Consider the following 72,089-nt stretch of genomic DNA (forward strand, 5'->3'; position numbering starts at 1 on the left):
CCTGGCTTATTTCACTCAGCATTATGTCTTCAAGGTTCATCCATGTTGTCATATGTTTCACGAGATCTTTCCTTCTTACTGCCGTGTAGTATTCCATTGTGTGTATATACCACATTTTATTTATCCACTCATCTATTGAAGGACATTTGGGCTGTCTCCATCTCTTGGCAATTGTGAATAATGCTGCTATGAACATTGGCGTGCAGATATCTGTTCATGTCACTGCTTTCCGATCTTCCGGGTATATACCGAGAAGTGCAATCGCTGGATCGAACGGTAACTCTATATCTAGTTTTCTAAGGAACTGCCAGACTGACTTCCAGAGTGGCTGAAACATTATACAGTCCCACCAACAATGAATAAGAGTTCCAGTTTCTCCACATCCCCTCCAGCATTTGTAGTTTCCTGTTTGTTTAATGGCAGCCATTCTAATTGGTGTGAGATGGTATCTCATTGTGGTCTTAATTTGCATCTCTCTAATAGCTAGTGAAGCTGAACATTTTTTCATGTGTTTCTTGGCCATTTGTATTTCCTCTTCAGAGAACTGTCTTTTCATATCTTTTGCCCATTTTATAATTGGGCTGTCTGTACTATTTTCATTGAGTTGTAGGATTTCTTTATATATGCAAGATATCAGTCTTTTGTCAGATACGTAGTTTCCAAAAATTTTTCCCATTGATTTGGCTGCCTCTTTACCTTTTTGACAAATTCCTTTGAGGTACAGAAACTTCTAAGCTTGAGGAGTTCCCATTTACCTATTTTTTCTTTTGTTGCTTGTGCTTTGGGTGTAAAGTCTAGGAAGTGTCCGCCTAATACAAGGTCTTGAAGATGTTTTCTGTAGAACTCCTTTTAGCATGTTGTGTAGAGCAGATCCAGTGGTGATGAGCTCCCTCAGATTTTGTTTGTCTGGGAATATCTAGTCTCTTTCTTATTTTTGAAAGAAAGTTTTACTAGATATAAAATTCTTGGTTGGCAATTTTTTTCTTTAAACATCGGAAGTAATTAGTCTTACTGCCTTCTTGCCTCCATGATCTGATGAGAAATCAGGACTTAATTTTATTGGGATTCCCTTGTGTATAACTTGTTGGTTTTAACTTGCAGCTTTTAGAATGCTCTTGTCTTGGCTTTGGAAAGTTTGACTTGCATGTTTCTCTTTTTGGTTTTCTTTGAATTTATTCTGTTTGAGGGTTCAAAAATTCTGTTGTGGGGCAACACCTTGGGGTAAATTATGCTGCCATCTTGGTTGAGTACTATGGCCAAATTATTATTATTTTTCTTTTTGAAAAATTCTTGGTCCTCTTCCTAGCCTCTGTATCCAAGGAATACTCAAATCCTATTGACTGACTCTGAATACCTCTCATATCTCCCACTTTTCCCATCTCTAACACTCACCCAGACATGCAATAGTATCAAAATCTTCCATCTGGTCTGCATACATGTATACTTTTTAAAAAATGCTTACATTTTTATTGAAATATAGTCATACACCATACAATCATCCAAAGTGTAAAACAATTATTCACAGTATCATCATATAGTTTTGCATTCATCACCACAATCAATTTTTGAACATTTTCATTACTCCAGAAAATAAAAATAAGAATAAAAATAAAAGTAAAAAGGACACCCAAAGCATCCCATATCCCTTCTCCACCCTATTACTCATTTACTTTTTGTCCCCATTTTTCTACTCATTTGTCCATACACTGTGTAAAGGGAGGGTGAGCCATAGATTTTCATAGTCACATGGTCACACCATATAAGCTATGTAGTTATATGATCATCTTTAAGAATCAAGGATACTGGATTTCAGTTCAATAGTTTCAGATATTTCCTTCTAACTATTCTATTAAACTAAAAATTAAAAAGGAATATCTATATAATGCACAAGAGTTACCTCCAGAATGACCTCTTGACTTCATTTGAAATCTCTCAGTTCCTGAAACTTTATTTTGTTTCATTTCTTTTCCCCCTTTTGGTCCAGAAGGTTTTGTCAATCACAAAACACAGGATCCAGGCTTATCCTTGGGAGTCATTTCTCTCATTGCCAGGGAGATTCTTATCCTTGGAAGTTATGTCCCACATGGAGGGGGAGCAGTGAGTTTACCTTCTGAGTTGGCTTAGAGAGAGAGGCCACATCTGAGTAACAAAAGAGGTTCTCTGGAGGTGACTCTTAGGCAACCTTATAAGTAGGCTTAGCCTCTCCTTTGCAGTAATAAGCTTCATAAGGGCAAGCCCTAAGATCGAGGTCCTGGCCTACTAAGCTGGTAGTCCCCAATGCTTGTGAGAATATCAGGAATTCCCCTGCTGGGGAAGTATATTTCCACATTTTTCCCTTGTCCCTCAAGGGGGCTTTGAAAATACTTTTTATTCTCTGCTCAAATTACCCTGGGTTGTAATAAGGCTTCATGCTAACCTGTACAAACCAACAAGATCTCACTCCTAGTCAAGGTTCCATGTAATTATATTATTTGAGTAAACTGACCATACAAGTTAAATTATATACTGTGCTACAGAAAATATAGATTTTGCACTAAATAGACATCTCTTCCTTTGGGCCCACACAGAGCCAAAGTCTTAAAACACAGTTAATATCATCCTCTACCCTTTAGTCTGATCTACTCCAAGCTTAACCAAGTCTATTTTGTTCGTATCTCCAATCAAAGTCTAATCTCCTTTTCAACTTCTTTAATAGTTTATTCATGGGGCAATGCCAACACTCACAGCAGTGGAACTTTGGCTCCAAGTCCCAGGTGCCACACAGAAACCCAAAGCTCCAGGGACTGACCATGTCACACACCAACAGCTCATCAACAATGTTGAGAAATAACTCTCTAGGCTACAGCTCCTCTTCAAAATGTCACTCTTGGTTGCTCTTGGGTGTTTGTCCTCTCTTAGCTTCTCTGAAGCAAAAGTCTGCTTTCAACAGCCATCTTCAAACTGTCTCTCATCTGCAGCTACTCTCTGCTTCTATGCATTCTTCAGTGTCCCTCTTGGCTATGGCAAGCTTGCTCCTTCTGTCTGAGCTTATATAGTGCTCCAGTGAACCAATCACACTGAATGGGTGGGGCCATATATCCATGGAAATTACCCAATCAGAGTTAACACCTACAGTTGAATGGGTCACATCTCCATGGAAACAATCAATCAATGAATTACAATCTAATCAACACTAATAAAGTCTGCCCACACAAGGTTGCATCAGAGATGTTGGCATTTTGGGGTACATAATACATTCAAGCCAGCACAGTGGTAATACAAATTTACTGGCTTCCTGTGGTGCTCTATTTTTCACTGGCTAGCAAAAGCTGCGTTTGTTTTGGAGCCCTGCTTAACAGTTGGGTCTTCCCTATTTCTCACCCCAAACAAGGCTAGGTTTCTGTACAGGGCAAGTAGACTACCTCCTGTGCCCCTAAGAAAGGGTCTAAAGCATCTTTTAAAAAGTATTTTCTTCCCTTGCACTTTCTGGACTGTCCAGCAGATGGTGGTCTTCAGTAACTTAATTGGTGTCAGAGGCTGCTTTGCCTCCAAGCACAAGCTGTGTCTGATCTGGCAGGGCTGAATCTGCAGGATTCCATTGCCCTCAGTTTGCCAGCCAAAATCTTGCTCAATGTGGGGTGCCACCTGTGGCAAAGTACTCCCTCAGCTGACCCAGTACTCCATCCATCCCCAAAGGCATGGAAATGGCCACTAGCTGCTGTTTCCCTCAAGGATAGGGAAAGGGCTTTTAGAACCAGGGCTAGAAATAGTCTCTGTCCATGTTTCCTCAGTCTCTTTTTCTCTCACTGATCTGAGCCTTGAAATGTCTTGTGTACTGGGTCTTCAAACAGTGAGGATATTTTTCAATGCTGTGAGACATTTTAAATCTGCGTTCCTGGTGGGAAGAGACCAAGTGAGGGGGAGGGGAGAAGACTGGCTGGTCTGGGATGGAAGATTCCTACCTGGTATTTCTTCTCTTTCTTCAATTCAGCATTTGCAGGGTCTTTCTCCAGTCTGTATCCTCCTCCAGAGTTTCAAACAATTCAGAATTGTCCATTTTTTATTCATTGAATCTCTGGAGAGAAGTTTTCAGTATCTGTTTAAGTCACCATGTTGATGACATCACTTGTAAATTATTTTTTACAAAAAATTTTTATTAGAAAAGTTGTGAGTTTACAGACCAATCATCCATAAAATACAGGATTCCCATGTATCAACCTATCACCAACACACTGCATTGGTGTTGCACATTTGTTAAAATTGATGATAGCACTTTTTTGTAATTGCACTTTTTTTTTAACATTGGTTACCTTTGTTAAAATTGATGAAAAACATTAATATAGAACTATTAACTATTGTTCATGGTTCACATTAGATTTATTTTTCCATATATCACCCTGTTATTAACTCCTTGTATTAGTACCATACATTTGTTATAATTCATGAAAGAACATTCTTATACTTGTACTATTAACTATAGTCCATCACTTACAATAGGGTTCATTGTGTTATACAATACTATGCTTTATCTTTGAATTTTTATTCTAGTTACATATACATACCAAGATTTCCCTTTTTACTAAATTCACGTATATAATTCAATGCTATTACACCCACCGGCACCACTGTCCACTTTCAAATCTTTAAAATCAACCTAAATAGAAATTCTGTGCAAGTGAAGAATCAACTCCCCATTCTCTAACCCCAATCTTTCCCTGTTAGCCTGTGCTCTAGATAAAACTCTATGGGTTTGCTTACTATAATTAGTTCATATCAGTGAAATACAATAATTGTCCTTTTATGTCTGGCTTATTTCACTCAGCATAGTGTCCTCAAGGCTTATCCATGTTGAATGCATCAGGAATTCACTCCTTCTTACAGCTTAATAATATTCCATTTTAAATATGTTAATAATGCCACTACAAACATTGATGTGCAAATATCTGTTGAGTCCCTGCTTTCAATTCTTCTGGGCATACACCTAGTAGCAGGATTGCAAGGTCTTATGGTAATTCTTTACTTACCTTCCTGAGGAACCACCAAACTGTCTTTCACAGTGGCTGTACCATTTTGCATTTCCACCAGCAGTGAATAAGTGTTCTACTTTCTCCACATCCTCTCCAATATTTATGTATGAGATGATGTCTCATTGTGGTTTTGAATTGTATTTCTCTAATAGCTAAAGAAGAAATAGTCTCTTTAACAAATAGTTCTGGTAAAACTGAATATACACATGCAAGAAAGAAAGCAGACCCCAAACTCATACAATATAAAAAAATTAACTCAAAATGGACCAAGAAACAAAATGTAAGAGGTGAAACTATAGAACTCTTAGAAGAACACAGGGAATTATCTTCAGAAATTTGTATTAAGCAGTGGATTCTTACACTTTACACATAAAGCATGAGCAATGAAAGAAAAAAATACATAAAACAAGCTTCATCAAAATGATCTTTTTGCATCAAAGATTCAAAAAATCTTAGTATTTTCAAGAAATTGAAAAGACAACCTAGAAAATGGGAGAAAATAGTTGGTTGTTATATATATGATAAAGGTTTAATATCAAGAATATATAAAGGTTCTTACAACTCAACAGCAAAAACATCAAAATCCCAATTAAAAAATGGCCAAAGTACTTGAATAGACATTTCTTTAAAGAAGATATGCAAAAGGAAAATAAGCACATGAAGAGATTCTCAACTTCAGTAGTCATTAGGGAAATGCAAATTAAAACCTCAGTGAAATACCATAAGAATGGCTATTATTAAAATAGGAAAATAATAAGTGTTAGAGAAGATGTGGTGAAATAGGACCACCTGTACCTTGTTGTTGGGAGTGTTAAATGGTGACCCACTGTGGAAAACAGTTTGGTGATTTGTATTTGTTAGGGTTCTCTGGAGAAACAGAGCTAACAAGGAGTATCTGTAAATATAAGATTTTCTAAAAGCTCTCATCCAACTATGGGGATGCACAAGTCCAAATTCTATAGGGCAGGCAGCAAATTGGCAACTCCAATGGAGGTATTCACTGAACTCACCAGGAGATGCTACCTAGCCAAAAAGGAAGTGAAGTTCTCTCTCTTCTCCCTTAAAAGTCCCCAACTGATTGGATTAAATCCAGCTGATTTGGTTATCTCATTGTGGTAGACACACCCTTCTTTGATGTAATCAGATACAGATGCAGTCAATTGCCTGATTATTTAATAAACCAGCCTTCTGGTTTATTTACCATCCACAAATGTCCTTGCAATAATGGTTAGGCCAGTGCTTGCTTGACCAGACACCTGGCTACCATTACCTGGCCAAGTTGACACATGAATGGAAACATCACAGTTCACCCCTTGTCAACTTGGCAGCTATACACATCACCTGAAACCATACTTAGTCTCTAAATAGAACACAATAATGGATATGCATTTCACCTAACAATACTCAGGTGTCCTACGTACAACTGGAAATGCACTAAATCTCTCCAGAATAGGATGCAAGTCCTTGGGTAACATTGACTCTTAAACTTGATCTCCTATAACTTAAATACTATAAAATGAACAATACAGTTTACGTCATATGATAAAGGGATAAGATAGAGAACAAAACAAAGATATTTGCATTATGGACAAATACAAATGTATTCATAACAAAACAAGGAGGAAATATTCATGCCATCTGTTGTGTGAGGTGAATCGTGGGAGAAGGGAAGAGACACAAACTGATATAGTATAACTTTACAGAAGAGAATTTATTGAATTACAAGACTACAAACATTTATTATTAATGATATGATAGTTGCAAGTAAAGTGGTCTGTCCAGCAGTCAAAGGAAAGGAAAAGAAAAAAACTCATCAAAGCAGGGTTACAAACATTTATCATTAATGACACAATAGTTGAAAGTAAAGTGGTCTGCCCAGCAGATGAAGGAAAGAAAAAGAAAAACTTACCAAGCTTGGGAAATCTCTCACATATGATACTACTGACTGGGGAAGTCCTGGTTCTTCAGCTGACCAGTGTCCTGGTTTGCACATGGTCCCAGGCTGAGCATCCCTTCCTGGGTGAGACCTCCAAATTTTCCTGGGACTCAGGCCAGTATTTATGGCAATTTGTCCAGGAGTAGAAGTGCTTTGCTGCACATCTCAAGGAAGGGCTAATTCCTTGAGATGATCACAGACTTCCTTATCTTAGTTTCACCATGGGGGTGGGGGGAGCCTACCCCTCAGTGGAGACACAGGTGATCTATTAACAATTATTGAAACTCCTGGGTAAACTCTGCTAGGCTTCAGTGACTTCCTTTGTTAAAAGTATTTTTGGTCCTTATTCCCTTGTAGACAGGCCGGCACCTGCTGTCATGCAGGGCAGCTATTTGCTTATGGTTCATGTTGGTTTTATCCATACATTACACCATCCTACAATTTCTAACACACCATCATAGTCCTTGTTTCTGTAACTGGTCACATGGTCATAGTTCATATTTATAACTACCTTCTTCCACTACCCATTCTGTGTTCCCTTTTCCCTCAGCAAGCACTTCAGCTAGCCATGGTTCTTTGACTGGTGGGGTGACCCAAACCTTCATTCCTGAAGTTTCTGGGCCATTTGTATTCCTGCCTATATTGGGTTGTTGCAGATTTCCATTGACTTTAATCACAGGGCATGGAAGTAGTAAGCGATGCCATAGGGGATCTTCTGTATTCCAGGAAAACTCTTCTTTACCTCCATTGTGTAGTTGCAGTCTTAGTTCCCATTGATAGGATCAATCAACCCAGCCAGTACAGTAATCTTTTTTGTCCATTGATTCAGAGGCATGAGAAGCCCAAAGTGGCCAGGTGGCAGTCTTAACTTCAAGTTCAATGGGATTATTGTTGTGTTTCCTGGTGGGAGCACTCCTCCTTTTGGAACTAAGACTTGTAGGGCAGCAGAGCTTAAGTTTGCTGGGACAGGAGGCAAAAATTTTCCTGGTGGATCACTAGGAGTGATAATGAGTGGTGCCACTCCCATTTCCACCCCTTGATTCCTGGACACATGAATCCTGGCTATGGGAGAAAGAGCACCATAGAGTGGATGCTGATTCAGAGCAAACAGCCTCCTGGAGAATACTGCTCCAGCCCTGCAAGGTATTGCCACCTCCTGGTGCCATAATTGACTCTTCAAAAGGCCATTCCACCATTCTGTCAACCCAGATGCCTCTGGATGGTGGGGAACATGGTAAGACCAGAGAATTCCATGAGCATGTGCCCATTCCCTCATTTCATTTGCTGTGAAGTGGGTTCCTTGATCAGAAGCAATATTGTATGGAATACCATGACAATGGATAAGGCATTCCTTAAGTCCACAGAAGGTAGTTTTGGCAGAAGCATTGTGTGCAAGGAAGACAAAACCATATCCTGAGTATGTATCTATTCCAGTGAAAACAACTTGCTGCCCCTTCCATTATGGAAGTGGTCCAATGTAATCAACCTGCCACCAGGTAGCAATATGATCACCTCGAGGAATGGTGCCATATCAGGGACTGAGTGTGGGTCTCTGCTGCTGGTAGATTGGGCACTCAGCAGTGGCTGTGGCAGATCAGTCTTGGTGACTGGAAGTCCATGTTGCTGACCACATTCATAACCTCCACCCCTACCACCATGACCACTTTGTTCATGAGCCCATTGTGCAATGACAGGAGTGGCTTGGGAAAGAGGCTGACTGGTATCTACAGAATGGGTCATCTTATTCACTTGATTATTAAAATCTTCCTCTGTTGAAGTCACCCTTTAGGGAGCATTCACATGGGGCACAAATATCTTTATGTTTTTGCCCATTCAGAAAGGTCTAACCACATACCTTTTCCCCAGACTTCTTTGTCACCAGTTTTCCAATCATATTCCTTCCAAGTCTCTGATCATCCAGCCAAACCATTAGCAAATGCCCATGAATACAGATGCACCTTTGGCCAGTTCTCCTTCCAAGAAAATGAACAACCAGGTGCACTGCTTGAAGTTCCATCTACTGGGAGGATTTCCCCTAAACACTCTCCTTCAGGGACATCCTCGAATATGGCTGCAGTTCTGCAGCTGTCCACTTTTGCGTGGTACTTGCGTATTGTACAGAACCACCTGTAAACCAGGCCTGAGATTCTTCTTCCTCAGTCAACTGATTACAAGGAACTCCCCAGGATGTCATAGCTGTGGGCTGGGAAAGAGAAGGTAATATGGCAGGAGTGAGGGCCATGGGCATTTGGGTCATTTCCTCATGTAACTTACTAGTGTCTTCAGGACCCACTTGAGCTCGATCTTGTATATACCATTTCCATTTTATGATGGAGTGCTGCTGTGCATGCCCAACTTTATGGCTTGGTGGGTTGGACAACACCCAGCTCATGATAGGTAACTCAGGTCTCATGGTAACTTGGTGGCCCGTAGTTAAGTGTTCTGTCTCTACTAAGGTCCAATAGCAGGCCAAAACTGTTTCTCAGAAAGAGACTAGTTATCTGCAAAGGATGGTTAAGGCTTTACTCCAAAATCCTAAGGGACTGTGTTGTGATTCTCCTATAGGAACCTACTGAAGGCTCCAAACAGCATGTCTATTTGCCACTGACACTTTCAGCACTATTGGATCAGCTGGGTCATATGGTCCAAGCAGCAGAGCAGCTTGCACAGCAGCCTGGACCTGTCACAGAGCCTTATATTGTTCCAGTCCCCACTCAAAACTCGAAGCTTCCCTGGTCACTTGGTAAATGGGTCAGAGTAGCACACCCACATGAGGAATATATTGTATCCCAAATCCAAAGATGCCAGCCAGGCCTTGTGCCTCTGTTTTGGTCATAGGAGGGGCTAGATGAAACAGCTTATCCTACACCTTAGAAAGGATATCTCAACATGTCCCATACCACTAGTCACCTAAAAATTTTACAGAGGTGGTAGGCCTCTGTATTTTTGTTGGATTTATCTCCCATCCTCTGACACTCAAATGCCTTATCAACAAATCTAGAGTGGTTGCTACTTCTTGCTCACTAGGTCCAATCAACAAGATATCATCAATATAATGGATCAGTGTGATATCTTGTGGGAGGGAGAAATAATCACGTTCCCTGCAGACAGTGTTATGGCATAGTGTTGTCAACTCTGATGAAGGTGTTCAATGAGCTCCCCAGGAAATGCTGGCTAGCAAAAGAAGAAGTGAAGGTTCTCTCTCTTCTCCCTTAAAAGCCTTCAAATGATTGGATTAAATCCAGCTGATTGAATTCTCCCATGGCAGAAGACACACCCTTCGTAGATGTAATCAGCCACAGATGTAGTCAAGTGACTGATGATTTAATAAACCAGCCTTCTGGTTTATTAACCACCCGCAAATGTCCTTGCAGTAAAGGTTAGGCCAGTTGCTTGCTTGACCAGATGCCTGGGCACCACACCTGGCCAAGGTGACACATAAACATAATTGTCACAGTGGTTCCTCATTAGGTAAAACAGAATTACCATATGACCTGGAAATCCAACCCAAAAGATATACCCAAAAGAACTGAAAACAGGGACTCCAACCAAGATTTGTACACCATGGTTCTTAGCAGCATTATTTGTAATAACCAGAAGGTGGGGCAACCTCAAGATCTGTCAGTAGTTGAAAGGATAAAGAAAAGGTGGCATATACATACAATGGAATATTACTCAGCTTTAAAAAGGAGTGGAATTATGATATGTTTCACTACATGGATGAACCTTGACTACAGTCTATTAAGTGACAAGAGTCAGAAAAAACAGAAAGATATTGTATGATTCCACTTATATGAAATAACCAGAATATGTAAACTCATAGAAATAGAAAATAGGGTGCAGGATACCAGGGGTGGGGGAGAAAGACTGGGTGTTAATGCATAATGGGTGTAGGAAGAAGGTTCTGGAAATGTATGATGGTGAAGGTAGCTCAACATTGTGAATGTGATTAATCCCACTGAATGGTTTGCTTGAGAGTGCTAGAGATGGGAAAGTTTATGTTGGGTATAATTTACATTATTTTGGATGAGGTTAGACATCTTTTTTTATATTTAGATACCATTTGTATTTTCTGTGAACTCTGGCCCTAAATTTTCCCATATTTGGGTTTTGATTCTTTTATTATTTTCTAAGAAGTATTTATGTATAAAGATAAATACAAATTTTGTAAATACAAATTGTGAAAATTTCCTCTCCAGGTTTTCATTTGTTCTTGACTTGTTAATGGTGGTTTTTTGACATAAAGTTTTGTTTTTTATGTAGCTAATTATCATCATCAGCCTTTATGGCTTCTGGAATAGCCAATACCACATTGTTTCTTATTTTTGAAGTTTTATGGCATGCTTGATATCTGGTGGGCTAGTTTATTCTCATTTCTCTTCATTTTCAAAGTTCTCCTGCTATTACCTTTCCACACAAATTTGCAAATTAGTTTTAGAATTCTCCCTGAACACTTATCCCCACAAAAAATTTGCTATTATTTTTATTGAAGTCACTATATATATATATATATACATATATAAATTTATTTAGAATGAATTGACATCTTAGTGATGTTGAGTCTTCTCAGCCAGAAACATGACAAGTATTTCCATTTGTTAAACTCTTCTTTTGTGGTCTTAAGTAGTTATATACGCAGACACACATGTTTATGTTTGCTTAAGGAAACTCTGAAAGGAAAACAGAAATTAAGATTATTTATCTGGTGGGATTATGAGAGAAGGGAAATAAGGAATGAGGAAAGAAGGGAACAAAACTCTTCACCATGTGCTTTTTATTCTGCTGATTTTTGAAATCTTATGATGCATTATCTGTTCACAAAATTAAATAAAAATTTAAGTAATTTATAAAACTAAAAATATATTTAACTAATGGTTTAAGATATTCTAAACACAAAAACAATGGAAGAAATCAATAAGGAAAACTGATAGATTTTACTTTGTAAAAATGTAAAGCATTTAAACATTGAAAATGTGTAAAATGTCTCAAAGTCAATTACACATGAAAACATCCATCCTCACAAAAAAAAAAAAAAAAAATGGAAGAAAATGCAAATTAACCAATAGGAAGATATCTATCAAATTTGTAAATATTCTAACTTTTCATTTAAAAATAATTTCTTACATAAAAGAGACTTGCAATAACAGTTTAGATAATTACTATATACACTCAATCCAATTCCTCAACTGTTAATATTTTGCTACATTTTCTTTATCACTCATTCTCTCAATAGATATACAGTCAGATGGACAGACAGATATTTCCTCTGAGTTGATTGAGAATTAGTTGCCAAGATGATGCCTCTTTAACTCCGGATATTTCAGTGAGTAATTCCTAAAACCAAATTCATTCTCTGACCTGTGCACAATACAGTTAACAAGATGAAGAAGTTAGACATAATTCTATTATCTAATCAGAACTTTGGCTCCACTAGTGTCCTTAATCTAGTGCAGGATCCAATCCAGGATCACATTTTGCATTTATTTATCATGTATTTTTAATCTCATGTAATCTGGAACAGCTCCTCATTCTTTCTTTATCTTTCATGACTTGACTTTGAAACTTCTGAAGAGTTCATGTCAGTAATTTTGTAGAATATGCTTCAGTTTGGGTTTTCCTGATGTTCATGTTATGATTGGATTCAGTTATGTAGAATACCAGAGACATGATATTTTGTGCTTCTCCAGTGCAAGATATATGAAGGCACACATGACATTAATTTTATAAAATTATAATTAATAAGCGTTTTATGGGGAGATTCTTTGACACTATGTAAACATCCTATTTCTCATAAAAAATGTTTAATGACAGTGTTCCATTCTGTCTGAAGCACTCTCATAGGGAAGATGATGGCATACAACCTTTCTGGAAATCAATTTAACACTATGTATCAAAAGTCCTTATATTCTATAAACAGTAAATTTGCTACAGGAAGTGAGTCTAAAAAATATAGGAAGTATTAGGTAAAATTTCTATTAAAAAATATTGACCACAATGTTATTTATAGTAATAAAAATTAGAAACAACCTAAATATCTACAACAGAAAAAATGTCTAGTAAAGTTATTGTAAAGCCAAAAGTGGAAATCGTTTATAGGCATTTAAAATGAATCTTTTGGAGATGGGCACCAGTTAGAATAACTCTAGAACTAACACATGCTGTGAAGTTTCCTTCATTCCGTATGTCTTCTCTCAGGGGTTTGATTTGGACACAGCCCCATTCTAAATTCAAGGATCCGCTACTCAGCCCCTATCACTTATTGGGTATCATTGTCCTGACCCACAGCTTCTTCATGGCCTTCTTCATCTCAGCATTTCTCAGGGAGTAGATGACAGGGTTGAGGAGGGGAGTGACCATTGTGTAGAACACAGCCACTATCTTGTCCACAGTCAGAGTGGCAGAAGGCCTCAGATAGATGAAGACGATGGGCCCAAAGAACAAGACAACCACAGTGATGTGGGACCCACAGGTGGAGAGGGCCTTGAGCCTCCCTTCAGAGCTCTGGTTCCTCAGATGGAGCAAGATGACCACATAGGAGACTAGGAGAACCACAAAGCTGATCACGGACAGGGTACCCCCATTGGCAACAACCAGGAGACCAATGAGGAAGGTGTCAGAGCAGGCAAGTTTGAGCAGTGGAAGCACGTCACAGAAATAGTGATCAATCACATTGGGGCCACAAAAGGGCAAGTGAAAGATGAGAAGGATTTGGGCAAAGGAATGCACAAAGCCCCCCAACCATGCGATTCCCACCAGGACAGCACACACCTGCTGGGTCATGATGGTGGTGTAGTTGAGGGGCTTGCAGATGGCCACATAGCGGTCATAGGCCATCGTGGTGAGCAGGAACATCTCAGTACCACCAAAGAAGTGGAAGAAGAAAACCTGTGTCAGGCAGCCCCACAGAGATATAGATTTCTGATCAGCCAACAAATCAGAAAGGAGTTTGGGGACTGTAGTAGAGGAGTAGCATATCTCCTCGAAGGACAGGTAGCTGAGGAAGAAGTACATGGGGGAGCCAAGACTTCTGCTGGTCATCACAGTGAGCACAATGAGGAAATTCCCCACCACAATTGCCATGTACAAGAGCAGAAATATCACAAAGCAAACTCTCTGCACCTCCTGATTGTGAGAAAGTCCCAGAAAAATGAATTCAGTGACATTATGTGAGTTAGCCATTAAGTCACCACCAGCAGACAGTAAGTTGGGTGGGGTGATCTGAAAGGATACAAAACAAGACTTTTCATTGTCATGAGTGGGTGAATTATGTAATAAACCCAGGCATATCTGTGAAGTTTGTGAGCTGGATATCAAAAGAGGAGTAGGAGTTATGTATAGAAAAGAAGAATGTTCCAAGAAGGCAGAAAAGGAAGTACAGAACTATGAATAATCATTGTGTGTGGCTAGAGAAAAGGGTATAAAAGCAAAAGAAAAACCTGGAGATACAGTCTGGGACAGTCATGGAATTTGGAGTTTATCCTGCAGTCAGTGGGAAATCACCAGGAATTTTAGTCAACTTGTAAGTAAAATCAACAATGGAAGCAGAGCCAGGAAGGAAAGCCTATGTGATTAGTGCCTCATTTGGTTTCTTAAAGAACCATGTGGGGCAGCCAGAATGGAGTTACTATCTCCATTTTTAGATGCATTTCTGTTACTGCTGAATGGTTTGCATTGATTTTTCCTGCAGATTTCTTTCAACCCCCTTCCCTCTCTTCATTCCTGGCCTTGGTTTTCAGAAAGCATTCACATAACCTCTCCACAACCCATCAAAATCTTCAGAAGAGATGCCCCATTTGCACCCCCATTGACTCTCATCATCCTCTTCTGCTTCACCTCCAAATCCTTCTATCCTTGGTGAATGGTTTACCTTGTTCCTTCCCAAGGGTCTAGCTTATTCCCTGCTAAGTTTGTCTCCTTAATGATGCCTTAATTTCCTCCAATCGAGCCTCCCAGTGGTGACAAAGCTCTGAATCAGCCCATGTGAGGGTCCACTAATGCTCTGCAAGTCCTTCTCCATAGCCAGCCCTCCAGACACTCAGGGTATCACAGTAACTGCTCAGGGAATGATCTGAAGGCTTCCCCATCATGCTGGACTCTTTCAAGGTGGCTGAGGTCTGTGTGTGCAAACACAGCCCCTCACAGTGAGACCTGGGGGACCTGGACCAGAGGTCAGGTGACTTCTCACACCACAAAGCTCCTTCCTTCAGCTTTTAGTACAAGGCCAGGTGCTTCAGGACCATGAGCCAGAAAGACATCACTGATGGAGTTTAAATCACAGAGCAAAGAGCAGGGTCAGAGAGCAGCCTTACCTCCTGTTCCCATCCAGTGTTATTCACGTAGTATCACTGTGATATCTAGAAAGTTATTTTACTTCTCAGAAACACAAAGTCCTCACTGTGACATGGAGATAATAACACCTACATCACAGGTAGATGTCCTATTTGTACTCCCAGCCCCATTCCAGGATAAGTTAGGTCTCATCCTCTGTGCTGTGTTGGATATTTTCAGATAAGATCATCAAACTCCTCAACTGTTAAGCCCTGACAACCAGTGGCCCCTCTTTTCTCAGGGTATTTTGAAATCACAGCACTTACCACACTAAATTATCATTGTCTTTTGTGACCATCTACTCCACTGAACAATGAGCTTCCTGAGGGCAAGGATTATATCTTGCTTACTATTCTGTCACCAGTGCCTCATGAGGAGGCTGCTAAGAAATAACATCCAATAATGTGGTTAAAAAGGAATTACAGGTGATATATTTTTTCTTAACCATCTCAGCAGAATCCTAGGTACACTGTAGCTGTGTCCATAAACATTGAAGGAACCCAGTTCCCATGATGAATCCATGTCTTCTCCATCCCTGAATCCCCGTGCCTACACTGAGTTTAGCCTTCAGGGGTGGGTGTTCAGTCAATGACCTGACCATTGGGGGAGCTTTGTAAGACACCCTGGGCTTCCTGCAACCTTCCTTTGCTTGCAAGGTTTGATCCAACATATTTATACATGAAATAAATGCATGGCCACAAAGCAAACTCTCCCCAGTGTTTCTGTGTCTGTGCTGTGGTCTCACCACAGTTACCTTTTCTATTCTGACCCAGAGATAGAAATAAAATGCTGAGGATAGCTTCCGGCTCACCCAGGTTTCTCATTTAGCCAGTTGAGAAGCATCACAGGTAAGATGCCAACCAGTGCTCCTACCTTGCTGGGTTCACAAAGCTCTGGATCTGCAACCCCTGCAAGCTGTAGGCTCAGGTATGCTGAGACTAAGCCACATGGGTCTCAATTCCACCTGAGTTAAAACAGCAGTAAAGGAGACCTGCCTCTCTTCTACCTCCCAGGTGTTCCACACAGGTGTAAGAACCCTGGCAGCTTAGCCTTGATTTCAACTGCTCAAGAGATACCCGGGGACAGACATGATTATCAGGTGAGAGAGGGTGATCCCCAGTGAGTTGTACCCCTTTCCCTTTTCTAACCAGAGAGACTTCCTCATGGGAAGCAGGATCTGGTTACTAAAAACTCAAACTTCCTTTTGGAAACAACTTCAGAAATCAACATTAAATGTGAAAAAATTAAATTCACCTGTTTTCTTAGGTACTTACAATGGATGGGTATCTAGGATGTGCAGAGTTTGATTAGATATAGCTGCTGCCTACCAAGAGTTCAGTCATGTGGATTTATATGAAATGGCACTACTCACAAGGCAGGTTTCAATCTTGAAGCAATAGGGACCACAAGAGTCAGGATATGAAATTACATGCTTTGATGTGGGCAGGGATATAACTCAGAAGTTCTAAACCAGGGGGAATTTTGCCCTGCAGGGTACATTTGACAATGTCTGGAGATGTTTCTGGTTGTCACAACCTGGGGAGGAGGGAGCGCTACTGGCATCTAAGTGGGCAGAGGTCAGGGATGTTGCAAAACATCCTGCAATGCACAGGACAGTCTCCCACAACAAAGAATTATCTAATCTAGATGTCAAGAGAGCAGCTGCTGAGATGCACTGGTATAGATGAATCAGTGCTGTGTTGATAATCACTGGAACTGGGTTTTGGATCATTACACTTCTCTGACCAACAGGTGTATATGTTTTAAATTTTCCATAATAAAAAGTTTTTCAAGAGCCATAAGCATTCTTTGTGAAATGCAATGTATTCTACAGCAATGCATTTCACAAATACCACTGATTTAGCCTTAATTAAGACTAGAGTTGAAGTAAGATGCCACAGGTTTACTAAACATTAATAAGAAAATTATGAGACATTTTAAGATAAATATGGTTTTGGTACAATTGCTCTTGAAAGTGAAAATATTGATTTAAACATTTTCCTTTGTATAGAAAAAAGCACAGGAATGAAATTTTGCAAATATTTCTATTGTAACATGTCACCATAAAGTTGAGTTTCTGTGAAACCATTTCAGACAAAATCTTTTCTATATAGAAGATTTTGTCTAATAAATCTAATGAAGATAGATTTTTAATTTTGATATAATTAGTATTTGTTGTAGGAAACTACAACTGTTCAAATATTATGGTAGAAAATTGCATTTGTTCACCTATTGTTAAAGATTCAAATTGTCCTAAGAAGTTGATTGTTTCCCAACTTTGTGCCAATTAACCTATTGACTATATCCTCATTTCTCTAGTTCTAGCAATAATTTTAGAATTAGAAAGGCATCCATACACATTCTTTGTGGTTATTTTGCATGTAAAATAAACATATGACTATCAATTTAGTCCTTTAAAAATATTAATGTACAAGAATTCTCATAGCAGCTTTTATTCATGATAGATAAAGATGGGAATCAACCCAAATGACCATCAACAAGAGAAGGGGTAAAAAACAATTGTGGTATATTCATACAGTAGAATGCTACTTGGCAAATAAAAGGAACAAACTTGTACAACCTGAAACATGGACGAATCTTAAAAACATTATATTGAACAAAAGAAGCCAGACACAAATGGAACATGTTCCATAATTCCATTTATATAAGTTCAAGAGCAGGTTCAACTAATTGATGATGTTAGAAATAAGATGAATGATTGCCTGCAGGGAGAGAGAATTGCCTGCAAGGGGTAATGAGAGAAGTTTCTAGGGTGATTGAAATATTCTACATCTTGGTTGGGCTGTTGACTATACAAAAGTATACATTTGTCAAAATTCATAGGAGAATACAATGAAGGTCTGTGTATTTATTTCAGTGAGTGTAAATTTTACCTAAATTACAAAACAACACCTAGTTGGGGTGGGAGACCATAAAGAAGTGAGCACCTTACCTAAAATTGCTCAGAATTCCTAAAAGGTACCAGGATAGGTGCTTTATTTACTGATGCCAAAGTTTCTGGTGTCCCCTAACACTTGTTTTCTCCTTCTTACTTTAATCTTGAATAAAAATTACATTACCCAGCGTCCCTTATAACTTCAAAGGAAAGTACATGCAGCTTTTGCCCACTTCCTACTTCCTGATACTGACCTTGTTCTGGCCAATAAGAATATAAATGAGAGGAATTTTCATGGGAATTTCAGGGAAATATTTCCCAAATAACAAGAAATTCCTACCCTTCCCTCATGTGAGGATATGATGCCTGGAGATGCTGTGTCCATTTGAAGCCATGAGTGGAGAGTCAGAGAATTGAAGAGGCAGCAACCCAATGGGCTGGCATCAGAGAATTAACAAAACAACCCTTGAAACACTGGCCTCCAATCTTCTTATTGAAGTTGTATGCCTCACAACTTCATTCCTTCTTGCAGCAGCTCAGTATTCCATTGTATGTATATACCACAATTCACCCTTGCATTCATCAGTGGATGTACCCTTAGGCCACCTCTATCCATTGCAAATGGTGAACATTGCTGCCATAAACAGCAGTGTGCAAATGTCAGTTCCATGTCCCTGCTTTCATTTCTTCCAAGAATATACCTAAAAATGGGATTGAAAGATCATATAGCAACCCTATACTTGGCATCCTGTGGAACCACCACACTGCCCTCCAGAGGTGCTGCACCATTTTACTTCCCTACTAACAGTGAATAGGTACATTGCTCTCTCCATATTTTCTCCAGCATTTATATCTTTCTGTTTATTTTTTAAACAGTTTTATTCAAACACCATACAGTTTGTCCTAAGTAAACAATAAATGGTTCTTCATATAATCACAGAGCTATGCATTCATCACCACTATTTTTATGAGGATATTTCCATTTCTTCCCCAATGAAACAAGAAGAGAGAAAAAAAAAAAATGAAGAATGAAACATAAAAAAAAAAAACAAAATAAAAAAAAAGAAGAAAGATCTTTTTCCATCCTTTCTCTTTCAACCTAGTTATGTCTTTGGGCCTAAGGTGAGTCCCTTTTAAACAACATATAGTTGGATTATGATTTTTTTTTTAATCCATTCTGCCTACCTGTGTCTTTTGATTGGGGAGTTTAATCCATTAACATTCAGTGTTATTACTGTAAAGGCAGTACTTAGTTCAGCCAGTTTGTCCTTTGGTTTTTGTATGTCATACATCTTTTTTGCCTCTCTTTTCCTTTATTGCAGCCTTCTTTTCTGTATAGTTGATCTATTATGATGTATCTGTCTGATCCCTTTTCATGTCTGTTTCTGTATATATTTTTAGGTACAGTCTTTGTGGTTACCCTGGAATTTGTGTTACACAACCTACATCTAAAACCTGCTAATTTTGGAAAGATCCAACTTAGCTTCAATTGCTAATATATGTTCTCTGCTCCAATATCCCTCCTTTCCCCCACTTTATCTTGTTTTTGTCCCACATTACCTCTTTGTATTTTGCATGTCCATTATCAGGAAATACGACTTTTCCTTGTTGAGCTGTATTCCGACTCATATGAATAAAAGAGTTGAGCTATATTTTGAGGAAACAGTACTAACGGCTTTTGCATTTACCCTTTTAGTTACCTTTCATGAAGATCTTCCTTCTTCACACTACTCCAAGCCACTCTTCTGTCTTTACCTTTCAACCTGAAGTACTCCCTTTAGTAATTCTTGTAGGGCAGCTCTTCGGTAATGAAGTCTCTCAGTTTCTGTTTCTCTGTGAACATTTTAAACTTCTCCCTCATTTTTGAAGGACTATTTTATTGGATAAAGAATTTTTGACTAGCAACTTTTCCCTTTCAGTACCTTCAATATATCATACCATTGCCTTCTTGGCTCCATGGTTTCTGATGAGAAATCAGAATTTAGTCTTATTCACAATCCCTTATATTTGATGAATCAGTTTTCTGTTGCTGCTTTCAGAACTCACCCTTTATCTTTGGCATTTGACCATCTGATTAGTAGTAGTGTCTCAGAGTAGGTCTGTTAGGGTTTATTCTGTTTGGAGTATGTTGTGCTTCTTGGACATGTATATTTGTCTTTCATAAGTATTCTTTCTGTCACTTTCCCTTTCTCTTCTCCTTCTGGGACACCCATGATGTGTATATTTGTATACTTCATGCTGTCACTCAAGTCCCTGAGACACATTTCATTTTTTTCTATTCTCTCCTCCATCTGTTCTTCTGACTGTATGATTTCAATTGTCTTGTCTTTTAGTTTGCTGAATCTTTATTCCACCTGTTCAAATCTACTGCTGTATGTCTCTAGTGTATTTTAAGTCTCCATTATTGTTGTCTTTCCTACCCTTAATTTCTGTTATGCTTCTTTTTAAACTTTTGAATTCTTCTTTTTGCTCACATATTGTCTTCTTAATATCCTGTAGCTCTATATCCACCATTAGTTTATTTTTGTCCCTATTTTTGTTCATCTCCTTGAATTAATTTAGGAGATTTGTTTGAATTTCTTTGATATTTTCCCAGATTCTGTCACCTCTGAAGTTTTAATTTGTTCCTTGTGTGTCATATCTTTCTGTATCTTAGTATGGCTTATAATTTTTTGTTGATGTCTGGGAATCTGTTTATTTTGATGCATTTTCTCTGAAGTTCAGTCTCTCCCTCTTGCCTAGGGTTTTATTGTTGATTGGCTTTGTGTTAAGGCTCTTCTTTGGTGCTTGATCCACCTTATTCTGGACCTTTATATTAGCCTCTGTTTAACTGTTCAGATTTTCTTAGCACTTCTGCATGTGATTCTTGCCCTGGATATGCAGAATAATTTTTAAGATTGCCCATTTTGTGTGCACATTTTTCACCTTCGGAAAAAAAGCCTCCTTTCCTCTGTTCTTTTTCCAGCAATCTTAATCTGTTCTGTTTGTTTTTGTGCAAAATTTTCTCCTCATCTACTATGATTTGTTTAAATTCTCTCTCTCTCACTCAGTGTCCCCTTTTCATTCCACTTTTTAGTTCTGGGACCTGTCCTGTCCCACAGCAGTTCAGTTTTCCCCAACCCCTTTTGTTCTGTGAGGCTTTTCTGCCTCCGGTTTCTTCCCTGTTAGGGTACCCCATCAAAGGGAGCCAATGGTATCAGTCCACAAATGTCCATTTGCGTTTAGGTGGTGCAGCAAACAGACACTGGATAGAGTGTGTGCACCTTTTGCCAATAGTTGTGCCATGGTTTCTTTGTTTCCTGGGGGCACTTTTGTATGCTGCACTCCTTAGCCACTTGTGTTCCCTCCTGGGTCTCTGTGGACTTGGGTCCCTGTGCTTAGATGTGTGTGGGGTTCATGGTCTACATCCATAGCAGGTGGGGCCCAGGCCATGTTCCCTCTGTGTAACTCCCAAGCTGCATGGGATGGAGTGAGGGGGAGGGGCCCAGACTGGAAGCCCAGGATGTGAATATTGTTCCTGATTGTGGTGTTTGTATTTCTTTTTCTTCAGTTCGGCATTTGTGGTGCCCTTCTCCAATCTGTATCGTACTCCAGAGAGCCAAGCAAGTAGGATTTGTCCTTTCATTGTTTGATTCTGAGGGGAGATTTTTCTGGAAGATGTCTTACCTAGCCATGTTGATGATGCCATTGATATCACTCATTTTGATTTTTTAATTTAGTGCTCCTTCTCCTGTATAGTTTGACATAAAGAACTACACATGAACCTGACTAAAACCCTACTACATAATTTAAAACACCATCAGGCATTGTTTTAGATAAACATTTAACATAGGTTATTCTGTATATACATCCTAACAATCCTGACGGTGTATGTTGTTATCCTCATTTAACAGATAAGAACGGTGAGAGTATAGGCTGTTAACTGAAGTGTCTAAAGTTACAGAACTACTAAGTAGTGGAATCAGAATTTGGAATCAGGTTTTCCTGATGCAGTATATTTATGCTGTTTCTTTCAAATCTAAATATTTTTTGAGTAACACTTTTAGTCAATGAAGTATATCTTCATTAGTTCGTCAGTGCCATTGGTTTATTCCAATGGGTTCCTTTCCTGATGGTTATAAAAGCTGTCCTGCGTGGCATTTCACCAAGAGTTTTTGTATCTATTGTTCAGTGTGTAACTGATGTTAGAAGGTGCTGGTTCTCTGAGAAACCAAGCAACTATTAGAGTTGATATTTTTAATATTAAGTCTGCAATTACCAGAATATATTATAGGTGGGAAAAAACTCAGTGATATGACCTGTTAATGGAGAAATCCTGTGAGATTTGTAACCTATTTTCCTATCTTGAATTTGCACACTATATTCCCCAAATCTGGAGTTTGAACTGGTGATGTTTCTAGGAGTCACAAATTCCTCTGTTTCTTCTCCATTCTGGGACAGATTTCCTTTTATTTTTTAGCAGGGTGCTTCCTGAGTCTTTAGGAACAATCACTTTTTTTTAAATGACTTTTTTTCATGTGAATATTATAGATATTTTAGAATATTTGGAAATGACCACCAACAAAAAAGAATGCTAGACACACTTATAATTTGACTCTCAGAGATATATGCTGACAATGTTTGTGACTATATTACTTGTATTTAAATATATCTTCAGTTTGGACTTCAGCATTTCCATTTCCATGGTCTCATTTTTGTCACAACACTTTTTTGGGAAGTATAGATGGGACAGCTATAAACCAAACCCTTGGGTAACCTTGAATAAATTAGTAGGCTTCTCTCAGACTCAACATTCCAAATTTAAAATGGAAGCAATTATTTTCTACCAGTTAGTAGTTATTATGATTCAACCAACAGAAAATCCAATTCCACTTATTTTAAAAAATTAAGGAGTTCATTTTCTCATATAACTGAATAATCCAGAAACTAGGCTTCAGGTGAGACTTGATCTCAAGTAGCTCAGGTGATGCTACTAAGACTCAGTTTCAGCCTTCTTGACACTCTGCCCTTTGTGGGGTTCACTGCTTTTCTAGACCTCCCACAGTGGCCTTCTGGAAGTTGATGGCTCCCCTTTGTCATAGAGCAACTGCTCCAGTTCTAGACCTCAGAGCAACCAAAGCAAAAGTTTCTGTCTTTTCTGGTATCTTCTGCCCAAGATAGAGGAAACTTCTTTCCTGTAAACCCCTCCAATGTCTCTGTGTCTCCCTAATGGGGTTACTTTCCTATCCCTTGAACCAATATTGTGCCCAATGGGGTGGATATGTAGATCTGCTTAAGCCAGTAAATGCTAATCCCTAGGTGTTCAACATCATCCATTGTAAGGATGGGTGGTCTCATTTCTTTGAACCAAAATCTTTGTAGTTTGACAGGAACAGGGGAAATGGATGCTGGAGAGGCACCAAAAACATTTTGAGGCCTTTGAGTCATCAGAATCTAAATGATCCTGAAGTACAGAAAGTTAGAGTGAGAAGGGACATGGAAGATAATCCAATTCAGTTGTGTCATTTTATGGCTGTGGAACTGCAAACTGTGGAGGAGAAGGGACTTGTCTAAAGCTAGCAGCCCTGCCCCCAGGTCACTCCTGTCTTTTCTTCTCCTTTCAGTCTCCTACTCCCATTATGACTCAGAATATTGGGGTAAAACCTAATGTCATTTCTTTAGCTTCCCTCTCAAGGCATAACTACTGGATGTTTGTAAATTCTCAAAAGTCTCTAACTGAATTAATTGGAGCACATTTTGAAACTTTTCTTCACTCATGGTTTCTTGGCAAACCTTCATGCTAGAGATGAAAGATTCCATGGGGAATTTGGTCCTCTGATCACAGCACATGGCTCAATTTATTTTGAATAGCTCAAGCATCCCAGCATGAAAACACAATCTTGATCTCATAGTGAGTGAGTGAGTGGGATTTCTAAACTAAAAAGAAAGATCTAAAAATCACTCATTAGCTGCTTCACATACGCTTTTACTGTTTCTAAAGTTTATTGGCTCTGGGACTTATTTTATGAATCTTTCCCCTTATAATTTATCAACACCACCATTTCTGGTTCATTTTCTAAACATCACAGGACCCATGGGATTTTGTTGTGCGGAAGAAAGGCTTACACTGCTAATTGGCAATAACAACCATAAATTAGGATTACTAGAAAGGAAGCTCTGGAAAATGGAAACAACTCTTGTTTGTGTTTCCATGCATTTGAGCACCACCCAGTAAGTAGCTATGTGACTTTGAGAAGTCACTTTAAACTCTCTGGTCCTTAATTGCTTTTTCTATAAACTGAGTTTTGTGTATTAATGATCTCCAAATTTCTTTTCAGCTCTGTAGTCTCTTCGACTCGACCTGGTGGTTTAGCTGAGAAAAAGTGGCTTAGCTCCCTGGGGACCTTCAGGATCAACTCCTTCTTCTAAGGCTGAATCATTCCCAACAAGATTTGCTTATCTAAAGGTAAGTAATGTGATACCCAGAACGATTTTCCAGGTTGACAGAGGGTAAGAGGCTCCAAATTGCTGTGTGATCTAGGGGATGTAGCCTACTTTTCCTGAGCCTCAGCTCCTGCCTCTGTAAAATGAGAGTATTGGACTCACATTCTAGATTCCATGCCTTACCATTTGGGGTCTCAAGTGAGTGGTGGAAAGAAGACTCATGTGATGTTAATTGAGCTTGTAGGGGTAGGTATGCCTGGCTCTCTATTATGTTATGATGTTGCTCTTGTCTGATTTCTCTTATTGGGGCTTTATGGTAAAGGATAAAATTATACCTAGTTAGGGTCCAGTCCATTGTTTACCCACGTTCTACATCCTCAGTGAGCCATCTTTAACCCATAATTTTAGGGTGAGGGTGTTATTTGGGGGAAATTCTAAAGGGAAATTGAGGTAATTTGTTATTAACTATCTCTTTGGCAAGGGGAAAAGAAAAACAGAGGAAAACTAGGATATTTGAGAGACTGATAGCTACAATTTACTGAGCACTTCTTATTCTCCATGAAATCCTAGGTGCTTTGCATATTTTACCTACATCTAATTCATGTAACAATGATCTCAAGTCTCAATTGTTGCCCCATCAAAAAATAAGAAAATCTGTTCCCAAGGTATGTGATTATGTGGGTTGTAGAGCTAAGTGTTAGATGCTGACTGCAATTCTCACCCTCTTAATAGTGACTCTGAACTCATCTCTGAGAGGGTAAAAGGGAGCATGAGCAGGTGTCTTTGTTTCATTTTTCCCTCTTTCAAAGTTCATTCACCTGTAACTGTTCCCTTCACTATGAGCAGGTCAGCTGTCTTTTTGGAATTCATTACCTCCCACCTTTCTTTATGATCCACATTATCATTTGTTAAAACTGCCTTAAATTTTCTGATTGGGTTTTTAAAAAATGCATCATGTTCTTTATGGTAACCTTCTCAGGATAACTCACATGTGTGTGTGTGTGTGCGTGCAAGAGATCTGTCATTGAGTGAGAATTGGACAATTCATGTCCAAGTAACACTGGATGGACACAGAGATAAAAAGTCTGCTGTGGGACATAATTATTCCAAGGAACCATGCTTCTAGACATATGGAAAATAATCTATGAAGCAGAAATATACCTCAATTTCAAAGTGTGGCTTTGACCCAGTATACTAAAATGTCCATTTCTAACTAATAATAACATACATCATAAGTGAGGTCAATACATACTGAAACAAAAATGTACAGATAGTTTTAAAGAATCTAGTTTTTTCTTACCAATCTACTGGTTAATCAATTTATCACCAACCAAGAGTCTATAAATATTTTTAATGCAACTGTGACATTAGTACATAGGCTGCTGTAGTTTCAGGGGTAACAAACAGACTCTGTTCATGAAGACAAACAGTTGACATCAAACTATGGTGAACAATAAAATTAGAAATAGTGTGTGATAACTTGTGTGGTTCCCAGAGTAGTTGGTAGATGAATTTCGTCATTTCTCCTTTTTATTATTCAGTTCAGTTTACTTTCATGTGTCTAGTTCATACAGAGATAAATAAGGCAGGCATGGGAAACAGATACAGAAACAGTAATTTCAATAAAATAGGCTAAATACTTAGTTAAAAGACGTAAAGGGCATGGAGTACATGTTGGCTGGCAGTGGAGTGATGCAATAGTGACTGACCTGAACAATGAAGAATAAAAGGTCAGTAGAAAGCCCAGGTGTGCACATGAATGGAAGGAACAGCATCAGTAAAGACATGGAGGTGTGAGAGCCAGTTGGGAAAATAAGACAAAGTTCAGAATGGATGGAGTGTAGTTTTAGGGGGAGTGATGGCAAGGGAAGCTGGAAAGATAAACAAGGTTTTATAGACATGCTAATGATATTGAAGTTAATCTTGTAGGCAACGGAAATGCATGGCTTGATCAGATTTGCATTTTAGAAGTAAATAATAAACATATTTATATTTATTAAGGGCTCATGATGAGCTGAACACTGTGTGCCTTATGGCATTGAACAGAATGATCATTTCATTTAATTTCCAGAGTTGAGTGCACAGCTAGATGGATGAGACTTGAAGCCACCAGGGAAGGCTTCATGAACAATGGACATTACTGAGTGGGTAGGATTTGGAGAGGGCACAGAGGTGATGGACTCATCAGGTAATGTGAAAAATAAGAGGGGTGCTCTTTTACTGGGAATCAGCTTGTATTGATGAGACTGCAAGGAGATCTCAGTGGAATTGAGGTTATGTTGTTGCTAGGTGGACATTGATGTTGGTTTGAAAGGGGCTGGGCAAGATTTGCGAAGGGTCTTAAAGGTCAGGTAGAGGACTTTAGGCCTGATTGCCAGGCAACAAGAGACAGAGGTGATTTCTGGTGATTCAAGCAGAGGGAGAGTGAGGGAGAATTTGTAAATTCAGTTGCAGAATAAACTGGGGGGTGAAGGCTGGCACGCCGAGAGACAGATGGAGCATGTGAGACGCTGCAGTAATCCTCACAGGAGCTTATTGTCCTGCCTGAGGGTGAGGTTGCAGGAAGACATAGGAAAGGACTGGTAAAATTGGAAGAGTGGATTGTGTTAATATGGAGGGCAGAGGAAAGAACTGGTAAAATAGACAAGAAGAGCTGATTGTATTAATATGGGAGGCAGAGGAGAGGCATGTGCTGGAGGTGACTCTAAGCCCTTGGGGGCTGGGAGATTGATGGTGCAGTTGTAAGACCTTGGTGTGGCAGAGGTTCCTCAGGTCACATCTGCCAGAACATAATGACAAGGTCAATAGATCAGTCTCACCAACTGCAGCTCTAACCCTGGTCCAAATCCCTGCCTTAAGGTGGAGGAGGAAAGGAGAGTTCTGAGTGTCACACTTTCTTCTGTACCTTTGTCTCTGTGGGCCGAAGATGGGGGGATCGTATCATTCACATAATCTTGGGGTATCATGGAACACTCTTGCTATTTACGGGGAAGAAACAGTAAATGAATTTCGATGAGTTTTAGTTCGGCCATGTGTCTTGATACCATTCTCTAAGGCTAGAAATGGCTTTTCCCTTTCTCCTCTGGCTGAGGTGTGGTGAGTTCCCCTCCTCCTCCTTTACATATTCTTGGGTTTGAGACTTGGCTCAACCACTCACAGACTGTGTTTCTTTGGCAATTATTTAACCTCTCTGAGCCTCAGTTTCTCCAACTATCAATTATCTCCCTCAAAGTGGAAGAATTAAAGGAGGGGATGGCATAAACAGACTGTGTTTCTTTGGCAATTATTTAACCTCTCTGAGCCTCAGTTTCTCCAACTATCAATTATCTCCCTCAAAGTGGAAGAATTAAAGGAGGGGATGGCATAAAGTGCTTACCATAGCCCAGCACATAGTAGATGCTGACAAAAGGGCAGGAGCACCTGAGATTGTCTGGTTGTTGGGATGACTATGAAAATGTTGATCATGTAATCACAAACTTTAATTTCCTTCTGGCCACTAGACCATTTCCCAGCCTTCTCAGGTTGTTTTTGATGCCTTCCTTGTTTGCCTTCCTCTGAACCAATAAGTGAGCCCCATCTTGCTTCCTTTCTCCCCTGCAGCTGCTCTTCTTTATTGTCCTTCTAATCCTTTGCGATCCCTGTTCTCTGGTTTCTGGCCAGGATTCTTACTGAGTGTTCTGTTGGTGGATTTTCATCTCATATATAGCTTCACATTTTCACTATGACAAAAATTTGATGAGAGGATATAATCTGTTTTCAGGATGGAATCACAAGTGGGAGAAGGAAATAAAACGCTTAAAAGACATACTTTAAAATAAGTTGAAAAGCACAGAAAATCATTAGGTCTTTTTTTCACTCATTTCACCAGTGTTGTCTTTAATCATCTGAAGTTGTGCACTTTGTGAGGATAAGTACTTCACATTCTTCTTTCATATGTCCTGAATCACCTAGGAACATGGTATGGGCCTAAAAAGTCATTTGGTTTAAGGAACCGAATTAAAATAAATCCTCAACTTCTGTTGCCAAAAGTGTTTGCCAATCTCCAGGAAACTGTGACACAGGAACATGCAAACCTGTGAATATCTTTGCGTCATATTAAAACCATTTTTGATAGTGAGCTATAATCTGAACAACTTCCAGAGGACTGCTTCTCTCTTAGGTGTCAAAATTTTTCTCAATTTATTTGTAAAAATTCATCAAACTGTGGGATTGGGTGAAACTATAGGGCCTGAGAGAATTCTGAGACTTACGTGGTTCAAGTAAGGAAAATACCCAAGCAACTCTTTAGGATGGCAGAAATATCATGAGAATGATATTCCTGAGAAATAAATGGAGGAAATAAGGGATTTGGGGCAGATCACTTGGGAAACTATTAATACAAAAGCATGATGAGAAAACATTGAGAATGGGAGAAATTTTAGCAGCTAATAGGGATGTTTATTAGTGCAGAAAATGGTGAATAATTTGGTCAGTGTGGTGTACTTGAAATAACATACAAGCTTGAATAAAATGATCTAGTTCTAGTTCTAGGTCCACTCCTTACATGTAGACTTGGTTAATTCACAACCCCTTTGAGTCTCATTTTTCTTACTTGTAATATGAGGACCATGGAAAAAGTGACATTTCTTAAATTGCATCTTGCATAGAGTAGGTAAGAGAGCACCAAAGGAATACCCATTTACCATATGACTGACTAAAAATATCAGTCAGATAGTAAGTGTGAAAAGTTCTATGAACTGTCAAGTAATAAACAAACAGGAGAGATTGATGTTATGATTGTATTTGTTTTGTCACAGGGCTCTTCTATGAGACCACCTTCCCCTGTGGAATCAATGGCTAGTTCAAATAACATGACTGAGTTAATTTTTATCGACCTTTTCCAGGATCCAGAGGTGCAGAGAGTGTGCTTTGTGGTGTTTCTTCCCTTGTACCTGGCCATGGTGGTGGGCAATGGCCTCATTGTCCTCACAGTCAGCATCAGCAAAAGTCTGCATTCCCCCATGTACTTTTCCCTTAGCTTCCTGTCCCTGGTGGAGATTAGTTGCTCCTCTACTATTTTCACTAAATTCATCGCAGACTTACTCACCAAGATTAAGACCATGTCCCTGGAAGGCTGTGTGGCTCAAATCTTCTTCTTCCATTTCCTTGGGGTCACTGAGACCCTTTTGCTGGTGGTGATGGCTTATGACCGCTATGTGGCCATCTGCAAGCCTCTTCATTATATGACCATTATGAGCCATCAACTATGTCATGTACTAGTTGCTGGTTCCTGGCTGGGGGGATTTTTACACTCCATAATTCAGATTTTCATCATCATCCAGTTGCCTTTTTGTGGCCCCAATGTGATCAACCACTATTTCTGTGACCTCCAGCCATTACTCAAGCTTGCCTGCACCGACACCTTTGTGGAGGGGGTTACTGTGTTTGCCAACAGTGGCTTATTCTCTGTATTCTCCTTTGTTTTGGTGTCCTCCTATATTTTCATCCTGGTCCACTTGAGGAACCATTCTGCAGAGGGGAGGCGCAAAGCCCTCTCTACCTGTGCCTCCCACATCATGGTGGTCACCTTGTTCTTTGGGCCTGTCATCTTCCTCTACATGCGGCCATCTTGTACCTGCACTGTGGACAAAATGGTGGCCGTGTTCTACACGGTGATCACCCCCATGCTGAACCCCATCATCTACACACTCAGAAATGCAGAGGTGAAAAATGCCATATGGAGGTTGTGGGGCAGGAAAGAGAACTCAGAGATATAGTGAACAGAGGAAAGTGATAAAATGTACAACTGATTATTCTATTGCTCTTTAAATGGATTTTAATTTCAGTAAGACATTCAAAAACCACAGATACAGAAACAAGAACTAAATTTATAGCTGTTGTGATTTTCCTGAGTAAATAAAGACTCCCTGGTATCTTTGTGTAATAGTTCAAGGATAGAGTTCAGGTTGTCTTGCTAAATCTTAGGAAAGCTGATTGGCTCCAGATAACCACCACTATAATGGAATTTGATAAAATGAAGACTCAATCAAGTGTAAATGCAAAGGAGAATATTTTGATGTATGTTTACGTAGGTGAAAATCCCTTTCTTGTGTGCACAGTTCATCCTTTGTTTTTATTTCCTTTCTTCTTTTTTCCCTTCTTTCTTTCCTTTTGTCCTTCCTTCCTTCCTCCTTTTTTCTTTCCTTCCCTCCATCTTCTCCTTTTAACTCCCTTAAGCTAACAATCCACATTTTATTTTAAAAACCCCACAAAACTAACCATGAGAATTATTAGGGGAGATTTGGGGAAGGAGGACACTAATCTGCTTTCAATGTGGAGAAGTGCATCTCTGAAAACTACATGCAGGGAATTTTATAATTTTTTTATATTCTTTGTATTTTTCTTGTTGGTTCTTTTCATCATGTACCACAGACCATCTGATCATGAGTGCCAGAAACCCTGGAGCAATTTCAACTCTTCTTACATGTTGGTACAAAGAATGGTCTATAAATGTCCTGGGTCTTCCCCTTATGTCCAGCAGCCATAAACAAAAGTAAATAATAAGTAAATAAGTATCAAAATGACATTGATTATACTCATCAATAGGGAAAGACCAGGTAGAACATTTTAACATAAAGAGCACTGTTAGTCCTGTTTAGGTATAATAAAATGCAGAAGGTTAGAAAATGCTCATTAGGCCTAATGTGAAGAATGGAGGGGAAAGAAATACTGCCCAGGCGTGATTCTACTTCAGATGTCTGCTTTTTATTCTAAGTGGCCATGGAAAGTCCATTTCCTTTAATGCCTATTAGCTTTTCTTGGTGAAGTGAGATAATATGGCTGTGTCTATATTGTTACAGCACCTCTCATTACTTCAACCTCACCCCACTGCCACGTGTCATCATGAAAAATTTAAAGGATATTGTAATATAAGCCCCTTTCATTCTACTCTTAGAAGGCTGCAGGATTTACTGCAAAGAGTGTGGGATTGGATTTAGATGCTAGCTTTGAATGCACACTCTGTCCCTCTACTTCTCCTAACTGATGAGATGACATAATGCAGGCCAGTTCCCTAACAGAGAGATGGAGCACTGCAGCTGTGCTAGTAGATGTGAGGTCCTTTCCCCTTTCTCCTGGAGGTGCTGACTGAGGGTATAGGTGAAATGCTCATTTAAAAATCACCGGGCTTTAAAGGCAATTCCTTTGCTGTTCCCATTATTCATGGCCATGATTGGCCATCAATAAATCTCAAGAAAATGCTGCTGCTTTCTCCCTGGAATGACTTTACCTCCTTTTTCCATATGGCAAAATTCCATGCATCCTTGAAGACTTATGTCACAGTCACCTCTTTTATAACGCCTTCTCTGTCCTCCCTCTTCTTTGGGTTGATTTTGTAACTCCTCTCCATGTCCATTTCTTTCCTACCTTTATCATTGTCCTTATTACTTTGGTTGTAATTATTTTTTATATGTTTCTCCCTCACTGGACTGTAAACTCTCCAAAGAACTACTGTTTATCCTTCTTTACAGCTCTAAATATTGTGCACATAGTTGGTGTTGCATAAGTGCTTGTTGAATAAACAACCCTCTAGGCCCGTGTGACAGTCCCTTCTATATCAACTTTTACACAGTCTTTTGAGGCACTTTCTTGGTGGTGACCGCATGTCTTTCTGTGAAAATTTTAATAGCTCAGCCTCCGAATTTCAGGGGGCTGTTCCAAGTGTGTATCAGCTACCCCAAGAGCCATGTAAATTAATTTCTCAGAATAACTATTTTCCACAAACATAATAAGATTAACAATTGTATGAACCTTACAACATTGTTTTGGATATTAAATGAGACATATGCACGTAAAACATTTAACAAGGAACCCAGTACAAAATGAATGCTTAATAAATATTAACCATCATCCTCATAATTTAGTGCTGGTGTCATTTTTTATTTCGCATGATGCCTTTGTTCATGGTCACCCACTGATCTTCTTTCTGGCTTATGGATCTCCTCCAAATAGGCCCAAAAGTGATGCTACTAAGCTTCCACCCTTATGTTCAGAAGCTACTCTGGACTAAACAATCTCTGTTACTTAATTTCTTTTGAGTGCCCAGCACAGTGTATAGCATATTGTACATGCTCAATAAATATTTGTTAAACATTGATTGTAATATAGTTTCTCTATGTTGTTTTATGCTGAAACTCATATTTTGTTAATATTTATCCTAAAGCATTTGGTTCAGAGCCAAACTCAGCAGAACTCCCCTCCCTTCTTTCTGATACTTATATTATAGCAGGCTAGGACTTTAGGTTTGTAGCCCCTTACTCATATGCAGATTTGTGTTCCTCACTTCCTCAAGAGAAACTGAAAGAACATCATCAGTGAACTCTGAGTCACTGGATAATACCTGGGCAGATAATATCTACTCTAATTGAACTGTCAAAATTCTCAGGGATTACTTCACCCACTGAGGCTTGAAACTTGGTGGGTCTATTGAGAGCTAATTAGTCAGTTTTTCTGGTCTTCCTGGAAAAACCCAGGAATTAAAGGAAAGCATTTTGTCTTTATTTTAAGAGACAGAGAAGGCTGGGAAAATTTAAAGATGCTGTTCAATTCCCAGAAGCAGTAAGAATCTAACCATACGACTTAGCATTGCTGAGGCCATGTTTTTAGCCCTTGACTGTGATTCTGCCTCAATACATAAAATAATGTATTTTAAGATAATATATAACATGATGTCTTCATAGGAAAATTGGTAGAGTGCAGCAAACCACTCAGCATATACATTTTGTATTCCTTTCCCACATATTATTTGTATCCTCTTAAGACTAGGTTTGATTATGTGTGACAGAAAAAAAGCATCTTAATGAAATACAGAAGTAGAGATAGAAATTCCAGCACTGTTTTGGAGGTCCCATAAAATTATCAGAAATACAGACTCTTCCATTTTTGTAATGTAGCATCAACTTCATGACCCCAAAGAGCTGCTAGTGTTCTATACCAGTGCTGCCCAATAGGACTTTTTGCCACAATGTAGATGTTCTGTATCTCTGCTTTCCAATGTGTTAGTGGTTTTTGAGCACTAGGAATAGGGCTCATGTGACAAAGGAACTGAATTTTAAATTTTATTTAATTTCAATATATTAAATCTCAATAGCCACATATGGAGAGTAGATGCCAGATTGTATAACACAGGTCTAGCATTTCATCAATATTCTAAAAGGCTGGAATGGGGAAGGGGTGGGGGTAAACTAACCCCTCTCCCTTTTAAGGAAATTTCCCAAGAGTGCCACATAGCATTCTGCTTTCATCTTACTGAATAGAACTTGGTCACATGCCACTTTTAATGGCAAGGGAGGCTAGAAACTATAATCTTTTATTCTGTGTGGAATTGTGTTCAGCTAAAAATCAGGGTTCTGTGCTGTTCTTAAGGAGGAAGGGGAGAATGGATGTTAGGATTGGCAAAGAGTCTCTTCTGCTTTACTACATACCCAGTTTGCCATCCAATTACAAATTCTTCATAATTGTAAACTGCAATGGCTTCATAATACCACAGAGTCAAAGTGAAGCATAGTTCACTTAATCTTCCATTGTGGGGCTTGTATGTTTGTTTATTTATTTATTCAAGGAAGACTTATTAAGCATATACTTTGTACCAGTATCCTAAGTGCTAGAGACACAGTGGGGTACAAGGCAGAGATTGTCTTGCTTTCATTCTAAGTTGAGAGAAATAGATTAGCAAATAGATTAGCAAGATAACAACAGATTGTGAGAGGTGAGCTATGAAATAACAACAAAATTTTTGGTAGACAGCAGCTGGATTTTTGGAAGAATTTTCTATAGACAGGGTTTTCCTGGAAGCTATTTCTTTAGAAGGTGACTTAAGCTGAGATAAGAGAGGAAGGAATCAGGCATGGAAAGGACCTTAGAAAATTTTCCATTCAGTGGGAATGGTAAATACAAAGACACTCAGAAACACTGTGGTGTTTGAAGGGAGTGGAATGGAGGCTGAGGTGCCTGTGGCATAATGAGAAGGGGACCTGGGCTGGATTTTACAGGACGTTGTATTGGTCCTGCTAAGGAAGGTGGGAATTGGGAAATCATGGGGGAAGTTCTGAGGCATAGAATAACATAATCTGATTTGTATGTTATAAAGATCTTTGTGGTTGCTGTGTTCATAATGGGATAGAGCAGTTGAGTGAACGAAGGGAGATCAGGGAGAAGATGACTGCAGTCTTCCAGGTAAGAGGTAAGGTGATTTACTAGGAAATTTACAATAACATGTCTGTCGGGGATTGAATCATGTCCCTCACTAAAGGAAAGTTCAGGCTCATTTCCTAGTCATCTAGAACTAAGACTGTCTGAAAATAGGAACTTTGAAGATGTTATTAGTTGAGGTGTGCCCAAACAGTGAGGATGGGTTGCAGTCCTTATGAGCAAAGGAAATAGGATGCAGAAAAGGAAGCCAGGGGAGCAGCCAGAAGTTCAAAGTCAAAGGAATCTGGAAGAGAAAGGAGAAGATGCCGCCATGTGCATTGCCATGTGACGGACAAGCCAAGCACCAGCGATTGCTGGCAGCCAGCACCAGAATGCCACAGACTTTGGAGAGAAAGCATCACCTTGCTGATACCTTGATTTTGGACTTCTCTCAGCCTCAAAACTGTGAGCCAATAAATTCCCATTGTTCAAGCCAACCCACTATGGTATCTGTTTTAGTGTCTGGGAAACTAAGATAATACCAGGAAGACAGATCTCAATGGAGTTTGTAGAAATATGTTTTGGAGGGTGAGCTGACATGATCTGCTGATAGGGAATGAGATATGGGAGGAATTAAGAATGATTTCCAAATTTTTGATGGGACAAGCATATATATGTGGGATTATTTATAGAGATGGAGAACACTGGGTTGGGAGTAAGTTTGGGGAGCAAATGAGTATTTTGTTTTAGGTACATTGTGGGTTGGGTGCTTATAAAATAACCAGGTCGAGAAGGCAGATGTGCAGTTAATATATGTGTTAGGAAGTCCAGGGAGAGGCAGGTTCTAGATATGTAAATTTGGGAATCATCATCACATGGGTAGAATTTAAAACCACCTGGCCTGGAGGAGATCATCTGGGGTGAGAACAGAGTAAGAAAAAAATGTCTCTGTTTTGCAGTTCTCAAAAAGGTTGCTCTTTTTTTATTACTACACAACCCATTCTATTTGTCTTCTCAATACTCCCTCAAGACTTAATATCTGCTCCTCTGGGTATTATTAAAAATCAGAAAATGATGTAAGAACAAAAGACTATATTGTTCAGAGATTTCTTGAAATTACTGTTTTGTTTTGTTGTCAAGTAATTATACCCAGCTGATATGGATGTGGGAAGCCTTTTATTGGGGTGACCTGGCAAAGCATAAATTATGATTTTAAATTAAAATACAGGTTGTTCTTTTGTCCTTGTCTTTCTATACTGAGAACTGTTCCCATGCTTTGGTTTATGATATTACTGTCTCTGAAAGTCATTGATTCCTCATTTTTTCTTCTTTATAGGAGAGTCTCTGTAATTTCCATCATTCATCAGATAGATAATCTCTTGCTTTAAGTGTAAGGGTTTCTGAATTGTTTTGGGAATAATTCATTGAATCAGAACTTCATTTTTATTGAAATTAATGTAATATGCATGCATTTTAGAAAACTGGAAAAATATGGTAAACCAAAAGAAGAAAAGAAAAATCATCCTTAATCCTAACACTTAGTTAACCATTGACATTATTTTCAGATGGACACAATCTAAAATTTTAACTGATCTTCACTATTAGAGTTTTGTGTCCTCATACTGCATTAGGATTTTTGGCTAGGTTAGGACTCATTAATCTATTTTGCTGTTAGTTAGCTTCTCAGAGTCTCAGTTTCCTTATCCCAGAAAAAGGGACAGACAATATCTATGCTATAGGATTGTGTGGTGATTTTAGAACATGGCCCCCAATTCTTCATTCTGTTCTAGGCATTGCAAAAATATTTAGAATACCTCCAGGCTTATATTCTACTACTTTTACCATATTAAAAAAGAGAGCACCTTCTCTCTCAGCCACACTCCCCACCCCCTAGTTCTTCTATAAAAGCCTGGGGTTTAATGTTACTAAGCCCAGTTATTGAAATGTTTCTGTCTTTTTGTTAAGCTTTGTTAAACTGCTTGGACAAGTGTGGGACATTTGCTCATTGTAGAGTGGGGGCAAGAGTGATGGAATGGGTGGAGTCATCCCAATTTGACTGAGATTAGGGCAGGGTTGTTCCTCAAAGGAGCACCAAATTTCAAACACTAAAAGAAGTGGACCCAGATTCTATGCATTAAAAACCTCAGCTGTCTTTTTCCCTTTCACCTATTGATTGCTTAGAAAATTCCCAGTCTCTTCCACATACATATTTAAAATGTTGCATTAAAAACAATTTAACTACTTATGTACAATCCAAAAGGAGAAAAACTAAAGTCCCTTTCTCTTCCTCAATTCAGCTCCAAGTTCAGGATCTCTTGGTGATATGCAAGCCTCTTGGTCAATTTTTGACATAGCTCCTCATGATCTGGACACCTTTGACTAACTGAAATATCTCACTGCTCCAAACATACTCGGTGGATAATGGGAGGGGTATTAAATAATCATTATACAACCTTAATTTAGATAAAGGAAGATGACAATTAAACAGCATACAACATTCATTGGACCATGGTAAGTACTCATCGGTGTACAAATACTTGTCCAAGCCCCTGCTTTCAATTCTTTTGGTTTAGACCTAGAAGTGGATTGCTGGGTTATATGGCATTTGTGTGTTTAACTTTCTGAGGAACTACCAAACTTCTTTCCACAGTGGCTGTACCATTTTGCATTCCCACTAACAGTGTACTAAAGGTCCTATTTCTTCATATCCTTCCCAGCACTTGTTTTTCAGTTTTTTAAATATATTTGAGTGGGTATGAGGTGGGGGATATCATTGTTATTTTGATTTGCATTTTCTTAATGTTCATATGCTAAGCATCTGTTCATGTCTTTGTTGGCCTTTGTATATTGTTTATGGAGAAATGTCTATTCAAGCCTGTTGTCCAATTTTAACTGAGTCTTTCATCTTCTTGTTGAGTTGTAAAAGGCCTTTATATATTTTGATTATTAAACCCTTATCAGGGGAGAACCTAAGATGGTGGCTAGGTGAGACAGGGCAAAAAAACACCTCTGTGAAAAATACTAGATAAAAACCAGAAAGTGACCCAGAACACCACTGTCAGCAATGCACCAGCCAGACAAGGTCTGCTAAATCCACAGGGAATGTGCATTTGGTGAAACCAGGACCCTACATTCTGAAAAGAGTGAGTAAGCTGGCTGAAAGTCCCACAGCCGCACTGCGGTGTGGGGAAATGGTGGGCTGGTGTCTGGAGATGGACTAGTTCTTTAAAAAAAAAAGCCCAAGAGTGATGACAGGGAGAGCTGCACAGTGAAGCATGGCGGGAGTGGGCCGTGCTGCACTGTGCAGCTCGGTGTCTGGCATGGAGGATACCCCTTCCCACATGCGCTGCTGTTTGTCTTGAGACCAGAGGAGCAGAGGGGAGCCAAAAGGAGAAAAAAAACTGCATTCCTTGCAGCCATCTCCCCAGTGGGCAGGGGACGCTCCAGCCTGGGGCCAGACCCACAGCCCAGAGCCACGCCAAGAAACCCAGTGTGATGGGGAATCTTTCCTGCCGCACTACACACAAGCCACAATATCGGCCATGGACAGTGGCCTTTAATACACCCACGGCTGATTGTCCCGGAGCTGGGAGGGTGGAGCTGTGCGAAAAGGGGGAAGTTAACGCATCCCATTCAACCATCTTTGAAGCAGGCTGGGAATGCCCCTGCACAGCCCAGCGACCCAGGGCTTCCCTGGAGGCTGGTGCGCACTGGTGATGTGGTGTGGACCTCCCTCAGCAGAGATCCTGGAAGAACAGAGCTGGGAAGGGGGAACAGCTCGGAAATCCCAGGGCCCCACGTGAATACCAAGGACTTATAGGTCAGCGGCAGAGACAATCAGTGGAAAAACTGAAATGAAGGCTTAGGCTCCTGCAACAGCCTTAAATCTCCAGGAACACCTGAGAGGTTTGATTATTAAAGCTGCCCTGCCTCCCTAACTGCTCAGACACACACCCCACATTCAGGTAGACAGCACCTACAACACACCCAAACTTGGTGCACCAATTGGACCCCACAAGAATCAGACCCCCAAACACCACAAACACAAAGTGGGGGAGAACTGACTTGAGGGGAATAGGTGACTCATGGATGCCATCTACTGGTTAGTTAAAGTGTACACCACCAAGCTGCAGTTCTGTCAAATTAGGGATCAAGTAAAGCAAATGCCAAGAGGCCAAAAACAACAGAAAATCTTAAAGCATGTGATAAAACCAGATGATATGGAGAACCCAAACCCAAACGCCCAAATCAAAAGATCAGAAGACACACAGTACTTGGCACAATTAATCAAATAATTACAGACAGGTAACAAGAGCATGGCTCAGGATATAAAGGACATGAAGAAGAGCATGGCACAGGATATAAAAGACATAAAGAAGACCCTAGAAGAGCATAAAGAAGGTATTGCAAGAGTAAATAAAAAATAGAAGATCTTATGGAAATTAAAGAAACTGTAGGCCAAATTAAAAAGACTCTGGATACTCATAATACAAGATTAGAGGAAGCTGAACAACTCAGCCTCCTTGAGGACCACAGAACAGAAAATGAAAGAACAAAAGAAAGAATGCAGAAAAAAATTGAAAAAATCGAAATGGGTCTCAGGGATACGTTAGATAAAATAAAACATCCAAATTTAAGACTCATTGGTGTCTCAGAAGGGGAAGGGAAGGGTAAAGGTCTAGAAAGAGTATTCAAAGAAATTGTTGGAGAAAACTTCCCAAACCTTCTACACAATATAAATACACAAAGCATAAATACCCAGGAGACTCCAAATAGAATAAATCCAAGTAAACCTACTCCAAGACATATTCTGATCAGACTGTCAAATACTGAAGAGAAGGAGCTAGTTCTGAAAGCAGCAAGAGAAAAGCAATTCGCCACATACAAAGGAAATAATATAAGACTAAGTAGTGACTACTCAGCAGCCACCATGGAGGTGAGAAGGCAGTGGCATGACATATTTAAAATTCTGAGAGAGAAAAATTTCCAACCAAGAATACTTTATCCAGCAAAACTCTCCTTCAAATTTAAGGGAGAGCTTAAATTTTTCACAGACAAGCAAACAATGAGAGATTTTGCTAATAAAAGATCTGCCCTATTTCAGATACTAAATGGAGCCCTACCAACAGAGAAACAAAGGAAGGAGATAGAGAGATAGAAAATCTTAACAGACATATATAGAATATTACATCCCAGGTCACTGGGACACACATTCTTCTCTAGTGATCACGGATCTTTCTCCAGAATGGACCATATGCTGGGGCATAAAAACTAGCCTCAATAAATTAAAAAAAAAAAAAGTGTATTTGTTCAAAGCACATTGTCCGACCACAGTGGAATACAAACAGAAGTCAATAACCATCAGAGACTTGGAGAATTCACAAACACCTGGAGGATAAAAATGAGGGAGAGATAAAAACACCCCTAGATAATCAAAAGCTGAGGGACTTCATCACCAGTAATCAGTCCTATAAGAAATCCTAAAGGGAGTTGAGCAGGCTGAAAGGAAGGGACACTAAGCAATTGACTGAAACTACATGAAGAAATAAAGATTTCCAGTAAAGATCACATGGTAAATATAAATACCAATACTACTGTATTTTTGATTTATAACTCCACTATTTACTTCCTACAGGATCTAAAATACATAAACTATAATGATAAATCAGTAGTTTTGGACTCAATGTAAAATATGCAATTTTTTACAAGAACTACATAAAGGTGGGGGAATAATGGAGTATAGGAACATAGTTTATGTGTCATATTGAAGTTAAGTTGGTATCAAAGGAAAACAAGATTGTTATAGATTTAAGATGCTAAATTTAAGCCCTATGGTAAACACAAAGAAAGTATCAGAGAATGTGACCATAGAGATGAAACGTAGAGTAGGGGTTCCGAGAAGTGGGGGAAGGGGCAATGGGGAGTTAAGAAATGAGAATAGGGTTTCTGTTTGGGGTGAAGGGAAACTTCTAGAAATGGATGGTGGGAAGGTGATAGCATTGCAACATTCTAAATGTGATTAATCCCACTAATGGAATGCTAGGGAGGGGGGTGGAATGGGAAGATTTAGGCTATATATATGTTTCCACAATTGAAAAAAAAAAAGTCTAAATAGATGACAATTAAATGCCAAGGATGATCCTGGATAGGATCTGAGAATGGAGGAGAGGAGGTTCAAAGGGACACAGATGGGACACAAACACACACACACACACACACAAAAGGAAATACAGAATGTAAGCTTTATATCAATGTTGAATTTCTTGAACTTCTTAGCTGCGCTTAATGAGATTTCATAAAAGAATGTTCATGTCCATGGGAAAGGTATACGTGAATTATATTGTTTGTCCAAAGATATGTGCAGCTTGCTCACATATGTTCAGAGGACAGAGAAATAGTTCATGGATGATAGATAGGGAGGGAGAGAGAGAGGAAGGGAGGGAGAGAGGGAGGGAAAGAAAGAAACGGTGGTGTGACAGTATGTTAAAGGTGTTGGATCGGGGTATCGGAGGAGGGGGGTTGGGGTATGATGGAGGTCTATGTATGGGGTTTGTACTGTTTTTGCAACTCTTCCTGTAAGACTGAATTTATTTCAAAATAAAATCTATTAAAAAAAAAAACTCTTATCAGGTATATCGTTTCTGTGTACTTTCTCCCATTCTATTGGTTTTCTTTTCACTTTCTTAATAATGTCCTTAGATACACAAAAGCTTTTAAATTTAAATGATGCCCAGTTTGTTTACTCTTTCTTTTGTTGCTCATGCTTTTGGTGTAGAGTCTGTGAATCCATTGCCTAACACAAGTTTCTGAAGATATTTCCCTATGTTTTTTCCTAAGAATTTTATAGTGTTAGCTCTAACATTTAGGTCATTTATCCATTTTAAGTTAATTTTTGTATATGAATTGAGGTAGGGGTCCACTTTTATTCTTTTGCATGTGGATATCCAGTTTTCCCAGCACCATTTGTTGAAGAGACCCTTCTTTCTTCCATTGAGTAGACTTGACACCCTTGTCAATCAATTGGCCACAGATGTGAAGGTTTATTTTCGAATTGTTAATTCAATTTCATTGGTGTATGTGTCATCCTTGTGCCAATAAAACACCATTTTTATTGCTATAGCTTTGTAAAAAGTTTTGAAATCAGGATGTGTGAGTCCTCATTCTCTGTTCTTCTTTTACAAGACGGTTTTGGCTATTCAGGGTCCATTACTCTTCCATTTAAATTTGATGGTTATCTTTTCCATTACTGCAAAAAAGACGGTGAGAATTTTCATTGTGTTTGCTTTAAATCTATAATTTGCTTTGGGTAGTACTGACATCTTAACAATATTAACTCTTACAACCCATGGACATGGAACACTTTTCCATTTATTTAGGACATCTTTAATTTCTTTCAGTAATGACTTGTAGTTTTCTGTGTAAAAGTGATTTACCTCCTTGGTTGAAATTGTTCCTAGATTTTTTTTTCCTTTCTGTTGCTATTTAAATGGAATTGTTTTCCTTTTTTGCTTTTTCATTGTACTGCATAGAAATGCCACTAGCTTTTGTGTCTTGTTCTTATATACTGCCATTTTGATGAATTCCTTTGTTAGCTCTAGTAGCTTTCTTGTAGATTCTTTGGAATTTTCTAAATATAGGACAATGTTATCTGTAAATAGTGGTAGTTTTACTTACTCCTTTCTAACTTAGGTGCTTCGTATTTCTTTTTCTTGTCTAATTGCCCTGGATAGCACTTCCTGTAAAAGGCTGAATAGCAATGGTGAAAGCAGCCATCCTTGTCTTCATTTTGATGTTAGGATGAAAGCTTTGAGTCTGTTTCCATTGAGTATGATATTATCTATGGATTTTTCACAGATGCCCATTATATTTTGAGGAAGTTCCCTTTTGTTCCTCTTTCTCTGAGTGGCTTTTGTCAAAAGTGGGTGTTGGATTTTGTCAAATGCTTTGTGTGATTCAATCAAGATAATCATGCTTCTTTTCTTTCATTCTATTAATGTGCTATATTACAATGATTGAGTTTCTTATTCTGAAGCACCCTTACATTCTTGGGAGAATTACCACTTGATCATGATTTATAATCTTTTAAATATACAACTGTATTCCATTTGCAATTATTTTGTTGAGGATTTTTGCCTTTATATTCAGAAGGGAGATTTGTTTGCAATTTTCTTTTCTTTTGATATGCCCATCTGGCCTTGGTTTTAGGGTGATGCTGACTTCATAGAATAAATTAGGAACACTTCCCTCTTCTTCAAATTTTGGAAGAGTTTGATTTTGGAAAATGTTCCAGTACCTTTTTGGGGGAGGGGGTTTGATTACTATTTCAATCTCTTTACTTGTTATTGGTCTGTTGAGATCTATTTCTGCTTATGACAATTTAGGTAATTTGTATATTTCTTTGCATTTTCCATTTTATCTAGATTATCTAATGTGTTGGCATGCAGTTGTTCATAGTGTTCTCTTAAAATCCTTTTTATTTCTGTCAGGTCAGTAGTGATATCATCATTTTCATTTCTGATTTTACTTATTTGTATCTGTTCCCCTTTTTTGTTTACTGGACTCACTAAAAACTTGTCAATTTTATTGATTTTTTTTCAAAAGGCCAATTTTTTTGTTTTGTTGATACTCTCAATAGTTTTTCTATTCTCTACTTCATTTATCTCTATTCTTATTTCCTTTTTTCTGCTAACTTTGGATTTACTTTTTTCTTCTCTTTCTGCTTCCTCAAGATGTGAAGTTAGGCTGTTAATTTAGGATCTTTCTTCTTTTTAATTATATCCATTCATAGCTATATATTTCCCTCTGAGCACTGCCTGTGCTGCATCCTATATACTTACTATATTTTGTTTTCATTTTCATTCATCACAAGATATTTCTTAATTTCCCTTGTGATTTCTTCTTTGGCCCATTGGTTGATTAAGAGCACATAGTTTAATTTCCACATTTTGTGAAATCAGAGGCATATATGTTTATAATAGTTGTATCTTCTAGATGAATTGACTCTTTATCAATTGATAGTGTCCTTCTTCATGCCTTTAACAATTTTTGACTTAAAGTCTGTTTTATCTGACATTAGTATAGCCATGCCAGCTCTCTTTTGGTTTCTCTTTGCATACAATATTTTTTCTATCCTTTCACTTTCAACCTTCTTGTGTCTTTGAACTATTTTTAATTTTTAAATTTTATTTTATTTGAGTAGTTACAGGTAGATGCAGAAATATCAGGCTGAAAGTGTAGAGTTCCTAAATAGGGAAGAATGGGAAGTGTACTGTTGAAAGATTCTTACACTATATAGAGGGTTAGAGTAAAATGATGAAATAATTATATCATCAAAATATTAACCAAAGAAATTTGGAGGAGGTATATTTATATAAGACAAAGTATATATATTCCTTAATATAAGGAATATTACCAGGGATAAAGAGGGGCATTGCCTAATGATAAATGGATCAGGTTACCAAGAAGGCATAATAATCCTAAATGTATATGAACCTAAAAATAGTCTCAAAAAGACATGGAACAATTCTTATAGAATGGACAGTCCTTTTACTGAAATTTTTGCAGTCATCTTTTGATTGGATGAAGCTTATCCTCTAGTACAGTCCATTTACTGAATTCTTATATGATCAATCTGCATTTCTATGTTCTTGTTTATTGAGGGATAGTTTGGCTGGATTTAAGATTCTTGGTTTATATTTTAAAAATTTTCTTGAAAATGCTGCTACCCTGTTGCCACTTTTTATGCTGATTTTTAGAAGTCTGATGGCACTTGAATTCTCTTGCTTTTGTAAGTTATTGTATCATTTTCCCCAGAGTTCCTGTAGATTTATTTTTTACTTTTAATGTCTAGTAGTCTTACTAGAATATGTCTTGTGGTTGAGTGTTCTGGATCATTTTTCCTGGTATACAATGGATCACGTCTTTTTAAAATTAATCAGATTTAAGTATTATCTAAATTTCTACTTCTTTCTGACTCCTTTTGCTTCCTCTTTTACTAAATGTCATTTTCTTTCCCTTGATTGATTATATGCTTTACTTTCATCTCATTTATTATAATTTAATTTGAATATACTCCTTTGTTTACTTTAATCTTCATTTCTGATATGATTTTGTCTTTTATGCAATTTTTTCCTGACTTCAATCAACTCTCATTCAATTTATTCCTGATTTTTAAAATCCATTTCTCTTATTAGCTTTTGTTTATTTAATTCAATGTATGTTTTTCATATTCATGGATGCTTGTTTGAATATATTTAAATCAGTTTTGAGTACTCTGTTGCAAATCTCATCAACTTTGTGTATTCTTAGGCAGAATTTTCATCAGCAGAAGTGCTTTGACAATTTTCACATTTTTTTCATAGTAGTTTTGTTCAGATATAGTTGTTTTCTATTCATATTCATTCAGGGACAGTGTTTGCTTTTAGGGTTTTTTGCTTTGTTTTTGTTTTTGCTAGGGTGAGATAACTCCTGCACCTCTAGTCTCATATCTACACTACAGGCTGGAAGAAGAAGGAAGGGAAAGAGTAAAGGATGAAGAGTAAGGTGCTGACTGCACATACCTTTTTAAGTCTGACTCCTTTAAAAATTTTTCAAAAAGATCCATGTTATGACTTTTGCTTACATCTTATTGGTCAGTCTTGGTTCATATGATTACCACTAGCTGAAAAGGAGTCTTGGAGGATGACTGTTTTCCTTTGGGCAGGATTAGAAAGGAGTAAATGGGTTATAGGTATCATCAGCATTGGTTGTAGTAGAGGAAGATGTGTTTTTATCAGAGACTTACACTTTTTCATAAAAGAAATATTGGTATTGTTGATGCTACTGAACTTGGTTTTTAATTTAGTGCCCCCTCTCCTGTATAATGTGTCACAAACTTCTATACCTGAAACTTAGTAATTATCCAACTAAGTAATTCAAAACACCTACTACATCTCAAGCATTCATTGGTTAAACATTTAACATGGGTATTTTCATTTACACATCCAAACAATCCTGAAGTTATGTGTTACTACCCAATTTAACAGGTAATAAAGCAGAGATAAAAGCTGTTAACTAAATTATCTCAATTTACAGAGCTACTAAGTGGTGAAACTAGAATTTGAAAACAGGTTTTCCTGATGCACTCTTTCCGTTATGCCATCTTTCTTTCAAATCTAAGTATTTTTTGAAGGTCCTTCTTGGTCAAGGAAATGGATCTTCACTAGTGTGTCAGAGCCATTAATTTGTTCCAAAAATTCCCTTATCTCATGGGTAACAAAAACCATCTCATGTGGCATTTCACCAAGAATTGGCATCTTCCACTCTGTGTAATTAAAGTTAGAAAATGATGATGTTCAGAAAGTTCATGAGACTATGACATTTGACATTTTTACTAGTCTGTGATCACAAGAAACAGGTACAGGTGGGTGGAAACTCATTTACATTAACTCATATTGGAGAAATCCTATGTTTCTGGGAGTCACAGATTCCTCTGTTTCCTGTACTGTCTGGGGAGTAAAGTTTTCCTTCATTTTTGAGAGAGTCATTCCTGAATTTTTAGAAATAATCACTTTGTTTTTTAAAAAGATTCCTTTTTTTCTGATAAACATTATAGATATTTTAGAAAATTTAGAAACTAATGCTAGACACACTTATAATCTGACTCTGAGAAAAATATTGATGATATTTTTGACTACATTGCTGCTGTTTAAATACATCTTCACTGTTAGACATCACCATTTTCATTTCCATGGTCTCGTTTTTTCATAACCTTTTTTTTGATGTATTTATAGGATAGCTATAAACCCAACCCTTGGGTAACCTTGGGTAAATTAGGAGGCTTCTCTCAGTTTCAGAATTCCAACTGGAAATTGGAAATAACATTGTACCAGTTAGTGCTCAGTGTGAGTCAAATGACAGAAAATCCAATTCCATGTTATTTTTAAAAATAAGGGAATTATTTTCTCATGTAACAGAATCACCCAGAGGTAGGTCAGGCTTCAGGTGAGATTGATTGAGTGGCTCAAATGATGTTATCAAGACCCATTTTCTTTCCTTTTTGACACTCTGCCCTTTGTGGGGTTCACTATCTTTCTGGGCCTCCCATGGTGGCCTTCTGGAAACAATTTGTTCCTCTTCATCACAAAGTGGCTGCTCCATTTCCAGACCTCACAGCACACTCAACATCAATCAAAACAAGTTTCTGTCTATTTTTGTATCTTCTGACCAAGTTAGAGGTTGTTTCCTGTAAACCCCTCCAATATCTCCCTTTGTCTCTAATGGTGTTACTTTTCTATCTCTGAACCACTTTTATGTTCAAAGAGGTGGTGTATGGAGATATGCTTATGCCAATCAAGGCTTATCCCTATGTCGTCAAAATCTTCCAATTTAGGAGTGGGGGCACTCTGTTTTCACAAACACAAAATCTGTGTAGTTTTGACAGGAGTAGAGAAAAGTAAAATGTAGGGAAGAATCAAAAAACAACAGTCAAAAGGAAAGTTGCTTGCAGGATTGCTATGAATCTTAGAGATTAGAGCTGCAAAACATCTAATATAGTGCCTGACACATAGCAGTTATCTGATAAATGGCCATTATTATCACTGTGAACATCATCACTGTAATCATTATCACTTAGGAGTTAAGGCAATGGATTCTAGGTAATCTTGGAATGTGGAATGTTAGAATGAGAAGGAACATGGGAGATAATCTACTTCAACTGTGTCATTTTATGGGTGTGGAACTGCAAACTTTAGAGGTGAAGGGACTGCCTAAAATCCTCACAGACTGGTTCCTTCTTTTCTCCTTTGACTCTCATATGTTCTTGAAAACTCAGAATATTGGGCAAAAACTCTCCTAATGTCCTATCCTTAGCTTCCCTCTCTCAAGTCCTAACTACTAGATGCTTATAACTTCTCCAAAGTCTCTAATTGAATTAATTAAAACACATTTTAAACCTTTTCCTAACTCAGTTTCTTGGCAAAGAGTCACATTAGAGATGAGACATTCCATAGGGAATTTGGTCCCCTGATTGCAGCATGTGGCTCAGTTTATTTTAAATTGTTCAAGCATCTCAGTATTGAAAAATAATATTGGTCTGCTGGTGAGTGAGGGGGACCTTTAAACTAAAAAACAGGACCTAAAAATTTCTCATTCACTACTCTCTGTAGCTTTTGTTTGTTTGGAAAGAATAGATCAAAATGTTGGCCAAGGGACTGATTTCCTAAATCCTTCACTTTATAATTTATACACACCACTATAATCTGTTATTTTTTTAAAGATCACAGGACCTGCTAATTGGCAATAACAATCACAAAATCAGAATCACTATGAAGAAATCCCAGTATCACAGAAGAACTCTTTGTGATTCAGTAAGTTCATACATTACTAAGTTCTAATAACTGGCTTTGTGACTGAGAAGTCACTTTCACTTTCTGGCCATTAGTTGCTTCTTCTGAAATGTTAGGAGTATGGTGTAATGATCTTCTAATTTCCTTTCAGCTCTAAAGTTTCTTTGATTCATTCTGGTGGCTTAATGAGATGAAGTGCTTAACCCACTGGGGACCCTCAACGCGGTTGAAAGAACTGTATGGAAGAATCTTATTCTGACGAGGGTCTGCTGAGCTCCAGGCCATCCCCCTTCAGTCTCGTCAGCCCAGGATATCCTGTTGTGTCACAAGCTCTTACAAAGGATGGAGAAGTCTGCTGAAGTTTAGGAAAAGAGCCTTCAGGTTCAACTCCTTGCTCTAAGGCTGAATAGTGCCCTACCAAGATTTCCTGATTAGAGGTGGGTAATCCCAGAAGGATTTTCCAGGTGACTGAGTGTTGGAAAGAGGCCCCAAACTGCTATGTGATCTAGGGCAAGTTGCTTTCCTTCTCTGAACCTCAATTTCTGCCTCTGTAAAAGGAGAGGACAGGAGAGAATTTGTCCTTAAGTATCTTTCAGCACTCACATTCTGGGAGTAATGGGAAGGAGACTCTTCTGATGTGACTTGGACTTTAAGTAACAGGTCCGCCTTGCTCTTTGTCATGTTATTACTTTGTCCTTATCAGATTTCTATCACTGGGGCTCTATGGTAGAAGATAAAATTAAAACTAGTTTACCCACCTAATTGTTATATCCTCAGCCAACTTTAATCCATGACCTCATGGTGAGGACTTTGTGGAGATCCTGGAGGAAGAGGAGATAATTTGTTACTGTCTCTATCACAGGCAAGGAGGAAAGAAAAGCAGGGATAAAGTAACAAAATACTAGGAAGCCTGAGCCAATTATAATTGCCATTTATTGAGAGCTTCCTATTCTCCAAGTGATTCTAAAAAGTGCATTACATATTTTGCCTCACATCTAATTCTTGCAACAACCATGTCAAGTATGAATTGTTACCCCACTCAAAGAATGTAAGAAAATCTGTTCCCAGGGGTATATGATATGTAGGCAGTAGAGGTTAAGAATTAGGTCTGACTGCAATACCCACCCTCTGATTACAACTCTAAACCCATCTCTGTGTGAGCGAAAGGGAGCTTGACCAGGTATCCTTCTTTTATTTTCCTCAGTACTTCAGATCTTTGTGCACTTAGAACTGTCTTCTCTAAAGGCTGGTTTCTTGCCCCTTTGGAATTCATCACATCCTTCTTCTCATTATGAACCCATGAAATCATTTGACATAATTGTCTCAAATTCACTGAATGAGTTTTTCCATTGTTTTTTAGAATACAAAGCGTATGATATATTATGGTAATCTTCTCAACCTAACCACTCAGAAAGGATTGTGTTTATTTATGTGTGTGTGTGTGCATGTGTGTGTTTATAAGAGATTTGGCTTTTTAAGTGAAAATTTGAAAATTCATGTTCAAGTAACACTGGATGAGACAGAGAACAAAAAAATGTCTGCTGTGGAACATAATTATTTTAATTTCCTTTCAAACTCATGGAAAATAATTTATAAATTAGATAAAACAACACAATTGCAAACTTGTAGTGTGTGTGGGTTTGGTCCAGTGCAAGAAAATGTCTATTTCTGAAATAACAATAGTCTACATTGTTCACAAGTTTACATATATGGTGTGAAGGTGTCTCACTTAAGTTATTTGTAGTCAACAAAGACTGAAAGGAAAATATATATAGATAGCTTTAAAAAATCTAGTTCTTTCTTATCAATCTATTCATCAATCAATTTATCATCAACCAAGAGTCTACATATAGACTGTGAGTTTAACAATTAGGTGCTGTGGGAGTTCAAGGAGTAACAAACACTCTGTGAAGAAAAACAGGTGAGGTACCATAGCGTGCAATGTAATAAAAACAGAAATAAATTGTGATGAATTGTGTTTCCACAGGCAAGTGGTAGAAGAATGTCCACATTTCTTCATTTTTCAGTGCAATTCAATTGATCTCTATTGAGCACTTATGTGGCTAGCTCATACAGAGTTGAATAAGATAGGCATGGGAGATAGATATAAAATCAATAATTATTATAATATATGCTAAAAATTTCAGTAGAAAGCTGTAAGGAGCATGGAGGATGTGTTGGCTGGGAGCAGAGTCATGGGTGGTACATGGCCTGGTATTGAAAATAGAATAAAACATCATTAGAAAGCCAAAGCATGCACACCAAATGGAGAGAGCAGCATCAGCAAGGGCATGGAGGTGTGAGAGCAAGTAGGGAGAATGACACATGGTTCAGGATGGATGGAGTATAAATGCAGGGGGAGTGATGGCAGGTGAATCTGGAAAGGTGGTCAAGGTCTTATATGCCATGCTAATGATATTGGACTTAATCCTGTAGGCAAAGGGAAAACACTGATGGGTTTCAAAGCAATGTATGACTTGATTTTTGCATTTTAGAAATGTAATAATCAGAGTTTGCATATATGAAGGACTTACAATGAGCTGAACACTTTGTGCCTTATTTCATTCAACAGAAAGATCACTTAAATTAATTTCCAGAATTGAGAACAGAGCTAAATGAACTAGAGTTAAAGAAGCTACTTTCCTAGAGTGGGTAGGAATTGGAGAGGGAGGCAAAAGAGGATGGGCATATCAGGTAATGTGAAAAATAAAAGGGAGGCTCCTGTGTTGGAATCAACTTTTTATTTATGAGAATGTAAGGAGACCCCTGAATTAAATTGAGGTTGTTTAGTGGGCATTAAGGTTGGTTTGAAGAGGGCCGGGCAAGTATTGTGGAGAGTCTTAAATGTCAGGACAAGGAATTTGGGTGTGATTACCAGGGCGATAGTGAGGATTTCTGAATGATTCATTCAGAGGGAGACTCAAAAAATTTCCAACTTCAGTGTGCAAAATAAACCAAGGGTGAAGGCTGGGGACACCTTAAGACAAATGGGGCATGTATGGTACTGCAATAATTCTCCCAGGAGCTTGTGGTCCTGTCTGAAAATGGCAGCTGCAGGTAGACAGAGGAAGAAACCAGTAAAATAGATAGGATGTGAGGAATCTGTAAATATGGGAGGTGGAAAAGAGTCCTGAGTTTGAGTTTCAAACCTTGGGGAGGAGAGAATGATGATGCTGTTGTAAGAACCATGCATGACAGAGGTTCCATCAGGTCACTCCTGCAGGAGGTAATGACAGATGCCATAGCTCAGTCCCACCAGCTGCAGCTTTAACCCATGTTCAGATCCCTTCCAGGGGGCAGAGAAGGAAAGGACCACTAGTGTTTCTTGGTCTCTTGTGTACCAGAGATGGTGATTAAATCATTCCTGTTAACTTGGGTTTGCCTGTAACATTTCCGCTCTTTATGACGAAAGCACAATACATGAATCCGGAGTTTTTATGTCAGCCATGTGTCTTGATGTCATTTCTCTAGGGCACTGGAATGGCTTCAGGTGTGATGATTTCCCCCATCCCTTTCCTATAGATGGATCTGGGTTTCAGCCTTGGCTCCACACTCAAAACCTGTGTTTCTTTGGATGATCTCCTCATCTTCTCTGAGTTTCAGTCTCCTCATCTATCAATTATCTACCTCAATGTGGAAGGAATGAAGGAGGGGATGATTGTAAAGTCCTTATCACAGCCCAGCACATAGTAGGTACTACATAAAGAGAGCAGCATCTGAGGTTGTGTGGTTGTTGCAACGACTATGAAAATGATCATCATTAGGTAACCACAAGCTTTAATTTTCTTTAGGCAACCCGATTATGTACCAGCCTTCTTGGTTGTTTATGTTGCCTCCCTTGTTGCCTTTTTCTGCACCAGTAAGCCAGCCCCACCAGGCTTCCTCTCTCCCCTTCAGCTGCTCTTCTTTGGTGTCCTTCTAGACCATACAATCCCCATTTCTTCTCCAGTTTCTAGCCAGGCATCTTACCAAGGATTCACTCGGCAGATTTTCATTCTGTATATCTTTTTAAAGTTTCATTATGAGAGTAATTGGGGTGTGTGTGTGGGAGGGGTATTTAATCTATTTTTAGAATGGATGCACAAGAGAGAGAAAAGTAGGGGAAAAAGAAATACTTTAAAGTAATTTTAAAAGCAGAGAAAATCTTAAGGTCATTCTTTTGCTTCTTTCCCAAGTGTGGTATTAATCCTATGAAGCTGTACACTCCCTGAGGGTAAGGGTCACCTTACATTCTTCTTTCAGATGTCTCAATCACGGAGGAACATATTAGTGTCCTAATAAAACACTGGGCTCAAGGAACTTTATTAAAATAAATCCTCACTTCCTGTTATCAAAAAAGATTGCCAATCTCCATGAAACTGTAACACAGGATTATGCTAAACTGTGTACCCACATATTATATTGAGACTATTGTTTGATAGTAAGTTATACCCTTCCAGATGTCTTCTTTACTCTGAGATGTAAAAAATTTTCTCAATATGCTTGCAAAAATTCATGAAGCCATAGAATTTCTGAAGCCATTGAGTCTGATTGAAATCAGAAACTTATGTGTTCAAGTAAAGAAAATATGCAAGCAACTCTTTAGAAAGAGAGAAATATCAATGAGAATAACATTCAGGAGGGATAAATGGAGGAAACAAGGGATTCAGATCATTTGGGAATCTCTTAATTAAAAAGTGTGATGAGAAAACATTGAGAATGGGAGAAATATTAACAATTAATATGGATGATTATTGGTGAAGAAAATGGGATTATTGTATGTCATATTTGTGGTGTATTTGAAAGAACATGTGAGTTCAATAAAGCAATCTGATTCAAATTCTGTTCTCACTCTACTAAAGGCTTAGGAAATTCACAGCCTCTCTGAGCCTCAATTTTCATCTTATACTATCGGAGTCATGGAATTTTTGTGAAGTTTCTTGAATAGTGTATTTCATGGAGTAGGCTATTGAGCACTGAATGAATAAACTATTATGTTTGACTAAATAAATAAATAATCCAGTCAGATAATAAATGTTAAAAGTTTGTATAAACATCAAGTGCTAAATGAATATGATGGGCTGTCTTTATGATTGTATTTGTTTTGTCACAGGGCTCTTCTATGAGATCATCTTCCCCTTATGGAATCCATGGCCAGTACAAACAATATAACTGAGTTAATTTTTACTGGCCTTTTCCAGGATCCAGGGGTGCAGAGAGTGTGCTTTGTGGTGTTTCTTCCCGTGTACCTGGCCACGGTGGTGGGCAATGGCCTCATCATCCTGACAGTCAGCATCAGCAAGAGTCTGCATTCCCCCATGTACTTCTTCCTTAGCTACCTGTCCCTAGTGGAGATCAATTACTCCTCTACTGTTGTTCCTAAATTCATCACAGATTTACTCATCAAGATTAAGACCATCTCCCTGGAGGGCTGTCTGGCTCAAATCTTCTTCTTCCACTTCTTTGGGGTCACTGAGACCCTTTTGCTGGTGGTGATGGCTTATGACCACTATGTGGCCATCTGCAAGCCTCTTCATTACATGACCATTATGAACCATCAACTGTGTCATGTACTAGTTGCTGGTTCCTGGCTGGGGGGCTTTTTACACTCTGTAATTCAGATTCTTGTCACCATCAAATTGCCCTTCTGTGGTCCCAACGTGATTGACCACTATTTTTGTGACCTCCAGCCATTATTCAAGCTTGCATGCACTGACACCTTTGTGGAGGGGGCTATTGTGTTGGTCAATAGTGGCATAATTGGCCTGTGCTCCTTCTTCATCTTGGTGTCTTCCTATATCATCATCCTGGTCCACTTGAGGAACCATTCTGCAGAGGGGAGGCGCAAAGCCCTCTCCACCTGTGCCGCCCACATTGTGGTGGTCATCTTGTTCTTTGGACCTGTCATCTTCCTCTACATGAGGCCATCTTCCACCTTCACTGAGGACAAACTGGTGGCTGTGTTCTATACAGTGATCACCCCCATGCTGAACCCCATCATCTACACACTCAGAAATGCAGAGGTGAAAAATGCCATGAGGAGATTGTGGGGCAAGAAAGAGAACTCAGGGATATAGTGAAGAGAGGAAAAAGATAAATGCATACTTATTGGTATTGTATTATTGCTATTGTTATTACCCTTAATAAGCATAGACTCCCTGGTATCCTAGAGTAACATTCCAAGGGCAGAGGTCAGATTGTCTTGCTGAATCTTAGGAAACTTGATCGGCTCCACAACATCTACTAATATCATTTGATTGAGTAATATGAAGACTCAAACCAAATTCAAAGGAGAACATCTTGACAATTGTTTTTATATGTTAGAATCCTTCCTATGAGCCTAATTTCTTTCTATATCTCTTCCTTTTTACCTTTTTCTTCCTCCTTCCCTGCTTCCTTCCTTCCTTCCTTCCTTCACTCTTTCCCCCTTTCTGCCTTCTTTATATCCTCTTTGTTCAATCTCTCTCATGCTAACAATCCATATTTTATTAAAAAAAGAAACCACCAGAGGAATTATCAGGGGAGAATTAAGGAGGGAAGGTACCAATCTGATACATGCTTCCAACGTGCAGAACTGTGTATCTGAAAATTGCATCCAGAGATTTTATATTTCTGGTTAGCTCCTGACCTTGTGTGCCATAGATATTTTTTTTCATGAGTACCAGGAAAGAGCCTGGAGCAATTTCAGCTCTCTAACATGTTGTGACAAGGGAATGCCATCCCACAATGTTCTGCATTCATAAACAAAACTTATATAAGAATGACATAGATTCTATGACATTGATCCTATGTATCAATTGAGAAAGATCAAATCAAACTCTTTAAGGTAACGATCATGTTAGCCCAATCAAGACACAAGAAAATGCAGAATGTTACAAAATCCCTAATAGGCCTAACTTGAAGAATGCAGGGGAGAGAAATACTGACCAAGCAGATTCTACTCCAGGTATCTGCCCCTTATTCTAAGTGGGCATGTTAAAACCATTTCTCTTAATGCCTATTAGGTTTCAGGGTGAAGTGAGATGCAATATTCTGTTGACGTTACTGTGGCACATCTAAGAACCTCAACCTCACCCACTGCCACAAGTCATTTTGAACAATCTAGAGAATATTGTAAAATTGGCCCCTTTCATGCTATTCTCCATAAAATGACATAATGCAGACAGGTTCCCTAACAGAAATGGAGCACTGTGGCTGGCTGGAAGGCATAGGTCCTTTCCCCTTTCTCTTGTAGGTACTGATTGTAGGTATAGGTGAAATGCTCATTTTAAAGGTACCATGTGTTAAGGGCACTTGTCTTGGTGCTCTCATTAATTATGACCATTGTTGGCCACCAGTAACACCCGAATAAATGCTGTTTTTTCTGCCTAGAATGACTTTACCTCCCTTTTTCATATGGTAAAATTCCATACATCCTTCAAGACCCAGGTCACAGTCACCTCTCTTAGAATGCCTTCTCTGTCCTCCCTCCTCCTTTGGTTGATTTTGTGACCCCTTTCCATACCTATAGTCCTTATCACTTTGGTTGTAATTATTTTGCATGCATTTTTCCCACACCAGACTGTAAGCTCTCCAGGGAAGAACTGTTCCTTCTTCTTTATAGCTCCAAATATTGTGTGCATAGTTGGTGCTGCATGTGTTTGTTCAAATAAACAATCCTCTAGGCCAATCTGGCAAGCTCTTCATTATCGGCTCTTATACATTCTTTTGGAACAGTTTTATGGTGGGGAGCAAATCTCTTCCTGTTAAAATTTTAAAATTCACACTCTGAAATCCATCAAGTTGTTCCACTTGTCTTTCTGCCAAACCCAAGGTCCAGGATATTTAAATTCTCAGAACCATTTTCTCATAAATATTTAGTAAGATTAACAATTGTATGAACTTCATAACATTGTTCTGGATAGCACATGAGATAATATAGGAAAGATCCTGGTACAGATTGAAAGTTCAATAAATATCAGCCGCCATCATCATCATTCGTGCTGGTGTATTATTTTTATTTTGCGTGATGACTTTGTTCAGTCCACCCACTAAACTTCTTTCTTTCTTACAGCCCTCCTCAACTAGTTCTGAACTAGATTTCATGGCTAAAGCCTTCATATATCTGAAAGCAGTTCAATCCTTTGTTATGGGACTTCTCTAGGCTAAACGTTCTCTGTTACTTAGTTGTTTCCAGGTGCCTATCCCAGTGTCTGGCACTCTTGCACATAATAAGTGTTCAGTAAATTTTTGTTAATCAAATGTTGACTTTAACATAGTTTCACTATTGCCTTTTATGCTTTGTACTCATGTTTTGTTAATCTTTATCATAAAATGTTTTGTTTAAAGCTAAACTTGATGGAGCTATCGTTGCTTTCTCTTGATGCTTTATTTTGATTAAGGGAAGCTAGGACTTTAGGATAGGAGCCACCACTCTTGTACAATTTTCTTTTTAAACTTTTTATTTAGGACAGTTACAATAATAATACAAACCCCTATACACAGAACTCCAAGAGAACCCTACCCACCCAGATACCCAGATCCATTAATTGTAACACTTTGCCACTCTTGTCATACCGTTCTCTCTGTCTGTATGTCTCTCTGTTTATCAATTCATTTTCTGAACACTAGAGTGTAGTTGTATATATCGTGCTCCTTGAATACTTAATACTGCCATGTATATTTCCTAAGAACAAGGATATTCATTTATGTAGCTACCTTAGTGCAGTTATCAAGGTCAAGAAATTTATCATTGATTTAGTTTACCATTTATATTCCAATTTTTCAAATGTTCCAATAGTGCCCTGTAGAGCCTTCTCTCCTCCCTTGCTAGATACTACCCAGGATCACATATGTCATTTAATTGTCATTGTTCTCTCTTTTCTTCCTTCCTTCCTTCCTTCCTTCTTTCCTTCCAAGCTCCTTCTGAGCTCCTTCCGAACTGGGGAGGTGTGGCCAGGGTGCCATGAGATCTACTGCTTTAAAAAGCTTTTTTCTCATTTTGCCTCTTGCCTTATTATTGTGGCTTAACTGTTTTCTGAGGCTTTGAAAATGGTGTTTCTGCCAGTTCTTGCTGGTTGTTTAAAGCTACTGTGGCAGGGGTGGGGATAGAGGAATGGATCCTCAAAGAATCTCACTCTGCTAATTAGAACCTCATGCACTTTTCACTTCCTCACTGAAAGTTACTCACAAAACATCATCAAGGAACTCAGAGTGGGTGGAAACTACATGGGTGGATAATATCTACTCTAATTGAACTGATAATATTAGGGATTACCTCACCCACTGAAGGTTGAAGCTTGATGGGTCTATTGAGAGTTAATTACTCATTTTGTTCTGGTTTTCCTGGGGGAAAAAAAGGAATTAATGGAAAGCAAATTTTCATTCTGAAGGTTTTGGAAATTTGAAAATGATTTGTCAATTCACAGAAGACACTAACAATGTAATCAGTCCACTTAGCATTGTTGAGACAATTAACCCTTGATTTTTTAACTCTTCTACAACATATAAAAATACAATGTATTTTTAAGATAATAAGTATAGCATAATGTCTTTATAGAAAAATTGGTAGAATACACCCAAGTATTCCATATATACAAATTTATTTTCATTTCCCATTTATGATTCCCTTTAGAAATAGGTTTGACTGCATGTAATGGAAAATACAAGCAAGTAATGGGATATAGACTGTTCTAGTTTGCCAATGCTGCCAGAATGCAAAACACCAGAGGTGGACTGGCTTTTATAAAAGGGGATTTATTTGGTTACACAGTTACAGTCCTAAGGCCAGAAAGTGTCCAAGGTAACACATGAGCAATCTAGTACCTTCCCTGGAGGATGGCCAATGGTGTCTGGAAAACCTCTGTTAGCTGGGAAGGCACGTGGCTGGCGTCTGCTCCAAAGTTCTGGTTGCAAAATGGCTTTCTCCCAGGACATTCCTCTCTAGGCTGCAATTCCTCAAAAATGTCACTCTTAGTTGCCCTTGGGATATTTGTCCTCTCTCAGCTTCTCTGGAGCAAGAGTCTGCTTTCAACGGCCGTCTTCAAACTGTCTCTCATTGGCAGCTCCTGTGCTTTCTTCAAAGTGTCTCTCTTGGCTGTAGCTCCTCTTCAAAACATCACTCACAGCTGCACTGACTTCCTTCTGCTTATCAGCTCATTTATATGGCTCCACTGATCAAGGCCCACCCTGAATGGGTGGGGCCACACCTCCATGGAAATATCCAATCAGAGTCATCACCCACAGTTGGGTGGGGTGCATTCCAAAGAAACACTCAAAGAAATGTAATCAAAACTGATAATGTCTGCCCACACAAGATTACATCAAAGATAATGGCGTTTGGGGGACACAATATATATTCAAACTGGCACACAGACTATGAAAATACAGAGAGAAATTCCATCACTGTTGTGGTATACCATCTTCAGCATGCAGCAACAACCCCATGCCCCTCAAGTGCCACTGGTGGTCTATACCAGTTCTACCCAATATAATTTTCTGCCATGAGGGAGATGTTTTATATATCTGTGCTTCCAATATGGTAGTAGCTTTTGAGCACTTGAAATGAGGCTAGTGAGAAGAGGGAACTGAATTTTAAATTTTATTTAATTTTTAAATGCAATTTTATTGAGATATACACTATACAAACCATCTGAAGTGTACAATCAATGGCTCACAATATCATCACATAGTTGTGCATACATGACTACAATCAATTTTAGAAGATTTTTATTACCCCAGAAAATAAATAAAAAGGAAAATCCAAATCCTCCCATACCTTTTATTTCCACTCATAGTCTTGGTATAGTACATTTGTTACTGCTGATGAAAGAATAAGATATTACTATTAACTATAGTCCATAGTTTGCAATAGGTACATCTTTTCCCATATACACTTCTATTTCTAACTCCTTGTAGCTCTAGTTCCTGAAAGAACTATTTAATATTTGTATAGTTAATCACAGTCATCATCTTCAATAGGATTCACTGGTATACATTCCCAAGTTTTAACCTTCAGCTTTCCTTCTGTGGACATACAAGACTCTAAATTTACCCTTTCCACCACATTCACACACAATTCAGCATTGTTAGTTTTAATTTTATTCACAGTAACATGCTACTGTCATCTTTATCCATTTCCAAATGTTTAAGTTTGACCTAGTTAAGCATTCTGCACGTATTATGCAACAGCCCCCCAATCTTTAGTCTCATTCTATATCCTGATAACCTATATTCTCTAGTTTATACCTATGAGTTTACATATTATATTACATATGCAAACTCAGAGTACGTATTAGTGAGATCATAAAATATTTGTCCTTTCATGTCTGACATTTCACTTAACATAATGCACTCAAGGTTCATGCTTGTCATGTGCTTCAGGACTTCATTCCTTCTTACTGCTAAATAATATCCCACGGTCTGTACATTTTGTTTATCCATTAATCAGTTGATGGACACTTGGATTGTTTCCATCTTCTGGTAATTGCGAATAATGCTGCTATGACCATTGGTGTGCAAATGTCGGTTTTCATCCCAGCTTTCAGGTCTTCTGGGTATTTACTGATTAGCAGGATGGCTATACTTGGCTTCCTGAGGAACTTCCAAACCATCCTCCACAGCAACTGTATCATTTTACATTCCCACCAGCAGTGAATAAGTGTTCCTATTTCTCCACATCCTCTCCAACAGTTGTAGTTTCCTGTTTAATGATGGCCATTCTACTAGGCATGAGATAATATCTCATTGTGGTTTTGATTTTCATTTCCCTAATAGCTAGTGAAGCTAGCATATTTTCATATGCCTTTTAGCCCTCTGTATTTCCTCTTTGGAAAGATGTCTGTTCATATCTTTTGCCCATTTTTAAATTGGATTGTTTGTCTTTTCATTGTTGAGCTGTAGGATTTCTTTCTTTATTCTGGATATCAAACCCTTAACAGATATGTGGTTTCCAAATATCTTCTCCCACTGAGTTGGTTGCCTTTTCACCCTTTTGAAAAGTCCTTTGAAGTATGCAATTTTGAGGAGCCCCCATTAATCTCATTTTCTTTCATTGCTAGTGTTTTGAGTGTAAAGTCTAACAAACTACCACTTATCACTAGATCTTGAAGATGGGTCCTTACATTTACTTTTAGGAATTTCATGGTACTACTTCTTATATTTAGGCCTTTGATCCATTTTGAATTAGTTTTTGTATAGGGTGTGAGATACGGGTTCTCTTCCATTTTTTGGTTATGGATATCCCTTTCTCCCAACACCACTTACTGAAGAGACTGTTCTGTCCCAGTTGAGTGGACTTGGGGGCCTTGTCAAAAATCAATTGACTATAGATCTGGGACCTATTTCTGAACTTGCAATTTAATTCCATTGATCAATATGTAGATCTTTATGCCAATACCATGCAGTTTTGACCACTGTGGTTTTACAATATCTTTAAAGTCAGGAAGCATGAGTATTCTCACCTCATTCTTTTTTTCAGGAAGAACGGCTATTCACGGTCCCTTACTCTTCCAAATAAATTTGGGATAATTAGTTTTTTCATTTCTGCAAACTAGGCTGTTGGAATTTTGATTGTGATTGCATTGAATCTGTAGATCAATTTGGGTAGAATTGACATCTTAACAACATTTAGTTTTCCAATCCATGGACAACTTTCTATTTATTTAGATCTTTGATTTCTTTTAGCAATGTTTTGTTGTTTTCTGTGTACAATTCTTTTACATATTTTAAATTTATTCCTAGATATTTGATTCTTTTATTGCTATAGAAAATGGATTTTTTTTCTTGATTGCTTCCTTGAATAGCTCATTACTACTGTATAGAAACACCATGATTTTTGCATGTTGACCTTGTATCTCACCACTTTGCTGAACTCATTAGCTCCAGTAGTGTTGTAGTGTTTTTTTTTTTTTCAGGATTTCCTAAATATAGGATCATGTCATCTGCAAATAGTGAAAGTTTTACTTCTTCCTTTCCAATTTCAATGACTTTATTTCTTTTCTTTCCTAATTGCTCTAGCTAGAACCTCTAGCACAATATTGAATAACAGTGGCAACAGTGGGCATACTTGTCTTCTTCCCAATCTTAGAGAGAAAGCTTTCAGTCCTTCACCATTGAGTATGAAGTTAGCTTTAGTTTTTCATATATTCCCTTTTATCATGTTGAGGAAGTTTCCCTTGATTCCTACTTTTTGAAGTGTATTTATCATGAAAGGATGTTGAATTTTGTCAGATGCTTTTTCTGCATCAATTGAGATGATCACTTGGTTTTTCTCTTTCAATTTGCTAATGTGATGTGTTACACTAATTGATTTTCTTGTATTGCATTACCCTTGCATACTTGGAATAAAACCCACTTGATCATGTTGTATCATTCTTTAATATGCAGCTGAATTGAGATGATCACTTGGTTTTTCTCTTTCAATTTGCTAATGTGATGTGTTACACTAATTGATTTTCTTGTATTGCATTACCCTTGCATACTTGGAATAAAACCCACTTGATCATGTTGTATCATTCTTTAATATGCAGCTGAATTTGATCTGCAATATTCTGTTCAGGATTTACCATCCATGTTCATTAGAGAGATTGGTCTGAAGTTTTCTTTCATTGTAGTATCTTTATTAGGCTTTGGTATTAGGGTGATGTTGGCTTCATAGAGTGAATTAGGTAGTGTTACCTCTTCAAATTTTTGGAAGAGTTTGAGCATGAATTGAATTAATTCTTCTTGGAATGCTTGGTAAATTTGCCTGTGAAGCCATGCAGTCCTGGACTTTTCTTTGTTGGTAGGTTTTTTCTTTGGCAGTTTTTAAAAATGTAATTTCATTGATATATATTCAGGATAACTAGATAATCATCTAAAGTCTACAATCAATGGTTCAAGATATCATCCTATAGTTGTGCATTCATCACCACTATCAATTTTTGAGCATTTTCATTACTCCTAAAGAAAATAAGAATAAAATAAAAATAAAAAAGAAATTGGAAGTTTTTTTTTTGGTTTATTTTTTTTTAATTGTGATTGTTCATATACCATACAATTATCCAAATATTCAAAGTGTACAATCAGTTGCCCCCGGTACCATTATACAGCTTTGCATCCATCACCACAATTAATTTTTTTCTCAATTTTTAGAGCATTTTCATTACTCCACAAAAGAAATAAAGATAAAAAAAGGAAACCCAAATCCTACCATATCCCTAACCACCCCCCCACCATTGTTGATTCATAGTATTGGTATAGTACATTTGTTACTGTTATGAAAGAACGTTAAAATACTACTAATTGTAGTATACAGTTTGCAATAGGTATATTTTTTCCCTATGTCTCCCTCTATTATTAACTTCTAGTTATAGTGTCATACATTTGTTCTAGTTTGTGAGAGAGATTTCTAATATTCGTATAGTTAGTCATGGGCATTGTCCATCTCAAGATTCACTGTATTTGTACACTTAATCATGGGCATTGCATACCACAAGGCTCACTGTTTTATACATTCCCATCTTTTAACCTCCAGCTTTCCTTCTGGTGACATAGGTGACTCTGAGCTTCCCCTTTCCACCCCATTCATGCACCATTCAGCACTGTTAGTTATTTTCATAATATGCTACTGTCGTCTCTGTTCATTTCCAAACATTTAAGTTCAACCTAGTTGAACATTCTGCTCATAATAAGCAACCGCTCCCCATTCTTTAGCCTCATTCTATATCCTGGTAATTTATATTTCATGTCTATGAGTTTATGTATTATAATTAGTTCATATCAGTGAGACCCTGAAATATTTGTCCTTATGTGTCTGACTTATTTCACTCAATATAGTGACCTCAGGTTTTTTCACCAATCCATTATTTTTTTAAGACGATTTTGTTCACACACCATAATTCTGTCTAAGTAAACAATTGATGGTTCCTTGTATAGTCATGTATTTATGTATTCACCACCCTCACCACTATCTATATGAGGACATCTCCATTTTTTCCACAAAGCAAGAGGAAGAGTCAAAGAAGGTAGAGAGACAAATGAATAGGAAGAAAGAAAGAGAAAAAAGAATGACAGCTAGAAAGCAAAAAAAGGAAAAACAGCATTAAACTAAAGTAGAATAATCAGACAACATTTCCAATGCCAAGAGTCCCATACCCCTCCTTTATGACCCCTCGTATATGCATTTAGCCTTGGTATATTGCCTTTGTTACATTAAAGGAAGCATAATACAATGTTTCTGTTAATTCTAATGTCTAGTTTATATTGATTGTATTTTTCCCCCAATACCACCCTACTTTTCACACCTTGAAAAGTTCACAGTCATTTGTTCTACCTCATGAAGAATCATATTTATACATTTTATCACAATTGTTGAGCACTCTAGGTTTCACTGAGTTATACAGTCTCAGTATCTCTTTCCTCTTCCCTTCTGGTGTCCCACGTGCTCCTAACCTTCCTCTTTCAACCATATTCATAGTTATCTTTGTTCAGCATACTTACATTGCTGTGCTACCATCACCCAAAAATTGTGTTCCAAACCTCTCACTCCTTTCTTTTCCTATCTGTCTGTAGTGCTCCCTTTAGTATTTCCTGTAGAGCAGGCTTCTTGTTCACAAACTCTCTCAGTGTCTGTTTGGTAAATTATATTTTGAACTCCTCCTCATAGTTGAAGGATGGTTCTGCCAGACATAGGATTCTTGGTTGCTGGTTTTTCTCTTTCCGTATCTTAAATATATCACACCACTTCCTTCTTGCCTTCATGGTTTCTACTGAGAAATCCGCACATAGTCTTATCATGCTTCCTTTGAATGTGATGGATCACTTTTCTCTTGCTGCTTTCAGGATTCTCTCTTTGTCTTTGACATTTGATAATCTGATAATTAAGTGTCTTGGCATAGGCCTATTCAGATCTATTCTTTTTGGGGTATGCTGCGCTTCTTGGATCTGTAATTTTATGTCTTTCATAAGAAATGGAAATTTTTCATTGATTATTTCTTCTATAATTGTTTCTGCCCCTTTTCCCTTCTCTTCCCCTTCTGGGGCACCCATGACATGTAAATTCCTGCATTTCACGTTGTTAATAAATTTCCTGAGATGTTGCTCATATTTTTCCATTCTTTTCCCTATCTCTTCTTTTGTGTATAAGCTTTCAGGTGTCTGTTCTCCAGTTGCTGAGTGTTTTCTTCTGTCTCTTGAAATCTGCTGTAGTATGTCTCCATTGTGTCTTTCATCTCTTATGTTGTGCCTTTCATTTCCGTAGATTCTGCCAGTTTTTTTTAACTTTTGATCTCTACCTTATGTACTCCCAGTGTTTTCTTTATAGCTTTCATCTCTTTTGCCATATCTTCCCTACACTTTTGAATTGATTTAGCATTAGTTGTTTAATTCCTGTATCTCAGCTGAAGTGTACATTTTTTCCTTTGACTGGGCCATAACTTCATTTTTCTTAGTGTAGGTTGTAGTTTTCTGTTGTCTAGGTACCTTGTTTCCTTGGTTACCCCAATCAGGTTTTCCCAGACCAGAACAGGCTCAGGTCCCAGAAGGAAGAAATATTCAGTATCCAGTTTCCCTGAGGGTGTGTCTTACAGTATTGACACACCTTGTGAGACCTTAAGCCACTGTGCTTTTCTGCCCAGCAGGTGGCATCTGTCAGCCTGTCACTCCTGACTGGTGTAAGGGAGTGTGTCCCATGGCTGTTTTCCCCCAGGCTCTGGGGTCTGATTCTGAATGGAAGGTGGGTAGTAGATCTGGGTACCACCTCTTTCCTGTTAGGGAAGATATGCCCTCTAAGGAGTTTTCATTTGCATGTAAATGGGTTGTTTTTCTCTCTGACTCTGCTTTCTCCACCCTTGTCTGGGTCAGAGCACTGCAAGCTGAAAATAGCTGAGGCTTTCTCCACTGAGCCGCTCAGGTTGAGAGAGAGAAAAAGGGACAGAAAGCCCCTTTTAGGGTAATCTATGGCCCCCAGTTTCACCCTTTGGCCAGAGATAGCACCCAGTCCTCCAAGCTCCCCCTCCCAAGACAGAGACATCCCCTGGATCTTCAAGGTGAGTCATCACTAAAAGCCTCTCTCTGCTTGTTAGGCATTTGAAGCTTGCATTGATCAGTCCACATTTGCCAATTAAAACCCCAGTTGGAGCTGGACTGAGGTATATTTGCTTGTTCAGAGAGTACTGCTCTCTTATCACAGCAAGGCTTTGCAGTTCGGGCTGCCATGGTGGAGGGGGCTCCCAGCTTGTGTCCGCAGTTTCTACTCACAGATTCCACACTGTGATCTCAGGCATTCCTCTCAATCCAGGTTGGTGCACAGTGCATGGACAGTCACACTTGTCCCCCAGCAGTTATTCCAAATAATTTACTAGTTGTTCCTGGGTGTTTATTAGTTGCTCTGGAGAGACTAACTAACTTCCACTCCTCTCTATGCTGCCATCTTCTTTGGTCTCTCCTTTGGTAGGTTTTTGATAAACTGATTCAATCTCTTTACTTGTGATTGGTTTATTGAGGTCTTCTATTTCATCTTGAGTCAATTTAGGTTGTACATGTATTTCTAAGAAGTAGTCCACTTCATCTAAGTTGTCTAATTGTTGTTCATAGTAGCCACTTATGATCATTTTTATTTCTTCAGAGTCCATGGTAATATACCCCCATCTCATTTCTGATTTTATTTGCATTTTTTCTTTTTTTTGTTGTTTTTGTTTTTGACAGTCTATCTAATGGTTTGCCAATTTTATTGATCTTCTCAAGGAACCAACTTTTGGCTTTATTGATTCTCTGTATTGGCTTTTTAATTTTCCTTTTCATTTATTTCTGCTCTTGTCTTTGTTATTTCTCTCCTTCTGCTTGTTTTCGAACTAGTTTGCTGTACTTTCACCAGTTTCTGAGGTTGGTCAGTTAGGTTGTTGTTCTTTCTTCTTTTTTAATACAGGTTTTTAGGGCTATAAATTTCCCTTTCAGCACTGACTTCACTGAATCTCATAAATTTTGAAAAGTTGTGTTCTTGTTTTCAGTCATCTCAAGATATTTACTGATGTCTCTTGCAATTTCTTCCTTGACCCACTGATTAAGAGCATGTAGTTTAACATCCATATATTTGTTCATTTTCTGGTTCTCTGTTTGTTATTGATTTCCAACTTCATTCCATTAATATCAGAGAAAATGCTTTGTATAATTTCAATCTTTTTAAGTTTATTGAAACCTGTTTGTGTTCCAGCATATGGTCTATACTAGACAATGTTCTATGAGCACTTGAAAAGAATGTATGTCCTGCTGTTTTGGGTACAATGTTCTATATATGTCTGTTAAGTCTAGTTAATTTATCATATCATTTAGGTTTTCTCTTTCCTTATTGATCCTATGTTTAGATGTTCTATCTGTTGAAGAGAGTGATGTGTTGAGTCTCCCACTATTATCACAGAGATGTCTCTTATTCCCTTCGGTTTTGCTAGTGTTTGCCTCGTGTACTTTGGGGCAGCTTAATTAGGTGCACAAATATTTATGATTATAATTTCCTCTTGGTGAATTAGTCCTTTTCAAATATTTATCATCCTTCTTTATCTCCTACAACATTTTTACATTAAAGTCTATTTTGCTTGATATTAGTATAGCTATCCCAGGTTTTGGGGTTTGTTTTTTTTTTTTTCTTTTTTCTTTTTTTTTTTTTTTATTACTGCTTGAATGGAATATCTTTTTCCATCCTTTCACTTTCTACTTATTTGTATCTTTGGGTCTAAAGTAGTCTCTTGTAAACAGCATATAGACGGATCATATTTTTAAAATCCATTTTGATCTGTGTTTTTTGATTAGGGAGTTTAATCCATTCACACTCAATGTATTACTGTAAAGGCAGTAGTTACTTTGACCATTTTATCCTTTGGCTTTTATTTTTCATATCTATTTTTTTTTCTTTTTATTCTTTTAGTTACCCTTCACAATACTCTTGTTTTCTATAACCCCCATCCAGGTCTCACTCTCTTGTGTTTTCTTTTCAGCTGGGAGACCTCCTTCTAGTAGTTCTTGTAGGGCTGGTGTCTTGTTAATGAATTCTCTCAACTTCTGTTTATCTGTGAATATTTTAAGCTCTCTCTCAATTTTGAAGGACAGCTTTGCTGAATAAAGAATTCCTGGCTAGCAGTCTTTCTCTTTCCATGTCTAAACATATTGTACCACTGCCTTCTCACCTCCATGATGTCTGATGAGAAGTCATCACTGAACCTTCTGCAGCTTCCCTTGTATGTGGTGAATTGTTTTTCTCTTGCTGCTTTCGGGATTATCTTCTCTTTGGCATTTGATAGTCTGATTAGTATGTGTCTTTTCTTATTTTTCCTATTAGGAGTATGTTGCACTTCTTGGATTTGTATATTTATGTCTTTTATAAGGGTTGGGAAATTTTCAGCCACTATTTCTTTGAATATTCTTCCTGGTCCTTTTCCTGTCTCTTCTTCTGGGACACCCATGATACTTATGTTTGTGTGCTTTGTGTTGTCTATCAAATTTTTCCATTTTTTTCTCCTTTTGTTCTTTTGTCTGTTTGAATTTTGTTGCTTGTCTTCTAGCTTGCTGATCCCTTCTGCCTCTTCAAACCTGCTGTTGTTTGTCTCTATTATATTTTTATTTTCATCCACAGGGTCTTTTTTCCATAATGTCTGTTATTGTTCTATGTATTCTTTCAAATTCTTTATGCTCTCCTAGTGTCTTCTTAATATCCTTTATCTCTTTATGCATATTTTCCTTTATTTCTTTGAATTGATTCAGGATATTTGTTTGAATATCTTGAATTTATTATTCCAGATTCTGTGTCTCCTCTGACTTCTTGATTTGTTCCTTTGATTGGGCCATTTCTTCCTGTGTTTTGGTGTGCCTTGTGATTTTTTGCTGATATCTGGTCATTTGATTATCTTGATGGGTCTATTCTGAAGGTTGGTTTCTCTCTTGTCTAGGATTTAGTTGTTGGCTGGTTTGTATTAGGGTGCTGCTTTGACCGTTAGGTCATCAGTATTTCTCAGTCAAAACAGTGCCAGGTACCCAGGCAGGGGGTGTAGACCTGTCCAATGGGACTGGGATAGGGTCTGTGGAAGCTCTGAAAAGCCCTGCTCTCTCTCCCTGCATTTTCCAGCTAGCCCAGCAGATGGTGATGTTTGGTTACTTATTCAATCTCAGAAGCTGTTCACCTTCTGAAGTCCAGAGTCATCTGACTGGGTGGAGCTGAAACTGCAGGGGTCCTGTGCCCTCACTTCACTGGCCAAAATCTGGCTCAGTATTGGGTTGTGTCCTCCTCTGTTTGGATGAAAGATTCCCATAGCCACCCCACTTCACACCCACCCCCCGGGAAGGATCAGGTAGCCTGCTGCTGTTTCCCTCAATGGTGGGGGATGGGCACCAGAAATTACAGTCTCTGCCAAGTTTCCTCAGACTCTGTCCCTCCCCATGTGCCAGTTTGATGTATTATGTCACCCCAAATGCCATTATCTTTGATGTAATCTTGTGTGGGCAGATGTATCAATGTTGATTAGATTATAATTCTTTGAGACTTTCCATGGAAATGCGACCACCCAACTGTGAGTGGTGACTCTAATTGGATAGTTTCCATGGAGGTATGGCCCCACCCATTCAGTGTGGGCCTTGATTAGTTCACTATATAAGTTCAGACAGAAGTAGCAAACTTGCTACAGCCCAGAGGGACACTTTGAAGAATGCACTGGAACTGAGAGGAGCTTCAGCTTACAAAAACATTTTGGAGACAGCCTTTGAAAGCAGACTTTTGCTCAGGAGAAACTAAGAGAGGACAAATGCCCCAAGAGCAGCTCAGAGTGACATTTTTGAGGAGCTGAAGCCTAGAGAGGAATGTCCTGGGAGAAATCTATTTTGAAAGCAGAACCCTGGAGCGGACATGGGCCACATGCCTTCCCAGCTAACAGAGGTTTTCCAGATGCTATTGGCCATCCCCCAGTGAAGGTACCTGGATGCTGATGCATTACCTTGGATATTTTATGGCCTTGGGACTGTGGCTGTGTGGCCAAATAAACCCCCTTTTATAAAAGCCAATCTGTTTCTGGTGTTTTGCATTCTGGCAGCATTAGCAAACTACAACACCCCACCTGGGCATGAAGTGTCCTACCCTGTCCCCCTGGTCCCTGAATAGTTGACCCAGACATTTCTGTCTGGCTATTTGATGCTTTGGGGGAAGATTCTGCCATTCCCTCACCAATCCTCTGATTGGAAACTCCTCCTGGGTGCCCATTGTATATTCTTCCCTCCCCAGTGATTGAGTCCTGCTGTGGTCCTTGTGAGGATCAGGACTCTGTGTCTGGATGTAGGTGGGGATCTGCCTCACAACTGTGAGAGATTTTATGGTCTGTGTCCCCATTGAAAGGTGAGAGGGATCCCAGTCTCTGCCTTTGGGCACTTCAAGAAGGATTGAATGAGGGGGAGGGAAGAGAATTGGTCAGTCTGGGACAGAAGCTTCCTACCTGATATTTTTCTCTTTAATTCAGCATTTGTGGGATCTTTCTCTGGTCTTTACCTTCCTCCAGAGTTCAGAACAAGTGAGGTTTATCCTTTTTTGTACAATCTCTGGGGACAGGTTTTCAGTAGCTGTCTTACATTGCCAGTTGATTGCATCATCTCAATTTGATTTAATTTTGAAAAATTTTAATTTCAATAGCCACATGTGGCTAATGGATACCATATTGGATAGCACATGTCTAGCATTTCATCTGTATTCCAGGAGGCAAGAAGTAGGAAGGGGAAAGGGTAAACCAACCACTATCCCAAAAGTGCCATACAGCATTCTGCTTTCATCTTATGGGATAGAATTTAGTCACACAGCCACCTTTAATTGCAAGGGAGGCTGTAAAGTATAATCTTTTGTTATGAACTGTGTTCAGGTAAAAGTGAGGAGTCTGTCCTGTTCCTAAGGAGGAAGGGGGAAATGGATTTTAGATTTTTCACATAGTTTCTGATAACTTATTACATACCTAATTTGCCATCTAATTACAAATTCCTCATAAATGTGGCTTGTAATGGCTTGTAAACATTCCAGTTTCTAATTGTATCATAATTTGTTTAATCAAGACCCCATTGCTATCTTTTAAGTTTATTTATTCAAGAAGGACTTATTGAGCATGTGCTATGTACCAGGCAATGTTCTAAGTGCTAGGGATACAGTGGCCCACATGAGAGAGAAGTTCCTTGCTTTCAGAGGCTTACACTCTAGTTGGATGAAACAGATAATAATATCCAAATAAATTAGCAAGATGACAACAGATTGTGAGAGGTGAGCCGTGAAATTAAAACACAGTTTTTGATAGACAGCTACAGAAGTTCAGGGAGGATTACTGTAGCCAGGATTGTCCTGGAAGCCATTTCTTTAGAAGGTGATTTGAGCTGAGATAAGAAAGAGAGGAGGAAATATGCCATGGAAAAGGCCTTGGCAACCTTCCCAGGCAGAAAGAATGGTAAATACAAAGACCCAGAGATGGAAAGAACATGGTGTTTTCAAGGAGTGGAAAAGTGCCTGTGATATAGTGATAGGGACATGTGGGCCAGATTATACTGCTGAAGTCAGAGACACACTAAGAGTAATCTCCCAGCCCTCACCTACCCTGCTACTTTTCTATTGTGTGCACATGTTTCAGTAAGTTCCTGTTCTGGAGCCTGGGGGAGATGTTAGATTTAACAAAATCCTGACTATGCCTTAAACTGGGAAATGAAAAGAAGTGGTTCCAATGCATATCAAGGTGAGAACTCACAATGGCAAGGCTATTTCCGCTTGGTGTTTTATAAATATCACACTTTTGGACAGCACAAAATTTATTTCTCCTTTTTGACATGAAGTGGGGCATGTGGAACAGCCATCCACCCATCCTAACCTGAGCAGTTGATCACTCTGGGAGACTGGCCACTATGGAAACTCTTCCCCAGCTATTTTGGACCCTTTGTAATACAACAGCTGTTTGCTGAAAATTTCTGTTGTCCTTGAGCTTGTGTTCCTGTGATACACCATATAGCAACTTGCTCCACAGCAAGTTGTATTGGTCTTGCTAAGAATTTGGGTTCTATTTCTAATTGGGAAATCATGGGAAAGTTTTTATTTCCCCAAATAACCACCCTACTTTCCTCCTTCACCATTGCCTATTAATCTCTAATCTACTTTCTATCTCTGGAAATTTGCTATTTCTAATCTTCCTTTAGTAATGATACCATACAATATTTGTCCTTATATGTTTGTCCTTATATTTAATGTGTACTTCACTAAGCATAATATTTTAAAGGTCTTCCATGCTGCAGTATGTCTCATAACTTTGTTTCCATATGGCTAAAAATATTCTATTGAGTGTATGTACAAGGTTTTATTTATGGATTCATAAATAAAATGGACACAGGGGTTGTTTCTACCTTTGGATCTTGTGAATAATAGTAAGTAAATATTGGTATGTAAGTTTATGTAGGAGTCCATATTTACAATTTATTTGGCCAAATACCTAGAAATAGAATTGCCAGATCATGTGGTAATTCTATATTTAACTTCTTGAGAAACTGTCATACTGCTTTCAACCATGTCTGCAGCATTTCCGTTCCATTAACAATATACTAGAGGTCTAATTTCTCCACATCTTCTCCATACTTGTTATATTCTGTTTTTAAAAAAAATAATAGCTGTATTTGTGTGTGTGAAGTGGTATCTCATTGTGGTTTTGATTTGTATTCTCCTCATGGCTAATGATATTGGGCATCTTTTCATATTCTTATTGGCTATTTGTATAGGTTCTTTGGAGAAACATCTACTCAACTCTTTTGTCCATTTTTAAATGGTTTGTTTGTTGCTGCTTCATTGTAGAAGTTCCTTATATATACTGGATATTAAATCCTTAATCAAAAGATGGTTTGCAACTATTTTCTCCCATTCTGTTACTTGTCTTCTCACTTATATGACTATTTCTTTTTCTTGCTTAATTGCTTTGGCTAGAACTTCTATTAAAATTTTGAATAGCAGTGTGAAAGCAGGTATGCTTGTCTTGTTTCTGATTTTAAGGGAAAGCATTCAGTCTTTCACTACTGAATGTGTTATTGGC

At 38.4% G+C, this 72,089-nt stretch overlaps 3 protein-coding genes across 3 annotated transcripts; 2 read left to right on the forward strand and 1 right to left on the reverse strand.

Annotated features, from left to right (window-relative positions):
• Nucleotides 1–13,194: 13,194 nt before the first annotated feature.
• LOC119536863 (olfactory receptor 4X2-like) lies at nucleotides 13,195–14,121 on the reverse strand. Its single transcript, XM_037839574.1, has one exon. The coding sequence runs from the start codon at nucleotides 14,119–14,121 to the stop codon at nucleotides 13,195–13,197; it is 927 nt and encodes a 308-aa protein (XP_037695502.1).
• Nucleotides 14,122–29,421: 15,300 nt separating this feature from the next.
• Nucleotides 29,422–30,345, forward strand: LOC119536864 (olfactory receptor 4B1-like). The gene has a single exon (XM_037839575.1). It carries the CDS (start codon nucleotides 29,422–29,424, stop codon nucleotides 30,343–30,345), a length of 924 nt encoding a protein of 307 aa, XP_037695503.1.
• Nucleotides 30,346–53,210: 22,865 nt separating this feature from the next.
• On the forward strand, nucleotides 53,211–54,137 carry LOC119536866 (olfactory receptor 4B1). Its single transcript, XM_037839576.1, has one exon. The coding sequence runs from the start codon at nucleotides 53,211–53,213 to the stop codon at nucleotides 54,135–54,137; it is 927 nt and encodes a 308-aa protein (XP_037695504.1).
• The last annotated feature ends 17,952 nt before the right edge of the window (nucleotides 54,138–72,089 follow it).

The sequence above is a fragment of the Choloepus didactylus genome, chromosome 6 (assembly GCF_015220235.1).
Source record: "Choloepus didactylus isolate mChoDid1 chromosome 6, mChoDid1.pri, whole genome shotgun sequence".
NCBI lineage: Eukaryota > Metazoa > Chordata > Mammalia > Pilosa > Megalonychidae > Choloepus > Choloepus didactylus.

Bases quoted from the DNA above. Each gene is read 5' to 3' on its own strand.
- LOC119536866 (XM_037839576.1), top strand. From the start codon at position 53,211: ATGGCCAGTACAAACAATATAACTGAGTTAATTTTTACTGGCCTTTTC.
- LOC119536863 (XM_037839574.1), bottom strand. From the start codon at position 14,121: ATGGCTAACTCACATAATGTCACTGAATTCATTTTTCTGGGACTTTCT.
- LOC119536864 (XM_037839575.1), top strand. From the start codon at position 29,422: ATGGCTAGTTCAAATAACATGACTGAGTTAATTTTTATCGACCTTTTC.